This window comes from Vigna umbellata, chromosome 9, assembly GCF_029865625.1.
Source record: "Vigna umbellata cultivar VRB3 chromosome 9, Vumbellata_1.0, whole genome shotgun sequence".
Classification (NCBI taxonomy): domain Eukaryota; kingdom Viridiplantae; phylum Streptophyta; class Magnoliopsida; order Fabales; family Fabaceae; genus Vigna; species Vigna umbellata.
In genome coordinates this window covers 22,825,269-22,897,357 of record NC_142173.1, presented here as the reverse complement: position 1 = coordinate 22,897,357, position 72,089 = coordinate 22,825,269, and the positions used below count along the sequence as shown (strand labels likewise).

Genomic DNA, 72,089 nt, shown 5'->3' with positions numbered 1-72,089 from the left:
CTGACTGAGTACCTGTGTTGGACTTTCTGTACAAATTCCAATTTTCTCTCGGGTAATCGTTTACAGTGTCCTTGTAATCGATTACAGTGTCAAAGAAGGTGTAAACTTGATTTCCAAGGCATAATTTGAAAGGTCTTTGAGTCTAGATTCCAACAAAACAAGAATCAACTCATTTGGAGTTCGGTGGAGAAAGATATGAGCAAAAGAACAAGCAAAGGTGAGAGTTGGCAAAAATATATGAAACGCTAACTTGAAACAATAAACTGTACCAACTCAGATGTCCAAAAATTACAAATTAGTAGTCATTGGAAATATTTTTGAGTCTAGTTTCTAATAAAAAAAGAATCACATCATTTGGAGGTCGGTGGGAAAAGTTATCAGTATAATAGCAAGCAAAGGTCAAAGTTGACAGCATGTTATCTCACCCAAGTTGCTCATCTCATAAACATTGTTTCTTTCCTCCATCACGGGGTGCCAAAACATCACTTCTCACCCTATACTCACACTTAAACAACAAAATCAAGTTAAAACCATGGGATTTATGCCAATCATACTGGTTTTCACAATGGATCGCCCACGTTAACCTGACTAACTACCTCTGTTGGACTTTTTGTACAAAACCTTATTTTCTCTCGGGTAATCGTTTAGGAGGGAGTTGTAAACGATTACCACAGCCTTTCTTCAGCACTCTCAGTCATCCCTTGCACAAGTTGCTCCCCCCACTCATGAGGGGTCACTCCACACTCCTTGGGGCATAATCACATCACCAACCACCCTCTCCCACCACTGAAACACCAGGACCAGCCTAAGACAAGTGCAAAAGTGCCTAAAAGTCACTTTTTTGACAATGGTCACCCCTGTGAATCTGACTGACTACCTGTGTTGGACTTTCTGTACAAAACCTTATTTTCTCTCGGGTAATCGTTTACCAAGCACTTGTAAACGATTACCACATCCTTTTTTCAGCACTCTCAGTCATCCCTTGCACAAGTTGCTCCCCCCACTGATGAGGGGTCACTCCACACTCCTTGGGACACAATCACATCACCAACCACCCTCTCCCACCACTGAAACACCAGGACCAGCCTAAGACAAGTGCAAAAGTGCCTAAAAGTCACTTTTTTTGACAATGGTCACCCCTGTGAATCTGACTGACTACCTGTGTTGGACTTTCTGTACAAAACCTTATTTTCTCTCGGGTAATCGTTTACGAGGGAGTTGTAAACGATTACCACAGCCTTTCTTCAGCACTCTCAGTCATCCCTTGCACAAGTTGCTCCCCCCACTCATGAGGGGTCACTCAACACTCCTTGGCCTCACAGGACATCACCCCCCACTCAAATTATGATTCAAATGAACTGGTTTTCTCATAAGTCACCCATGTTACCCATAATGACCACTCAAACACCAACATCTTACAAACAAACCTGCAACTTAGCAAACACAAAACTTTACCACATTCTAAAATCCACAAACCCACAACTCATAATAACAATGGTATTCAAAAAATAAAATGAGACCAACTCAAACAAAAACTCAAATTTTATATCATTCAAATAAATCCGATACATTGCACTTTGTTTTCTTAATCTATTTACAATGATTACAATGATCATTTACTTTCCATTAATCAACTAAATACACATATCACTCATTTTTTATTCTAAGCACTACGGTTCCGGTGTATGGAGTCCTAAGTGCTCTTCCCTTGTAACGCATTCGGGATCCAACCCTAACATACGTCTTCAAAGGTTGTTCATTTCCGTTGTCGGACAATGGTCACCGGACCTTGCCATTCAGCACGATAACTTGTACGAAAAACGCCACCTTTACGAAAATGGAGGAAGACAACACCACGCACACAGAACAATCACATACAAAGCTAAGTCAAGAGGCACGAAACACGTTCAGGAGACGGGACCTTCACGAGACGGGAACTTCGTTTCCAATGAAACAGAGAAAGGGGTATTTTCGGATTTTCAGTTAAAAGAAGGGTTACGGACTTCCATTTCGAAGGTTTTTATAAAATATTTTTTTAAACCAAACCAATGAAAATAGGACACGTGGCGTTGTCAAAAAAGTGTTAAGAAATGGTTGTTGGAATATCGCGGTCCTTTAAAAAATAGGCCGAAGTACTACGTGTCCCATGTTTTTGGGAACTCTTTCCGGGAACTAGGGTTGTTTTAAAAACTGAGTAACCAAAATGGTATTTCAGAAAGTTAATAGAATTTAAATTACCAAAATCAATGTTTTAATGAGAACCACTGTCGAGGGCACAAAGTTCAGATGCCTTTAATAAATTATTATACTTAATAAATAACTCTTGCTTTCCTAATAGAAATTTTAATTGCCCTAGTTTTACATTGTTCTTTTTAGAAAAAGGGTTTGAGGGAACGGAGAAATGTGTAATATTAAAAGAGAATTATTTTGTAATTATGGGTAGATTCACCTGACGAGTAAATCTCATTAGGTGTTATCTATTTCATATATTTCATAAATTTAAATATTATTATTTGAATTATTATTCAATATTTTTATTTAATATTTAAAATATTTATTTTTATTTCATGTATTTTTTTTTCATTATCAGGATATAATAATTATTTTTATGTTTTTTTATCTAATTCATCAATCAAATTTACTATTGAGTTAAAGGAGACTGAAGAGACAAAATACAAGTTGATTAATAAATTAAAGATAAGAAAATTGGAAATAAGGATCACATTATCTTATTTTCAACAAAATTAAACAAGAGAATACTTGAATAAAAAAATATTTAAAATTTAATAGAATAATTTTTAATAAAAACTTAATTAAAAATATTAGAAATTACAATATATAATATTTGATTAATAAATACCTCTACTTTTAATCATATACCAAACGTGATATAAAGATAAATTATTTGTAATAAAAGATAATATAAGAGCATAAAGATAAATGAGGGTTGATCATCTATTAAGTTAAACTATTGTAAAATTTGTCACATAAGAAGATATTTGTTTCTCTTGTAATCTAATTTGTAAATATTGCATTAATAGTGTTATGATGTGTGTACTAAGCAATTGAGTTATTTATTTACTTAGTGTAGAACTTCTCAAAGGTGTTTCAAGAAGTGTTGAACTTTTCTTGTTTTGAAAAATATATTGTAAAATTGAGTTATTTATTTACTTATTGTAAAATTGATTTTTCTAGTGAAAAAAATCCAACTGAGGTTGTGTGGATCATTGAATGTAGATTCGAAAAAAAAAAGTATAAAAATTGTTGTGTATTCTTGTATTTTATTTTTGCTCATTATTTGAAATTTTTGTTGTTCTAGGTGTTACTTGACCAGTACACTAGTTTCTCCTATCATCAATGTAGTTTAAGAAAAACTTTCTTTTAAACTACTTAATGATAATTTTTCAACCAATTTATCCTATTAAATATAGTTTTTAACCATCTTTCCTTTAAACACTTCTGAAGTTACTTCTTCTTTTAAATGGATTTTTAAATATTATTTTTTACCGATAAAGTAAATAAAAAAATGTAAGTTTTATTTATTAAAACTATTCATATATATGTTGTTGAATATTTGGAAAGTTATATTATTTATTTATAAACTAAAATTAACTTATTTTATTTTAAATTAAAAAATTACAATAATTGGAATAAAAAAATTAAATTTTATAAAAAGATAATGATACATGAAAAATATATTGTTATAAAATCAAAATAAATTCATGTTAAGCATCTATATATATTAACATCACCTATATTTCAAAATACATCAATTATTTATTGTTATATAAAAATTTATTAAAATAAAAAATAAAATAGAAGATACCTGTTATAAAAAAAAATCCAAACTAATAATCATTAACATATACCAATGATACAACTATATATTTTCACACCTAAATTTATCAATTTATTCTCATAATTATTTTCATCATGAAAATAAGTGAAAGTTTAAACTAAATTATATTTATTTTCACACCTAAATTTATCAATTTATTCTCATAATAATTTTCATCACGAAAATATGTGAAAGTTTAAACTAAATTTTATTGTAAATATGTAAACATATGTGCCATGTACTATGGAGAGATTTCAATGAAACGAGTCCACATTTAGTTAGAAATTAATGTTTTTTTTTCTTATACAAAAATAATTATTTTAGTTTTGGTTATTTTATGTAATACCAAATCGATTTATCTTATTTAATTCATAACTAGCTTTTAGAGGATTTTAAAATTTGGAATGACATAGAACATTGTTTTAATTGCAATAATAGAAAATCTGGAAAGGGAATAAGTTAAAAAGATGACGTTAATCTTCAAATAAATATAAGTTTTAGTGAACATCAATTAAATGTCAGTAGTTTTATTTGTTTTCTTCTTTAAATTGAAGGTATTAAAATAAATACCAATACAGTAAATTAAGGCTTTATAGCATATGTTGATTATAATTGCGACATTACATTGGGAAGAAATTGAATATTTTATAATCAAATAGTGCTTTTTATTAATCAATCAAAATAAAATAAAATATAATTTTCAGTTGGCTGTATTTAAATCACTCTTCTGTCTAGAATGTTGTTCGCGGATTAGTAACGAATTAAAAATTTCCCGAGTTTAACGAAAATTTAAAAGATTTAATTTAGTTTTATTTATGCATTATAAGTTCATCTTTACTTAAAAAAAAGTTCATTTTGTGGAATGATGAAATTATTTTTATTTTTATTTAAGTACTATATTTTTTTTAATTTTACTCTTATAACGTGATTATTATTTCTGTCTTTTAATCTCTAGTGGGCCAATCTATTTCCGTCCAAATACAACATATTATCTTTTAGTGGGCCAATCTAGATACCTTTTCGGTTCTTTCTATCATTGTGTTTTCTGGACATTACATATTCCTACCTTTTGCTCATGATGAATTCATATTTTCTATTTAAAAACCTAATTAACCACTTTTATAATTTGTTGGGTATCAAAGATAAAGAAGTTCATTAACAAAAATATTAAATACTAGAAGCTCTAGCAAACACAAAAATAATGCGTAAGGAAAGGGGGAAAAAAACAAGAAAAAATGAATATGATTCTCTATTAATGTTCTTGATGATCTCAATAGCCAATCCAGCGGATATAAGTGAGATAAAACAAAACTCTACACTTAGCCAGGCAACAATGATATCCACTACTAATAGAAAAGAAAAAGATGTATCTTACCATGTGGATGATTGAATATATACGAAATGGGCAACAATTTGTGGGAAATTCTTACCAGAAGCTATCTAAAGGATTATATATGGGTCCTTTTCATATTTTGGATCACATTGGTCCTATGGCATATCTCCTTCAACTTCCAAAATATGCCCGCATTCATTATGTTTCCATTGTTTCTTTCCGAATCTATAAGAAAATGAGATTTTTCTAAAGTTGTACTTTGTGGAAAATTTGGAAAACTCAGTAGTGAAGTTTTGTAAAACTTTTTTTATTAAGATTTGGGGGAAAAGTAGGCTTATATCTCTCTTATAAATAGGAGAGAAATCTATTGTAGAAATACAACCCAGAACACTCGTATATTGCACAGTCTTTGTCTCTCCCTTTTTCCTTAGTGCAGAAAAAAATGTCTATTTTTGTTTCGTTTTTTATTTTCCAATTTTTATGTTTGTTATTGATTTTACAACATGGTATCAAGAGTTCATTGATTTTCAAGGGCTTATAAAAGAGTGAAAACCAGTAAGAATGTAAAAAAATAAAAATACCTCTACGAAATTTTTTTACCCCGACCTTCTAGTTTTTAAGGAGAAAATTATGATTTGTTGGCTACAAAAATGAGAACTTATTTGAGAGCTCAAATAGTGTGGAAAGTAGTGGAAAATGAAAATAATACATGACGTTTTTATCAAGATATTAAATCTTGAGAAAAAAAGATGTTTATTGAGAAAATAATTTGAAGCAATCAAAATGAAGGAGTCTAAAACAATTTTCTTACATACTTGTGGTTACTCAAATAAGATTTCTAGACAAAGTATCTATATCGCGAGGTGAAAATGCCGAGTGGTCATTGGATGATAAAGGTGTTTCACTAGGCAAGAAAGATGTTTTATTGGATGAATAGCTTGTTTCAGTTTTGAATTTTCAAAGTTATTTTTATTTTTGGATCCGATGTCTTTAGACTTTTCTTTGGAGTTTCTTAAGTGGCTTAAATATTTGTGCTTATATATAGGGGTACCAAATACATTTGTAAACCTTGGTTGGTCAATATATGAATTTTGAATTTAGTAAGAGAGAATTCTCTTGATTCTTGTTATTGAACTTTGATTCTTATCAAAGATAGAATTCTTTGTGGCTCATCAATCTACTAGATTATAACATCCCTCTATCCTGGCTCTTATCAAAGACAAAATCTTTGTGGTGAATCTTTATGGACTCATCAATCTGCTAGATTGTAACGTTCCCATCTTTGTCTTAATTCTATGTTCTTATTTATTTTTGTTTGTGTCTCTTAAGGATTCAATTCAGAAGCGGTCATACTATCTTTTTAGATAGAATCGTATCCCATCTTTGTCTTAATTCTATGTTCTTATTTATTTTTGTTTGTGTCTCTTAAGGATTCAAATTCAGAAGCGGTCATACTCTCTTTTTAGATAGAATCGTATCTTATGGTATCTGAATTGTATCATCTAGTGACTAGAACAAGGTTTCTCGGTTTGATATCATCTTCTATATTATTTTTCTATCATATAAAGAAAAAAAAATGAATGTTTGTGTTTTGTGCTTTGTTTTGAAATTTTGTTTGGTTAATTGTTCTTAGAATTTTGTAAGGAGTAAAACACCTAAGGTTTTATCTAACTTTATTGAGTTTTAATTTTTTGTTTTTTTTCGTTTAAATTGTGCATTCCTATATTTGATTCGTCAAAATTATCTATTTTTGTATATTTCTGTTAATTGTAGTATCAATTAACTGTTTACTTTGATTTTGCATAAATTTTAGTGTTTGGAGGACAATCTATTTAGTTTTCTTTGTTTGTGGTTGAATTGCAAAATTGAAAAAATAAAAATAAAGAATAGTGGATCTAAGTCAAAAGGAAACAAATGTATATTGAAAGAAAAAGTAAGGATCTAAGAGCAAAAATAAATTTCATTCAACACAAATTTTTACTGCAATTTTATTTGTGGTTTATTGATCTATTGAATAGTAAGAAGCCTTTTTTTGTAGTCTTAGCGTTGTGTCATTTAACTCTTTATGGTAGTTCTATTATTTTATAATTTTATCGTTTTTTTAATTCCTTGAAGTTTTATATAGAGTTTTGTATGAGTAAAGAAAGGCAAGGGAGTACTTAAAAAAATCCTACAATTTGATACACGAGTAGATTTTTAGTGAAACACTTAAAAGAGTAGTGAGGTTTTAAATATATTTTATTGTCATTTTGTTTTACTAACCTTTCTTGCATGATCTAGTAATATTTAGCAATGCAACATGTTTCAACAAAGACATTCTTCTAGGATTGGTTTTACATATGGTTTAATCTATCTTACACTTAGTGTTTGTGTGACCTTGGTGGCAAATGTTAATGAAGTCATGTCACACATAGTGCATCTAAAGCGAAAAATGTGAGATTAGAAGAAAGCACAAACATGGCAGCAAATCATTGTCAAAGGCCAAAACAAGTACTCTAAGATGTTCCAAATATGAAAGTTATTGTCATGAAACTCATCAATTCTAATCCATGACCAATGAAGACCTCAAGAATTACATGTTATACACTTGAAAAAGAAAGAAGAAAAGACATTGTAAAAATTAAATGTCTTGAAAGAAGAAAGAAATAAGAGAAAGAGAATATAATTATAGAACTAGAATGTATTATCTAATATCCAGATTATATCACTTCCGGTTGCTGCAAATCAAGCTATTTGGCTTAGAAAGATTTTGTTCGATGGGGAATTACAATTTCAAACAATATATCAGTCATTACAATTTCAAAAAATCCTACGACATGGTAGAACAAAGAACTTCAAGATAAAATATCATACCATTAAAGAAGGACATCAAGGTAAACATCGTACCATTAAAGAAGCATAGAAATAAAATCGACTTTAAAGTGGTTTTAAACCTAACTCAATCTTACAAAACCAACTTGTAAAGTGAGGTTTGCACTCCACTTATATATTATAATTTCGTCTTACCACTTGGTTTTGGTCCAATTTTCTGGTTTGGTCCTTGAAGACACTGGTTAAGAGTGTTGGAAACAACTTTGCTCCATTCATCACCTTGAGGACAAGCTGCTTCCCCACTGGAAGAAAATGACAGCAAACTAACCTATGAATCTCGACCCAAGAGGACTAGAAAGAGATCTATACAGTTGAAAGACTACCTCTAATGCACCTGATAGAAAGATCTTTCTTAGACACTTCTAGAATGCTATTGCTATAATTATCTTTCACTAATTTTATTCTCTTCCTATTTTCTTATTATGCTCATAACCAATCATGGGGTTTTTAACTTGCTTATCAACTACTTTTGATTGCTGAATAAAGCAATAGTTATTCGCAAAGCCAATCAGAAAATTTCTTATACAAATTTTCTAATTTTTTTTTAATTTATGCATAAGATAATTTCAATTTAAAAAAAGAAAATCATCTTTTGTTGTTCTTAGTTTATCTTTTAAAAGTATTTATGAAAAAACTCTTGCAACAAGAGGTAGCAGCACAGATCGCCTCTGCAGCTGATTTTTTCTGCGGCAAAAACAACTTAGCCTTTGATCATATTCTCTTCATTACACAAAAGCCAACTCGTGAGCATGTTTACCTTCAGCAGGGTGAAAATTCTCCCTACTTAAGGGCTTCTTCCCATGATCATTACTGATTTCGGTGCTGAGAGACAGAGAGCAAATGAAGATAAGTCAACTTTTGTGGGTCAACAAAAAAAGTTGATAGCAGTGTTGGACAGTGGACAGCAAATGTTCTTTGTCTTGGCGTGGCCACCTTTCAAAACATCATCTAGAAGCTGATGCCTCGGAAGAGAAAAGGGTTGAGGGAGGATTTGGATAAGAAATTTCATAAAATACCGAATCAATAACAGTTGAATGATAATTTCATCTTACCCTACCAAAAATAAAATGCTAGAAAGCATGCATGATAGTACACTATTATGGGATGGCTCGATGTGAATCTCGTTATCTTAATTCCATTTGACGACTATGAACTTTGAATCAATTATTTCTTAATTCTCACTAACTAAAATGGATATTTCTCTCTTCTCTGGATGTTGCTTGACATAATATGCCAAGGGTACAGTTTTCAACGCTAGCTGCGGATAACTGAAGATTTTCATCACAGGAACAAAAAACAAGAGACCTATATTGACTCTTTGGTAAAAAGGACAGGCTCTCAATATATCATAAAATAAATGTCACTTGCTAGTGGATGTTGAAAAAAGTAAGCAAAGGGACCCCGATGAAAAAAGATAACATTGACAAAAACTGATGAATTTGACCATACTTACCCTTCTTCTGCCTTTCTTCGATTAATTATTCGAGTTTGAAAATAATAAATAATATATCAATCATACTGCAAATCATTATTCTAGTGTTGCATTCTAATTTACAGCAGACAAATACTTTTGAAGATGCTTCAGCGCCTGGGCTTTTGGCCTAAAACGATCCTAACAGCAAAATTCCAAAGCATATCAGTTGCATGCAAAGCTCTTGAACCTTGACTGCAGAAATCCTAAACATATTTATACTGAGATTCATAGTATCATTACACCTTTGCTGTAGGGGCTATAGTGTCACAATGCATAAGGCATAATTAAATTAAATCCTACCGAAATATGAGTCAATTGTTCCACCAATAGACATCAAAAGCAGAAAGTGTTATCGACAAACTTTACCTACGGCGGTGTTTGAATTCAACTAGAGGGAGAAAGCCGTGGAAAAATTGGGTGACTGGCATAAGGTTCACTCTATTTTAGGAATAGAAAATATCAAACCATATGAGTTCTGTCAAATGGTGAACAGCAAGAGAAAGACCAGAAGGATAGTTATCCTTAACTGGTCCACCAGTTTCATGCTGTCTGTCTTCCTCTTCTGCTCATTGCTTTTCACTTCTAGTTTTAAGCATTGCTCAGCCACAGATGCTATAACCATTAACAAATTCTTGCAAGATGGGGGAGGGGATACTCTAATTTCAAAAGGAGAAAAGTTTGAGCTGGGATTTTTCACTCCTAATGGCAGCTCTAGTGGGAGAAGATATGTGGGCATATGGTACTACAAGTTTACTCCTTTAACAGTTGTGTGGGTTGCTAACCGAGACAAGCCGCTTCTAGATTCTTGGGGTGCTTTTGGCATTGGTGAAGATGGGAATCTAAAGGTTTTGGACAGAAGGGGGAAAGCCTGCTGGGGCACAAAACTTGAAGGATCAGCTTCACAACACAGAACATTGAAGATAATGGACAGTGGGAACCTTATTGTCAGTGATGAAGTTGGAGGCCAAGAGGATCATCAAGTGAAGATTCTGTGGCAGAGTTTTGCTAATCCAACAGATACATTCCTTCCTGGAATGAAAATGGATGGCAATTTAGCACTAACATCATGGAGAAGTTATGAAGACCCTGCAACAGGGAACTTCACTTTTGTGCATTGTCAAGGAGAGAATCAGTTCGTCATATGGAAGAGGTCCATCAAGTATTGGAAAAGCAGTGTTTCAAGTAGGTTTGCAGGAAGCGATGAGATGTCTCCAGCAATATCTTACTTGCTTTCAAATTTCACCCTGAGAGTATCCCCAAACGACACTGTTCCCTTTCTCACTTCAGCACTTTATCGTGACACAAGGTTGGTCATGACACACTGGGGTCAACTTAAGTACATGAAAATGGATTCAGAGAAAGTGTGGTTGTTGGTTTGGGTGGAGCCAAGAGATAGATGCAGTGTGTTCAATGCCTGTGGAAACTTTGGAAGCTGTAATAGCAAGTTTGACTCCATGTGCAAGTGTTTGCCTGGGTACAAGCCTAATTCAATTGAGAGTTGGAATGCTGGAGACTTTTCAGGTGGATGCAGCAGAAAAACAAATGTCTGCAGTGGGGATGCTACGAAAGCTACATTTTTGAGTTTGAAAATGATGAAAGTAGGGAACCCGGATGCTCAATTTAATGCCAATAATGAAGAGGAATGCAAATCAGAGTGTCTAAACAATTGCCAGTGCTATGCATATTCGTATCAAAGCGCCCAAAAGGATGCTGTTTGCTGGATTTGGTATGAGGACTTGAACAATCTTGAAGAAGAGTACGAGGATGGGTGTGACCTGCATGTTCGCGTGGCATTTTCTGATATAGGTATTCGTTTTCATGTCCCTCTTAAACCCATTCAATGTCTTCACTGAAGTTTATATATGTATATACATAAAATAAAATCACCACCTATATACCCATAAATTTTACATTTTCTCTTACATGTATCTAACCTTACAAATTCTGTTCCAATCACCCTTAATATCCAACTGTTTTTTAAATAACCAATAACACTCAAATGCATTGGTTATAAACCTGATTTTGAAGCACTAGCAGAAGGTAAAATCTGTGCAGTGGACTTTGTAATTATGTTCAGTTTGTTACATGTAGAACACAAGTAGTGCTTAGTAAGTAAATCAAAGATATATTATTAAACAGTTTGCAATTAGGCAACTAAATATGTGAATACACTCATCAAATATGTGAATCATGGATCCTGCAGTGGAAGATAGATATTGTGTTACAAATTATTTTTATGAAGTGACAGAGATTGTTCTTCTGCAGAATCCACTGGGAACAGCTGTGGAACTTGTGGTACAAATTTCATTCCATATCCCCTAAGCACAGGACCAAGTTGTGGTGACCCAATGTACTTCAGTTTTCAATGCAACAACTCCTCTGGTGAGCTTGATTTTAAAATTCCAGGGGGAACTTATCAAGTGATTAGCATAAACCCAGACACACGAAAATTCTTGATCCACATAAAAGATGTACTTAACTGTGATCAGATTTCAAGGGATAAGTCTCTGTCTCTCAATCAGTCATTTCCATTTCACCTTACTGGCCATTGTCATGCTGATCCAAGCATTTTTAGTTCTAATGCTCCCATGAAACAAGGAGTAGAGATAGAACTCAGTTGGGAGCCCCCAACTGAGCCTATGTGCTCTTCGTTGTTGGACTGCAAGGATTGGCCAAATTCAACTTGCAACACTACCAGAGATGGCAAGAAGGGATGTCTTTGCAACACAAACTTTATTTGGGATGGATTGAAATTAAACTGCACTCTAGGTAATCTGTTCCCTCTTCGTGTTGATAGATATGCTTCTTTTGTAGTGTGTAATATTTATCCCTCTACATATCATGCATATATATTATACAGAACAACTGATAACTTTGTTTTTCTTCCTAATACTGCCTATACTTTGTTTCAACCCAGCATTACTTGCAACTTTTTCAACTATAAGTACATTATTGATTAACACTTTCATGAAATGTTGTGTCAGCTTTCTTTATGCATAAATGTCAATTTTTTTATACCTTGCAGATGGCAATAATATCTATCAATCAGAAAGGCAACTGTCCTTACCAAAGATCATTGTAATAACTTTTACAACTGTGATTGGTTTAATTCTTCTGTCAACTACTGTTACATGTGTTTACTTGAGGAAGAGGAGACAGAGAAAACCACAAGGTAACTTAATTTTTTGCGCTTATGAAAAAAAAAGATCCCAATATTAAAGGTGATACTTCATCAGCAGTAGCCTGCAACTCAGACCCAGTTCATCTGTTTGACTTCAGATAGCAGGGGATATGTTCAGAAAAACTCAGGGATTAACTTGTATGACAGTGACAGATATGTCAGAGAATTAATTGAATCTGGTAGGTTCAAAGAAGAGGATGGGCAGGCCATAGATATTCCATTTTTCAATTTAGAAAGCATACTTGGAGCCACTAACAATTTTGCAAACGCTAACAAGCTTGGACAAGGAGGGTTTGGTCCTGTCTACAAGGTAATCAAGAACTTCTTGACACTTACGGTTTTCTTTTCTAATATCATGATGATAGTAGGAATGGTTAACACTTTTTGTATACTGTCAGGGAAAATTTCCAGGAGGAAAAGAAATAGCGGTGAAGAGACTCTCAAGTTGTTCTGGACAAGGTTTAGAAGAATTTAAAAACGAAGTTGTGTTGATTGCAAAGCTTCAACATAGAAACCTGGTGAGACTTCTGGGGTACTGTGTGGAAGGAGATGAAAAGATGCTGGTATATGAATATATGCCAAATAGAAGCTTGGATGCTTTCATTTTTGGTAAGACTCTTTTTTGCATTTGAAGTACTCTGTCAGCTAAAGCCTTTTTCTTGTAGCCTCAAAATTATATCTTGAAGAAGACTAATATCATATGTTCTGCCCCTAATGGACTACAAGACCAGAAGCTGTGTGTTCAATTAGACTGGGATATGCGCTTCAAGATTATTCTGGGGATTGCTCGAGGGCTCCTTTACTTGCATGAAGATTCTAGGTTGAGGATTATTCATAGGGACTTGAAAACAAGTAACATTCTACTAGATGAAGAGAAGAATCCTAAAATCTCAGACTTTGGCTTAGCCAGAATATTTGGAGGAACAGAGACAGTAGCTAACACAGATAGAGTGGTTGGAACATAGTAAGTAGCTAAACTCAGTAAGTTTCATGTCACAGCATGGTTCAATGCTTTTAAGCATTATAGCAATATTATTACTAAAGTTTGATATCTTTTACTCACATTTTAAAAACAGTAATCTATTTCTGGTCCTTGTATTGGATAGATATGATTCTTGGCTAGGTTAAATGAAAGCACAGACCAGAAACAAAAATACACCATATTTCATAAATACAAGAATCAGAACCATATTTTTCTTACACTTTACCAAATGATTCCCACCCACATTCTTATTTGGTCTACATTTCACAAATTTTGTAATGCAGTGGATATATGTCTCCAGAGTATGCTCTTGATGGACACTTTTCAGTCAAGTCTGACGTCTTTAGCTTTGGTGTGGTGGTACTTGAGATTATCAGTGGAAAAAGGAACACAGGATTTTATCAAGCAGAACATAAATTGAGTCTTCTGGGATATGTAAGTTATGTGAATGAGTGTTTCTGGTATATGCAACAAACACATATTATTACACTACATAGCTGTTAGCTACTGATACATTTCACTCTTTGATTCACTTTCAGGCATGGCTTTTGTGGAAAGAAGGAAGGGAATTGGAATTCATGGATCAAACACTAAGTCAAACATGCAATGCAGATGAATGCTTGAAATGTTTGAATGTGGGGCTTTTGTGCTTACAAGAAGATCCAGATGAACGTCCTACAATGTCAAATGTGGTTTTCATGCTTGGTAGTGAATCTAACACTCTTCCAAGTCCGAAGGAACCAGCCTTTGTTATCAGAAGATGCCCTTCAAGTAGAGCATCTACTTCGAGTAAACTTGAAACCTTTTCACGTAATGAATTGACAGTCACTATAGAACATGGCAGGTAGAAAATTATCCTTGGCCAAAATATCTTGAACATGTTATTTCTCAACTATTGCTTGTCACTTTCTCATGATCCATTAGTGGGGAAACTTGAAATGGTCAATTAGGAAACTTCTCATGAATTTCATATTTGGATGGAATGAGTCATAATGGCAAATGCTTGTGTGGAATTGAAAAAAGGGCCTAAACAAGTTTGTTTCTTTTGCATTCATTGCTTACTACCAGAAAGAAAGCTCCAAGACAAACAAGACTAGGCTCAACCACTTATTGGGAGGGAGCAACTATTCCACAAAGACATTATGATTTGTACTTCTCAACATTCTTTTTTCCACCAAAATACTGATCACTGTCATTTCATGCCACACTGAACTAATAATAAAACTAAACAACAATAAAAGATGAACAATTTTGTTGTCATTGTATTCTAGTTATGATAGTCTGTATTGTATATAAAAGTTGTGTTCTTTTCTTTTTATGTTATTTGGAGTTAGACTTGACATTTTGACGGAAAAAATTGTCACTTGCAATAGTTAAAAAGAAGGGTTGTGTCTATTCGTTAGTATTTACTCAAATAAATTTTACTATTTGAGAAAATACTTCTTAGAAAAAAATGGAAACAGTCACTTTGTATTACTGGATTAATCTCATCTTGATATTAAGATATTTTAAAATAATATTTAATATTTTAATTTTTAAAATATTCTATCTTAATTAATTTATTTCTTATTTATTTTTATTATTTCTTATATGATAGTGGAACTCTATTATAGTATATATATTCATCCATATTATTATAATAAACTGAAAAACAATTAATATTAATCTTATTTATATCCAATTAATAGAGGAATTTAAATGTGAACAGTTTCAATAATACCTACACTAATTTATTTATTATTTAAAATTCAAGAGACATAAACAAGTTAAATGGGATTGAAGAAAGAAAAAACGAATTGATAAGTAGATTAACAATAATTATGTTTGTTTATACGGTTCCACTATTTATGCCGACATTCACAAATAAAAAGTAAAGAAAAAATGAAAAATGAAACATTAAATAATTTTTTTTTTTTCACGAGGAAGTAAAACTATTTGGGAAGAAAATGTGAGATGAATCAATTACACAGAAAATTTAACTGTTTATGGCAGTAATATATGTTTAAATATTTTAAATGTGATAACTTTTTGCTATTTATATTATTTATAATCATATCAAAATAAGTATATAAAGTAAATTAATTTACTATTTTATTAGTATAAGTTTATATTATTTAAATAAATAATTAAAATAAAATAACATATTTAATATTTTATTAATCGTTATGTTTTATACTATAATAACATAAACATGTAAAATAAAAAGATTAAAAGAATAAATTAAATGAGATTAATTAATTTAAATTTTGATATTTAATAAATTAAAAATAAAAATATTTTAAAATAAATTTATAAAATAATAATAATAATATAAATATTAATAAGAATAAAACATAATATTTAAAGTTTAATTATTAAGATAATCTCTTTGGTGACTTTTCTCACGTTCTTCATGTTTTTTTTTTAGGTTTCTATTTTTGAAAAATTGAAGAAAGTAAGTTTCGCTGTTAGTTTCATATTAACATAAGAGGTGTTATATGAGCTCGTGATTTTTTTTTTTTAAATATTTTTTAATCATTTTTTTTTAAAATAAAAAAATGTGTCATATGTTAAGTTGATTTGTGTCACATAGCAATGACAGTGTGACAAATACGAATTGACATATGACATCTCTTTAACAATGTTAAAATCCTGATTGTTGCAATATTTCAAACAAGAATATAAACAAAAACAATTAAATAAACTATTTATAAAAAGTCATAGAAAAAATTATCTAAATGATTAAACTTAATATTTAATTAAAATTATATTATATGAGTAAAAGTAATTTGATCAATTTATTAAATATATAATTATATGGTTTTTTAAAATTTATTATAAAAACAAATTTTTATAGTTTCTTTATTTCTCTTCACTTTCTACTATATTTTTTTTAATTTAAAAAAATTCAAACTCTCCACTTTTACTCTTCATTTTTATTCCTTTTCTTACTCTTAAATTCACACTGTTATCTAAACACAGCCTAAAAGATAAAACAATAAAATAGGTAAAGAAAAAGAAAATTTAATTTTGAACACTCTGACATAGCAAAAATTCTAAATTGAAAAATATAATTAAAAGTAACCAAATTTATAAATAATTAGAAGTGGATTAAAGCTAAATGATATTATAGAAAGTTGACAAGTAAAACTGGAAGTGCACGAGTAAAGTTGAAGTGAGAAGTTTAGAGTTGGAAAGAAGGTTCCAATTTTGAAAGCATGAGAAAGGGTTGCATCAGTTAATTTGTTGGTTTGTTGAAAAAGCAGTGTTGGGAAACTTAATGGTGGTTTCCAAATTCCAGTTATAGAACCCACCGACCCTGTCGTCTCGAACCAACCAAACACCACAATTTCTCATTACTTGCATAAAGTTGTGACCATAGGCTCTGTATTTTGACCCATATTTCTTGGTTTAGCCCTCTCTCATGCGTTTTGTTTTGACCACAATCTCATAATCTCAACGTCAACTCTGCAACAAATGCTAAACTACAACTTCCTCAAATTCTTCACGTTAATTCCTGCGTTCTTTCCCTCTCCAGCTATTAAATTCCCCAACTAACCTATTCCTCAAAAAAACCTCATTTTTTTCTTCTTAATCTAAATAAATTATTCATTTAGGAATAATGCTATATTTTTCTATCAATCCTCCTTTCTACCTTACAAATATAAAAATATGTTCGACAGTTAATTCATCTGATAAATAAAAAATTAGAAAATTATTCCCCAGATCTCTTTTTTTTTTATAGAATTAACAAAAGTGGGATAAAATAAATTCAAATTCTTGTCGCACCAAAATAAACAATTATTTCTATATATTTTCAGTATAAAATGTTCTATATGATTAACTAAAAAAAATATATTGCCATCGGAATGAGTTTTATGGTCGCCTTTTATATTCAAGTTTTATTTTTATTTTCTTCATTTTTGAAAAGTTAAAAGAAAAGTTAAAATTGTCCTTTCTTTGAAAATGTAACATATTTCTTCAATATCACTATCATTATGATGTGACTCCTGTTTACACGAAATGAAAATTCACTTTAGAATAATTCTGAAGATTCTAAAATAACTCTGAAAATCTAAAATAATTTTGAGACCCAGTGTAATTCTTTTAGCATTTCAGCAGCATATTTGGTGGTGAAAATCTATCTCTTACAATCAGGTTCATAAAATAGTAATTCTTTAAAATTAAAATTCAATGCATACAGAGTAAAAATTATAAATAATATTAATTTTTTTAGAGAAAACAAAAATCTTCTTATAATACATCAAATAAATCTTTGGTGATAAAAATTTTAGAATTAAACATTATAAAGTAATATTTATTTTATTGAACTGAGAAAACAAAAATATTTCAAATATTCAATTTCACACGGTGCGTTTGACGGATCAAAAAAATGATGCTTTACTATATAAAGAAAAAATTATTAAAAAATGAAAAAAGTTGACAATTTATCATATAAAAAAATGCAGTAGATTCTCTACGTAAAAAGATGTTTATTGATGAAAAGAGATTAAGAAATTTATTAAAAATAAGAAAATTTAATATTTTTATTAGTTGGTGTAACCAAATCGTGAACCTCAAATAACATATTAAGAAAGCTGGATTACAAATTAAAAAATCCAGTGGCATTAAATGTGAAAGATTATATTATTAAGAAATGAGTTAGAAAATAAGATAAGGTAAGAAAAGTGAAATGACGGAAATAGCCAAAATTAAGGTTCTAGGAAACAGGGAAGGAAGCGAGGTTCCTTAAGCAGAATCAAAGCCGATGAAGGAATAAATCTCTGTTCCTAGGCTGTCATCCAAACAGGGATCATTGCTTAAATCTCTTTCTCTTCTTCCTTCAACCCATCTTTTCCATTTTTTATCTCATTCCCCTGTCTCAATACACATATATAAATAACCCACACACAATCAAATTCCCATCACATTCTTCCACTTCAACTCAATTCAACCCATTATTCTCATCTTCTTTACAATGGCTGGAATTGGCTTTGAGGACCTGCTTCCTGTCATGGCCAACAAGCTTGGTGGGGAGGGGCTTATGAAGGAGCTCTGCAACGGGTTTGAGCTGCTGGTGGACAAAGAAAAAGGGGTCATAACGTTGGAGAGTTTGAGGGAGAAAGCTGCACTCTTGGGGCTGCAGGACTTGAAAGAGGATGAACTTGTTAGCATGATGACTGAAGGGGATCTTGATGGAGATGGGGCACTCACCCAGATGGAGTTTTGCGTTTTGATGTTCAGGTTGAGCCCTGAATTGATGGAGGAATCCTGGTTTTGGCTTGAAGACGCTCTCCAACACGAACAACTCAACCAACACCACAACAACACCGATAGCAACTCTTCCATTTAGTGCTTAGTTTTTTGCTTAGGAAGAATAATTCATCACAGGGGCTTCCTCTGATCTTATTTCTGTGTAGTTGTTGTTGCTGTTAATTCTGACTTTTAGTTCTTTCGTATACGTTTTCCTCTTCTGGAGTATTGAAAATAATACACGATTTTTTAATATCTTGCTTTCTTTCTATCTTCTTTACCTTATAGAATGGTTGTGGTTTTTGCTGATTCGTGGTGGCATTAGTAAATTCTTCTTTTCTAAATATGAAGTGTCAAATCTTTTGCAATCGAACTGTTTGTGTAAATTCGTTAATGTGAATTAGCATATTGGGTGATTAAACTGGAAAACTGAGGCGAGTCAGAATCACCAACTAGTAATCAGAGAACTTTTTTATTGTTTAAAAAGTAAATCTAGACCAATAACCAGTGACATATTTAAATTTTATTAGTTAATAATGATGAAATTTTTAGTATTAAAAGGAAGAAAAAGCAGACAAATATTAAATGTGAACAGAGATATATCTTAATGGGAATTTGAATTTTGGATTCATCAGATTTTCAGATATTAACTTCTCTTCTGTTAGACCCAGTTGATTTGTTTCTCAACATATAATTTATTTATCTACTAAAGGTGTAGAGAATTCCTTTTTGAGTTAACCATGTTAACTTATCATTTAAAACAATATATTAATGTGTTAAACCAATGACTGCAGTTGAAAAAGATCAATTTGTTGGCATAGTTACATCAAGGTGGAAAGTTAGACAAGACCGTCTCTGCAAGAATCTTTTAAAGCAAATCGTGATTGAGTTATTATAATGCTGCAGTCACGGGGAAGATGTAAATTGTGGAATAATTCACGAGTCTGCGGTTTCAAGTTCATGGAACTTTCGTAGAATCCTGTCTCGAATTCATTACATACACAAGTTGCACACACATAGCCGTTGCAACATGTCAATTTGCATACAATTTCTGATTCTTTAACTTGACTTCAGAACCCCATCTTCATATCCAATTCCTAGCAATTTTTATTTTGTTCTGTGTTCTGTACCAACCAGATCTGCCACAAATATAAAACATTCAAAGTGGTCGGCGTTGTTGGGACAATTTCAAACATGAAAAATGTTTGTTCGTTCACGTCCTAATGTAATATCCAACTATGTTATGTATTTAACAAACGAACATGGCTAACAAATCTCACATTTGAGGTAGTTCTCTTAAGCAAGAAGAAACTTTCGTACAGTGTTGTCTATTTTTTTTTTTTTGGGGTGTTTCAGTGTTTGTTGATAAGTCTGATTTCCTTTCTCAAAATTGGGGTACAAATTCAGCTCATTTGCCCATTTTTTATTGCATCAGGAAACTCGTTTCTTTAACTATTAATACAAGGACAACTCACAAGATCGCTAAGGAAGATAGGAAGAAACTCCAAAATGAAAAATAAAAAATAAAAATATATAGTTAGATTCAAAATATTATATTATTATGCTGATTTATCTTTATGTGTTCGAGTCATGTTGAAGGTATTAAGGTTCCCTTGCCTAACAAAAGGATGCATTAACTTGCTAACTACGTAAGCTGCATTTTTTTGGTAAAAGAAGATTGATTCATTATGAAGAGTGTTTGTAAGATGCTTTTATGATATTAATAGGATTTTTTTTACTGTTAATTGCGTTTAAATGAATTATTTGAATCTCGATTCGGATGCTTAGATAATATTTTTAATGCTAAAATCACTTTTGAATCCTTAATTAAGCTAAATGAGTAAAATAAGATATTTAGTAATTTGATTTTTAAATTGAGAAAAACAAGAATTTTAAATAAGTTAGTGTCAATAAAAATGAAAAAAAAAGAAACTAATAATCTATTTAAACTGGTCTCTCACACTATTTTCGCATCAGTACAATATGTTCATATGGGTTTGCGAACAATGAAATGAAACGAAATGATTGTTCGTTTTGAGGGATTAGCGAAGACGGATTTACGAAGATTGCGAGTGTTGTAATAATGTTAGATTATTGCAAAAGAAAACGTTAGAATGCAACGGTCAAAACTTTAATTGCCAACAACGTTCAAATTCATTTTCTTAAATGTTTCAACGGTAAATATTTAATCGTTTTTATTGTCTTTTATTGATTTTATTATTTACTAACTCTATAAATAGAGAGCTCTTTCTCCATTCCAAAACACATCCTCAGTCTTTTCTTATTCTCCTTTCTTCTTTTCCTCTTCTAAAATTATTTTGGGTTTATTTTATCCTCTTTTTAGAGATCCTTGCTAGTTCTGAGATCCCGTTGTATTTGGGGGACTTGCGCAATACACCGCGGATAAGTCCTTAAGGACAGTGAATCTACACGCCTCAAGAAATATTGTTCGTGATTATGTCATCTTTTATACAATAATCTTAAGGACTAAGGGCTGACATCAACAACTCAATCCTGGAGGATCAAAACTTTGTTTTCAGAACTCAAACAATGTTTGCGAAACCCATAACTTTCGGAGGCTGCCAAGGTACGCGCAGCAACGATGGCTTCTGATCGCATTTGTAAGGACTGCGGATGAGGACGAAGAAGATGAGGTACTTGAGTAAATTTTCGTATACTTTACTTACAAAGGGAAAAGCACAACCAGATATTTTCTCGTTTACCAATCTTAAATATTTTTAAGCTATGGGGGTGTAGGTAATTTTATTTAATTACTTGAAGAAATAAATTTGGCTTTTCACATAATGATATTGATAATATTCTAAATTTGAAAGTAGAGAATATGTTATTTTGTATGTGAATGACATGTTAATTTCTGGTATGCAATAAGATTGTCACTAGAACTAAATTGTTTCTAGGATCACAATTCGAAATGAAAGACATGGGTGAAGCCAATGTGATTTTAGGTATTAAAATCATAAGGAAGGGAGATAATATATTACTATCTCAAGAACAATACATTGAGAAACTTCTTAAGAAGTTTGGGTTTTATGACTTAAAACCAGTGAGTACTCCTTATGATGCTAATTCTAAATTAATGAAAAATAGAGGAGAACCATTATCTCAGTCTTAGTATGCCTAGATAATTAGGAGCTTACTACACTTGATGAGCTTTTTTAGACCTAATATTGCTTATGCAGTAGGTAGACTGAGTAGGTACGCTCAATGTCCAAATTAGGAACATTGGAATGTACTTGCTAGGCTTATGAGATACTTAAGAGGTTCAATGGATTATGCCATTGAATATAGTGGATTTCCCGCTGTACTAGAAGGGTATAGTGATGCTAACTGGATATCTGATTCAGATGAGACAAAATCCACTAGTGGTTATGTATTCACACTTGAGGGTGGTGCGATTACATGGAGATAAGCCAGGCAAACAATTATTGCAAGATCAACAATTGAATATGAGTTTGTTGCTCTTGAGATGACTGGTAGTGAGGTTGAGTGGTTGAAAAACTTCTTAGCGAACATTCCACTAGGAATGAAACCAACCTCATCGGTATCAATACATTGTGATTGCCAATCGGCAATAGCTATAGCTAAAAACAAGAATTATAATGGAAAGAATAGAGACACAATTTGGTGAAGCAGCTGCTAAAGAACTATTTCCATTGACTATATGAAGTCAGAACGGAATCTAGTAGATCCTCTAACAAAAACCCCTGAGAAGACAAATAATATTAGAAACATCGAGGGGAATGAGACGTAAGCCACTTGCAAACAAACAAGTGATGGTAACCCAACCTTTGTGATTGGAGATCCCATGAATAAGGTTCATATGGGTAAAAACAAGTTACTTGTTAGTTCTGATAGCAATAAATTGATTTTAATCAATTATGTCCATTCTTATGGTGTGTGTGAAAGTGCTAGAGACTGCATTATTGAGAGGCTAAACTTTGTTATTAAAATTCTACGTGGTAAAAGAATTTTAACTTAAACACAGTTTTTAATGATTTTCATATCCCTTATGGGTGATGTATGATTTGCAGCATACACTTGATGAAATCACCTATATGAGTGTCGAGTGGGGCCACTTGCATGAGATCTTGGCATGATCTCTAGAGCACTCATGAATACCGGGCATGCGCATTGCCTATTAAGTGCAACACAATAATAACAACAAGGATTGTGGGGGTGTATTGTGATTGATAAACCTCTAACACACGTCAAGTGTCTTTGGTTCATATAGCTTGCTATACCAACTACATTGTGTGTTAAGTTTCTAAATCTAAGATTGGTTCATATAGCTTGCTATACCAGCTCTGATGCATTACATCCTTTGAGACCCAGAATAAAAGTTTCTTATCTTTTTTTTTTTGCAATAAGTGGGGGATTGTTGTAATAATGTTAGATTATTGCAAAAGAAAGTATTGGATTGCAACTGTTAAAACTTTAATTGCCAACAACGTTCAAATTCATTTTCTTCAATGTTCCAATGGTAAATATTTAATGGTTTTTATTGTCTTTTATTGATTTTATTATTTCCTAGCTCTATAAATAGAGAGCTCTTTCTCCATTCCAAAACACATCCCAAGTCAGTCTTTTCTGATTCTCCTTTCTTCTTTTCCTCTTCTAAAATTATTCTAGGTTTATTTTATACTTTTTTTTTAGAGATCCTTGCTAGTTCTGAGATCCTCAAAGATATTTTGGAAAGTTCCTATTGTATCCTGGAGAACTTGCGCAATACACCGCGGATAAGCCCTTAAAGACAGTGAATCTACACGCCTTAGAAAATATTGTTCGTGATTATGTCAGCTTTTATACAACAGCGAGATGTGTGCTTTTTCCTTATCGCACTCAATTGCTCGGATTTGAGCTGATTTGATGTAAAAACTCGACTTTACCCTCGTATTTTTGTGAGTTCTTTCTTCTCTTTGCAGGTTGGAGATGAAGAAGAATAGAGATTGAAAATAAAGATTAGAGGTTGAAAATGAAGAACATGAAGAAGAGAACAAGGTTCAATAGGTGAAGACGAAGAATTCACGCGTGGATCGGTTTCAACTTACGCAGTATTCGATTCCATTCATAGAACAAATATAATTGTTGGGTGTATTCAGTTCCGCTTTAGACGGATTCAGTTCCAAAGCTTAATAGAAATACAAGTTAATAGTGTATTTGGTTCCAATTGTTGTTGTATTTAGTTCTAGTGTATTGAAACATTCAAATTGATCTTGTATTCGGTTCCTCATGTCCTTGATTCAGTTCCACCATTGTAAAATGCTTTGGAGAGGGTTGGAACCGATTCCAACCACGCTGTAGAAGACCTTGCATCCTCACCCTTTTTCTTTCCTTTTTATTTTTCCTTCATTATTTCAATACTTTTGTTCCAGCTAGCAACCAAAATCATAATATAGCAAAATATCACAATAAAAACATAACAGATAACTTAGCTAAAAGTTAAAACCCCTTCTTTTGTAAATTAATTAAAACATAATTTATTTTTCCTTTAAACTCTTATATACCTTCACAGTTAAAACATTTGTTGATAAGTATCTTCAATATATGTATATGAATGTAGACTTCTCAAGAGACCCAACAAGGCAATTTTTTTTTGAATTAAAAGTAGTAAATCTCAAATATAATATTATAGAATTTATAACATTTATCCAAGTATTAATAATTAAGATTTTAATTTTAGATAATTAAATATTATTTTTTATTTTAGTCTTTTATTTTACTAAATTATAATTTTTTTTATATTTTTAAAATTAATTTTACTAATTAATTTTAATTTTTCTTTATAAACATTTTTACAATTAAATATAACATTAACAATTACCATTTTATATTACTATAATAACTAGGGGTATTTTAGTAATATTTAATTTTTACCCATTAAACAATTTTTTTTATTTTGTCACGTCAATCAAATCTTACTTACATTGATTCTCACAAATTTTACTTTCAAATACACTCTCAATTACCTTTAAATTCACTCAAATAAACAACAAAAAATTTACCCTCATATTTATTCAATCATTCTCTCTGAAATCATCTCCTCCAACTACCCTCAAGTGAAGAAAGCATTAATACACGAACTAAAAGTTTGAGTTTAACAAAATTTAAAACTGAGTTCTTATCTTGAACTCTGACAAAGTTTTCTTTTAATCACATGAGCATAGCCTCTCTTTTTTATCTCATTCCTGAAATCAAATTATTCTAAATTAACTTGACAACTTTTTTGAGCTATTATAATAGATTTAAGAAACATGTTTTTATATCTCTTTGCATTATAAATGAGAATAACTTTAGTTTTTATTATTTTCTTAAGTGAGTAGGTTTGAGAGGATTTGAAATTTTTTATTGTTTATTTGAGTAGATTTGAAAGTAAGGGAAAGTGGATTTAAAAGTAAAATTTGTGAGAATTAGTATAGAATTTAACTGATATGACAGATAAAAAAATCGTTTAATGAGTAGAAATTGAAGATTAGCAAAATGCCCCTAATAATTAAAGTAATATAAAATGATAATGTTAATGTTATATTTAATGGTAAAAATATTTAGAAAGATAAAAAAATTAATTATTAAAAGTAATTTAAAAATTTATAATTTAGTAAAATAAAATAATTGTTTTTTAAATATAATATTTTTGTAATATAATTTATATATATATATATATATATATATGATTAAATATATTTTTAGTTTTTCCCCTGTTAAGTGATTTTATTTTTCGTCCGTTTTTCTTTTAGTATATTGTTGTTAAGGAAACTATCATTTTTCTTACGCTTTAAAACGAGTATGAGCTGCTAAGGTCTGACATGTTTCATAGTATCATGCCACCACGTTAGAAATTGAAAATATGAAATTTGTGTAAAAATGTTTTGATCATCCTCGTTCTCTCCGTCTACAACTGTTTCATGCCTCCGCCTCCACCCCCGACACCACCACCTCTGCCCCGACTTTCGACTTCGACCCCGCCGCCTCTCCGGAAGTCTCTCATCGTCGTTCTCTTCATCTATGCATAACAGCTCATATTTACTCATGGCAAGAGATGAAGAGATATATACCCAGTTTTCTGATCTAGGATCGCCGGAAACTACATCTTGAAATAAGTGCAGGCACATATCCCAGAAGTATCATAGATAGAAACGAATGGAAATTGTTGACTGAAAACGTGAAATTTGAATGAAAATGAGAAGGGAATCATTATTGGGTATGCTTAAACAGTGATAAGAAGGGGAAAAGGGGAAAACAAGTATTAATAGTGATGTGGTACTTCCCTTGCTTGGTCAATAATCGCCATTTCGCATAACAGTAGATATGCATTATGAAATGTTGTTTTCATGGTTTGTCTATAAATATTTTCTTAAAACAGAAGTAAAGGGAAAGCAATAAAATTTATGTAGTTATTTGTTAAGTCGTAAAGAGAAAAATAGAGAATATTTTCACGAACCAAACAAGCTGTTACCTTTTCTTCGCTTTTTTTTCTATTCTTTCTCCTCTCTGCATGATGAGTCTGGATCAATTTAAATAATATTTTTCTTAATTTATAAAGAGGGGTTTCATCAAAGCTGAAGGTAGGTATTATGATATCTTTGGTTTCTCACCTTGCATTCGTTTCTCATAATTTTTTCCACTTTTGGATATAAATTATGTTTGAACCCTTTATATTGAAATTCAAGAGTGAGTTGCAGTATTCTATTACTCATAAATAGACAGATTAAACAACACAGTAAAAAATTCTCACAAACATCATGGTTAATTTCAAGTTAAAGATAATATAATGTTTTCTTATGTTTTGACTCAGATTCACTGATTAAGATTTTCCACTATTTTTTTTCTCTGGGATTGTCAAGTCATCTGGGAGCTTCATTGACCTATTAATGATGCCTACTTTGTGCTCTCAATGGATAATGGGGTCAAAGTACAGAACAAAGTTGAGAAAGAGGTATAATTCGGTGGAAGCACCATACACGGACATAGTCTCTCACATCTTTTGTCCATGTTGTTCCCTTTGTCAAGAGTTCAGAGAGCTAAAAATCAGAGGACTTGACCCTGGTCTTGGTAACTCAGCTCCTTCCTTCTATTCTTCCTTATTCAACTTTACGTTCTTAATTATTATCTGACGTAACTTATTGCAATTTTAATGCAGGATGGAATGGAATTCTTGCACAAAAGCTTGCAAAACAGCAAAGTGATCAAACACTGAACAATCCTCCTTCAAACCAATTCATGTCCAAGTGAACACATTCATGGCGGAGCTGTTAAAATTAAACTGAGTTGTTTTTCTTTTTATTCGTTCTGTGCTTGTTTACTTTTTCATGTCTGATGCTTGTGTTTGAATTATAAGAAAGAAAATAAAGCCGAAAGGTGGCAAGTTTAGTATGATAAGTATATCACTGTATAAATTGTAGCATCCATTCTTACATGGAGGAGAGTCTTACTGTATAAAATCTTTGGAAGAATATAAAGTAATATAAGATTTGTACCTTTTACTAATATTCAAGACGCAACTGCCAAATATCTTATTCATGAATGCAACTTGTACAAAACATGGTTTTTTCTATATAGTACTACAGCACACAAAAGCTGATCATTAAAAAAATGGTTAGAATATCCAAATTATGTATATGTCTCTCATAAGCCCAACTGCAAATCAAATAGCGAAGAATAATAACAGCACTCAGTATGGAAGTCAATAATACTTGTCATAGTGACCCTTGTTAATGTTATCTGAAACCCAACTCTGTTTTCCACCTTTGGAAGTAATGTCATCCACAATGCTGAGTATAAGAGAAGCCATCAAGTTTCCCACAACAGATCCTAGGCTAAATAGAGATGCAGCAATGCTTGACATCCCCTCTCGTATTGCTTTCCTCCTTATACTCTCAACAAAGAAATTGTCATCTCTAGTAATGCCAATCACAATGAAACCACCGATAGGAATTGACTTCTTCAAGCGGTCGTCAAGATCAACATCCGAAACCCAAAAAGAGACCAAGTTCATTGAAGCACGATCTTCAGACAAGGTTCTAGGAGATTTGCTTGCATCAAATGGCATTATGGGAAACTTAGCCCCATCCTGCCTCCAATCCCCATTCACAAAAGAAAACTCTCCTTTCATACCAGTAACACTATATTCATATCTCAATTCAGATGAAGCAGACAACACGGATGCTCACTGTTTCTAAACTTCACCCATGCGATCATACTTATAGGTCACCTGGGGGTTCCTATCAAAACTATACATTTACTTAGTGAAACGTGAATTTGCGAGAACATGGACCACCAACAGATCACGAATACCCCAAAGGATAACAATGGCTGAAAATAGAAACTTCATGATTCCTAGTGAAAGTTTATCACTTTTCCTGACAAATCTCGAAAACTAAATGATCCAAATGGTTATTTTGCCAAGATTAAAGCGCGGAGAGCGATATTCGACGGGGAAGATGGCGGCCAGGGACGAGACGAAGGTTTTCTGGTGGTTCTGGTCGACTAGATTGCGGCGAATGTCAAAAAAAAAAATATGACGTTGACAATTCGTTAGCCAAGTCTAATTCTAAGGGCATTACTCTTGGAGGAAAAAAATTATAATTTTTTTAAGTAGTTTTAAAAGAAAGATGAAAAATAAAACCTTGTGATTCTTCTATAATTCAAATATGACATTATGCTCTATTTTTACATAAAATAATAATAGTTTGATAATATTTTTTATAACATTTTAACATCACCAATATGTTATTTTGTGATTAGTTCAATAATTATAATTATTATTATTATTATTAATTATAAAATAATTTTAAATCAATCATAATATATAAATAATATTAAAATGTTATAAAAAAATGTTATCAAATTATTCCGTAGTCCCTACTACTCCTTTGAACTCAAAGTAAGCCTTAAGTTGCGGCAATACCATAGGTGTGTTCATCAAATCTCTGAAAAGCTTTGCGCTTTGGTCCATTCAAAAAGTGTACATATAACGTGGAACTGAATCAAGTAGTTGGAAGCAGAAATTTCAACAATAAAATGTCTTTTATATTTATTTTTTATTTCCTATTTTGATTTCTAGAAATTTAAATTCGAAGTTATTTTTAATATATATATATATATATATATATATATATATATTAATATTAATTGGTTAGATAACTTGTGGTTGATAAATCTTGAAGTCATAAATTTTGATTGGTAAACTATAAATATTTCATCATAGTAATTATTCTTAATTGAATAAAATTAAGTTTTAATTAATTTTTATATTTTATATTTGGGGAAACTGTTATTTTCTCAAATTTTTAAAAATTACTATTTTTATTTTATTTTCTTACACATAATTTAAAAAATATACATTTTTGTATAATTTTAAATTAAATTTTAATTAAAAATTGTTGTATACATCTCAAATGTTAAGGGATCAATCCTAATGTTATACTAAGTTATTTTAAACTTTTAACTTGCCCATAATTATTATATATTTTTCCTATAATTTATAATGAGTTTAAAAAATATTTAGAAATTAATAGCATGTAACTATATAACTAAAAAAATAATAATTACTGTTATTTTTATTTTAAAAGTTATAAAATATTTTTTTTGTCTTAAATAAATGGGTAAGAAAAAAAGTGATAGTATTTGTTATACTAATTTTATACCATGTACGAAATTTGTATATAACTAGTTTGTAATAACTGTATTTAATATTACTTTTATGTTTATATGTTTAGTTTAAAGAATAACATTGTTTTAAAGATTATAAATGCTAGTTTCATTTATATTATATTTCTTTAATTGTTAATATATTATATTTCTTTAATTTTTAATATTAAAAAATATAAAGAATAAAAGAAGTAAAATCAAGATGTGTTGCAACATGGAATAAAAAATGTTTAATCATTTCAGATGTTCCTATTCGTGCATATTCGTATTAATTAACTCATCGTATTTTAAAAGTGTTTAATTAGGTCCCTATTTATGTAAAATTGAAAATTGCTGAATTTCTTGTTTGCTGGCATGCTGAGGTAACATTAACCACGTGGCATAGTAACATCTCATTACGTGGATTTATTTTAAGGATGAATTTATTTTAAGTTTTAAATAAGGTTTAATACATCATTTAGTCCCTAGTTTTGGAGCTTTTATTCAAAGTCGTCCTACCTTTTAAAAAATTTCAGTTGGGCCCCATATTTCATTAAAAAATGTTCAAAATGGTCCTTTTGGCTTACGGCGTTAAAAACATAACGGTGCAGTTGCCTCCGTGGTCAAAACTAAATTATGTGTAAATTTTTTGCAATATGTGGCACATAGATATATTTTCATGTGTAAATTAAAAAAAATATATAATGACGTTAGCTAGGTTTAACGAAATGGGTTAAATCAAATTACCCTTATCTAAGAATCCTATCGCGAATTCTGGGTTTAACAATCTGGTGAACTGGTCTTGTAATCACTATGGTGTAGTGATTCCTTGAAGGTGAAATTTGAAGAGCATACATATGTGAGGTAAGTGTTGCTAACCCTAGCCTACTTACTTGATGTTCTTGTTGTTGGATTTGGGGGTTAGGGTTTGAGGTGGAAATAGAGGGTGGAGTGGAGGTATAAAATAATGGTGGAGAGGAAGTGGATGATGGAGTGGAGGTGGACAGAGATGATGGACTGGAGGTGGAAACTAATGGTGGAGAGGAGGTAGATGTGGAGTGGAGGTGGACAAAAATGGTGGACTGGAGGTGGAAACTAATGGTGGAAACTAAGCCAGATATCTTTCATGTGTTTTTCGTTGATATCCGTTTGGGGCCAAAGTACACAGTTTTAAATTGAAAAGGGGACCACATTGCACATTTTTTAACCAAAGGAGAAACTAAATTTAACATTACATATAAACACATGAACCTAAAGATTGAACTTCACCTTCACATTACATGAACACCTACACCTGAATGTAAACATTGAGCTTCAACCTAAACAGACTCATACTGTCACAATATTCACCATTATAACAACACACACAGCTCCAACTAACAATTTTATCCTTTCTCTGACAATTTCACCATATCTTTCGTCAATCTTTTCTTCATTACACCTGATGGCAACCCCTTTAGGGACTTTCCATCTAAAGAAGTATCAACTTTACTCTAAGACCAAGAAAGGGAAGCTGAATAAAGGACTTAATATTTTCTTTCTAAGTCTTAGAATGTTTTCTTTAACTAAATACATTTACCTTGTTTTGTAGGTCACTAATAAGAGTGGAAAACCATAGCCAATCAACCAAAGAAGCTTGGTGAACTAAGGGAAGCAAAGGAGGTAAAGAAAGGAAGAAAGGAAGTGCTTTTTGGATTGGAAAAGCAAAGCTCATATACAGCATACGGCCAACCAAGCAAACCAACATTTCCACTTTCTTTTAAAGCATGTTTTCAATGTTTACGGTATGGAACATGTGGCCAGCTGTATAGCTTCTCCTGCACACTTCTTATAGAGCTTCATGTACATTGCTAATATGTCCAGTAGCTTGCTAGGCACGTTTCTCTTCATCTATAAAAGAGAAGCCAAATCCTTTGTAATGGGAACTTGAATTGAAAGAGTGTTATGCTGCTGAAATTCAGCCACTACTTCTTCGAGTTCCTTGCTTGAGCTTCTTTAGCTTATCTTCCTCTAGCTCCCTTCCCCGCTGGAAGGCCATCTGAGCTTGAACCTCTTCACCACACACTTCCAAACACTGCCAGACATTCCATCAGACACTTTATATGCACTGTCATCTTCATCCTTCACTTCAATCCGCTGCCATCTCCAGATCTGAGGAGCTGTTTCTTCTTGAAGATAGAAGCTGCTTCTATCATTTGGCATCCAGAGCCAGTCGTCCACGCCTTCCGTCAAGAGCTAAGTTGCTCTTTCCTTTAATTTTCTCACTTCCGTGTTGTGCAGTTCGTATTCTCTGTTTGCACTTCTGTTTGATTCCAATTTTTTTTTTGTTTCTGTGGATGTTTGAGTGCATTCACGTGTTCCTTAGTATTCTTCCATCATTTTCATCGGTGCATTTCTTTATTTTCATTTCAATTCAGCTTAATCATCATTTTCCAGTTTTGTTCGGTCATGTGCTAGTGCTTGTCGTGTTTCACTGTTCAATTGGTTTTAATCTACTCCAACTTTTATTTTTTCTGTTTTTAAGTGTGTCCAGTGCAGTGATAGCTCTTCCTTGATCATATAAAGCAACAAGACATTGTCTAGCTTTGATCATATGAGCTAAAGCATTGACAAAACAGTTCATTCTGTTTTGAAATTCTGCATAAAACGTGATTTCTGGATGTATTTAGTGTAATCTGTTGTTGTCCAGATTTCTTGTTGTTTCAAGCATTATGCACATTTGTCTACTGTTTTTGAAAATGTCCAAAGTGATTGCAACTCATATTCATCACAGAATTGCAAAATGAATGGTTAAGTTCATCCAAATCTGCTTCAAATTCTGCATACAAAGTCACTTTTGGTTTGATCATGTGCACACTGTGTCTGTCCATATTCATTGGTCCTAATGCTTGAGACAAGTTTATTTGATGCATTTATACATGTTTCAAGTGTTAGCAATCAGACTTCACCACCGAATCTCAAAAAGAGTAGTTAAGTTGCTTAAAGTCCAGTAGCTTGTGCTATCAGTGTTTTCAAACTCAATTTCTGGTTTACCATGTAATAAACCGTGTCTGTCCAGATTTTCAATTTCTGCAGCTTTGCACAAGTTTGATTATGTGTTTGACCAGTTCTTAAATGATTTTAACTACTGTTCAGTGTTTAATTCAAAAATGAGTGTTTGAGTTGTGTGAAAGTTTGGTTTCTGTACTGTTTAATCCAGCTTTGCACCGTGCTGCTGTCATTGTGTGTATTAGGATATTTGCTATTTCCCTAGCTCAATTTCTGAAGCTAGATCTAAACTTAGGACCTTTCTTCATTACTTGTTTGATCTTTCCAGTTTGCTTCTAGTGTATTCTTTTGAAGTGTTGCAGTTTTGTCACTTTTTCTGCATAATTTGGCAACTCATACACTGTTTTTGAGATTCTGTGACTGCCTGTGCATTTTCAATGGTTCAGCAAGTGTATTTGGTCAATTAAAACTAGTGCCTACTATTCATTTGGTCAGTTTTCACCAAAACTGCAAAATCAGTTTTCAGACCATTGAAATTGCTTGAATTTGGTAAGTGGACCAGTGATTTTCTGTTGTGGTCCCTTTCTTTGTTGTTTGACTGTTTGCACACCTTCAATATAGTGATACAAAGTTGCTCTCAGCATCAAATTAGGTGTCTACACACTGCTGTGAAAAAATGCCTCTTAAATCATCCATTTTGAAGTGTTTTTTTGGTCAGATTTCACTTTCTGCATAAAGCTTGAATCTGTATTGGTGCAGTTACTCAATTGTATATGGATTGTAGCAAAAGCTTGGTACCACTACTGTTAAAGCATACATCAAACTATCATTAACCAAGTTTAGAAAAAGCATTTGGACCAGTACAATCCAGTTTTGAAAATTCAGCTGCACCAGAACCAGTTTTACCAAAAACACCACTGTTTTCTTTGAGGCCATTTATCAAACAGTTTTGCCAAATTTGTAAAATCAGTGATTTCGACATCATTGCAGCTTGTTTTCGTTTTATTGGTTTCTTAATCTACTCTAGAGCCTTTCCTACGTTCATTTTGCGTGCCATCTTTCCTTTCTCAGCCTTTAATTTCTTGATTTACATTGTTTGGAATTTTGTCCATAACCTATTTGATAAAATGCCAAAGTGCAGTCTGGTGTGGAAAGAAACTCTAGTGCAGTAACGTGTTTGGTGATAACTGTTTGCTGGTTTTGTTTGGCTGTTGTGAAGGTTCTAACAGTCCAGATTGCTTCTCCAAAGGGGTAGCATATTAGGGAGTGGAAGACTTGTTAAATTGGCTACAAGCTTGGACTCCAAAGTGCATTTTCTTCTTGCTGTCCAGCACCATTTCAGCAGTTGAAACACACCATTGTTGGCATTCAACCAATCTAATATTGCAGCCACACTTGGCCTTGTTCATTTGTCAACATTTTTCCTTGTAATTTTGGCTTTATATCACGGAACCTTTGTAATTTGTTTCCATTTTGTGTTCATTTTCAATTTAAAGTGACTTGAAAAAATGCTTTTCAAGCAATTCCAAGTGCACCATACAACATTGTAATAGTTTAGTTTCCACTTCTTAGTGTGAAAGTGTGTCAAGTGGCTCCAAGTGTCATTTGCACTTTCACTTAGGACCGTGTCTCATTCATTTCCATTTGTTTTACTTTACTTTGCTTGTTGACTTTTATGTTTTAAGTCTCCGTGATACATAGGAGCGCGTTTCATATAGATAAACCTTCTTTTGGTTTCTAGGTTCATAGCTTTCTTGCATTTAAAAAGTTTTGAAAGATTTCTACCTAGACACTAAGGTAAGAAACAACCAAAGACACTCTGGCTAGGAAGGACAAGGTTCTTAAGCTTGTCCATTTGTGACTCACCTCTCCTTCCTGGGAGCTATTTGGTTCATTTTACCTCTAGAATCTTTCTAGAAATCCTTCACAAAAATCAAAAAAAGTTTTTGATGTCTTGTTATACTTCTTATCCGTCTTCTTGTTCAAATAGGTCCTCTTGGTCTTCTAGTTTTGATCAATCCATTAGTTTCAAAGAAATTAAAAGAAAACTTGATGAAGCTAGAAGAAGGACTTGTTCCTTTCATGAATTTGATCGGATTGAGGGTGAATTGTATAAACAAGCTAGGGCAAATATTCCATACTTTGGTGCAGATATTGGTGCATTAACATACCTAGCTTGGGAAAAGGACATTAATGACATGCATCCATTTATTGCTAGAAAAAGTAAACCTGAGTCCTATTTTCATTCTAGCAATAGTGAATCTTATGTCCTTAGTCTCTACACATCTAGATTTGAAATGCAAGTAAGAGAGTGGTGGGATGAGAGACAATATCATGTTAGGATAGGTAGAAAATCTCCCATTCATAATTGGTCTGAATTAAAATCTTGCATGAGAAAAGAGTTTGTACCTTCAACTATTAAGAGAAACCTCCAATTCTTGAGAGATTACATTGAAAAAGGAAAAATATTTCTTGAAAGCTTAAATGATAATGGTTTCCTTATTAGAGAACTAGAATTTAAGATTAACCTTAAGGAGGTGCAAGCTAAGCAAATAGAATTAAAGCTAAACAGAGATGTTGAGAGACAAGAAAGAGAGAGAGAAGAAGAAGAGAGACAAGAAAGAGAGAAAGAAGAAGAAGAGAGTAAGGAAAGAGAGACAAGGAAAGAGGAAAAGAAAAGAGAAGAAGAAAAGAAGAAAGCAGAGGAAAGTAAAGAGAAGGAGCTCTTGCTAATGCTGGCAACTCCTACTCTTACCATCACCATGGAACCTAAAAGGGAAGGGTTCTCATTCTTTACTTCTTTTCCATTTATTGTGCACTCTTCCATTATTCATTTATCTTTTAAATCAATTGCCATCCCATATTCTGTGCCATCCTTTTCAAAATATGGCAATTCAAACCTTGAGTTAATGTTACCTTTGTGTAAACAAGTAACTCAAGATAAAAATCCAATAACTTGGGACTATGGAATTTTCCATTTTTCCAAGCCTAAATTTCTGAAAATCTTTTTCAAAAATACAAGACTTTTCTTTTGTCTTCTTATCTTTGTTTACATCTTCTTCATCATACTCATTTTTTCAATCTTTTGTAGATATATTTTTGATCCCGGAGGAACATAAAAACCAAAGTTGTGCTTCTTTCTTTCTTTCCGATTTGAGGACAAATCGTTTTTAAAGAGGGAGGGAATGATGGCAACCCCTTTAGGGACTTTCCATCTAAAGAAGTATCAACTTTACTCTAAGACCAAGAAAGGGAAGCTGAATAAAGGACTTAATATTTTCTTTCTAAGTCTTAGAATGTTTTCTTTAACTAAATACATTTACCTTGTTTTGTAGGTCACTAATAAGAGTGGAAAACCATAGCCAATCAACCAAAGAAGCTTGGTGAACTAAGGGAAGCAAAGGAGGTAAAGAAAGGAAGAAAGGAAGTGCTTTTTGGATTGGAAAAGCAAAGCTCATATACAGCATACGGCCAACCAAGCAAACCAACATTTCCACTTTCTTTTAAAGCATGTTTTCAATGTTTACGGTATGGAACATGTGGCCAGCTGTATAGCTTCTCCTGCACACTTCTTATAGAGCTTCATGTACATTGCTAATATGTCCAGTAGCTTGCTAGGCACGTTTCTCTTCATCTATAAAAGAGAAGCCAAATCCTTTGTAATGGGAACTTGAATTGAAAGAGTGTTATGCTGCTGAAATTCAGCCACTACTTCTTCGAGTTCCTTGCTTGAGCTTCTTTAGCTTATCTTCCTCTAGCTCCCTTCCCCGCTGGAAGGCCATCTGAGCTTGAACCTCTTCACCACACACTTCCAAACACTGCCAGACATTCCATCAGACACTTTATATGCACTGTCATCTTCATCCTTCACTTCAATCCGCTGCCATCTCCAGATCTGAGGAGCTGTTTCTTCTTGAAGATAGAAGCTGCTTCTATCAACACCACTTGAAAAAGTTATAGTACATCCCTCTTGAAGATTCACCCTGTTATTCACCAAATAAGCCACCAAAATTGGTTATAACACAACAATCTATGAACAAATAAATTCCAAATTAAGTGAGACGGGTAAGCCAGACGTGAAGTCGTTACCGTCAGAGCCAAACGTGATCATCGGCGTTGCTGCATCTTTTCCAAGGCACCTCGTTGGCCAGGAACTCTACCAACGTTACCACCAACCTTTTTTCTCAATTATTGTTCAACGTTCTTCCTTCTCTTTGAATGAGTTTTTTCTGGCTGTGGGTGTTTGAGGTGAAGAAGAAGGCAACGATGGGGTGATGGTTGCCGAAATGTTGGGAGAGAGACGGGGTTCCTGATTTTTTGTGAATTGCAAATTGACAATTAGGGTTTCTGATTTTGCACATGATTTTGTGAATTGTGAATTGAGATTCTGATTTTGAAAATTGCAATTGGGGCTTATGATTTTACACATGATTTTTCACAAACCTTAACCATTTTCTTTTACCTAATAACTTCATTTTTTTTAACATTTCCATGTACCTTGCCAACTCAATTCACCTCACATTGCCACACAATCAAAAATTGTACACATCATTTAGTTTTCACCACGAAGGCAATTGTACCGTTATGTTTTTAACGTCGTAAGCCAAAAAGACCATTTTTAACCATTTTTAACGCAATATGAAGCCTTATTGAACTTTTTTAAAAGGTAAGACGATTTTGAAAAAAAAGCCTAAAACTAGGGATAAAATGATGTATTAAACCTTTAAATAAAATCCATGTTACCACTTTCATCCTCTCTCCGGTGCCATGAGTCCTCAAAGTTTTTTTTTTCTCTCCTTCTGAAATAATTGTCGTCACCAATCCCCTTTCCCTCGCCGTCGCCGCCATGCCCCTCCTTCGCCACCTCCACCTCAGCAGCAACTGTAACACCCCTATTTCATTGTGTTACTGGATTTTATTTTTAATTTTTAGGGTTTCATTCTTCCTCAATCTACTCAGAGAGCAAAGGTTCTTCTCCTCACTCAGAGAGAGAAGCGGGGAAAACCAAACCGAGAAGAGGTTGGGGGCCAGATGACGGCTGCAGTAACGATGGACGACGACAGCCTTGGTGAACGACCTGGCCTCAGCGGCAAGGTGACCCGTCGCGAGTCATGGTGCTGCAGCGTATCATCTTGCGAGAATAACTGGAAGCAGGCGGAGTCTCCGACCGGTAGAGGAGTGAGCGACGACGAGATCTAAAACCTGATGTAGGCTGCTGATGCCATGAGATGGTGAGGCTGTGATGGGGTAAGGGTTTCATGGTGGCTGTAGAGGTTTGAATGGCTAGTTTAGAATTTGTAGACTAAGAGGAAATTGAGGGAAAGAGATTGAAACAAAGATGGAAAAAGTAGGATTTTGAGGGTATGGTGATTGATGAGTGAAATTTGATGAAGATGATGAGGTAACCTATTTTGTATTTCTTATAATTGGATTAAGCAATGGAATTAGGCATGACAAGAATTGAATCTAATTTTAACGTGAATATGATATTCATTGGTTTCTAATCTTCTCCAATTGTTATTTCTTACTGCAAGTTGAAGAATGGTATATCTTGATGTTGATGGTAGACGACTCGAGATCAATGGCGTTTCGGGGAAAGAACAAAAACGAGAGCATAATAGAGAGCCAAAGTCGAGCAACACCCTTCATCTTCGTGGTTACTGTAAAACTAGTTTAGGAATTATGAAGGTGATTTGGGTTATGTGAGTAGGTTCAGGTTACAAATGAAAAACAAGGGAATGTTTTAATTTTTGTAACTTGGTCTGGCGACCAGAAGAGCGAAGGAGGAGGAAGAGAGAAAAATTCACACAAGGCGTGAGAAGGAAGCACTGCGAACTTTGGGGATGGCACCAAAGAGAGTGAGAGAGGTAACATGAATTTTACTTAAAACTTACAATAAATCCACCCTTAAACTAAATCCACATAATGAGACGATACTCTGCCACATGGTTATTAAATGTTACCTCAACATGCTAAGCAGGCAAGAAATTTAACGTTGTCCACGTCAATTAATGACAATGACATTATTGACTCAATTTTACATAAATAGGGACTCAATTGAGCACTTTCAAAATACGAGGAGGTAACTGACACGAATCTGCACAAATAGAGACCTCTGAAATGATTAAACCAGGAAAGTGTTAAAAAAGAAGATAAACCAAATTTAGTCGCAAAAATTAGAGTTGTCAAAAATGACCACTCGTCCCGGCCCACCACGGGTTGGTAATGAGTCAACCCAACCCAACTCATTTATTAGCGAACCAGAAAAATTCGAACCTGGTCCGAACCACACGGGTTAGTGGATAAACGAGTTTGCTCACTGGCTCACTTAATTACATTTTTTTTAAATAAAAAAAATTTACAAACTTTCTATGATTCAAATCTAAACAAATTTTACTCCCAAATTTCACTTCTAACATGGTGTTTAATTAATTTTGAAAATAAGAAATTTAAATAATTTTTTCAAGCAAAAAAATAATAATAAATATTTTTTTTCTAAAATTAAAATTAAATTTTAATAAAATTAGGTAGATGAGTTAGTGGACTAACCCGGCTCACCACAGATTCAACCCGTATGAACCGGGTTTAAATCTGATCGACATAAAAAAATTATAATTTTTTTTAAATTTAACCCGACTTAAATTCGTGGTGGGCTAGATTGACTCGCATCTTGATCCTTCTTGACCACTTTAGAAAAAAATAAAATGAAAAGTTTTTTTTGCTACGCAAAAACAATGTAATGCTAATAAACATTAAAGGTTGCTGTCTTCTCTCTACTTGTCTACATTGAATGCAATGTCCCTGTAAAATTAATGGCTCTGCATTTGTCACAATACTTTTTTTATTTAATTGTATGAAGATTTATTTAAAAAAGAAACTAAATCTTTCGTCAAATATTTCTCAGAACAAAACTCGTCAAATATTTCTCAGAACAAAACTGTTTATTTATTTTCACCAGAATAATATTTTGCAAATAAATTATAAATAATAAACCTCCAATTGATATATATTAAGTGACATGATAAAAAATAATAAATAAATTCTACATCAAAGAAAAATAGGTTTAAAAGATTATTTTAATCAACTAATTTAATATAACTTGAGAAAATATGCAAAACAATACAATTCATTATTAATCAGAATTCAACCTATTATTAGTGTAAAAAATAATTCAATTTTCTTAAATTTATATTTATGATTACTATTTTAGATTTCTTAAATTTATATAAACATAAATTTAAATTAATAATAGATAAAAAAATTAAAGGTATATAAATTAAATTTTTATATTAACATGTAGTAGTTGGTTAGTTCTTAAATTATTTGAGCTTAAAACTTGTTTTATTCTGACACAAACTTAAATTATTAGTAATAGAAAATTAAAAATATTATTTAAATTAAGACTACGATATATTAATAATTTTTTAACAACTTTTTGACAATATATTATGTGTCACTATTTTGTTGGTCCGTACATTTAAAACGGATCAATTACGGTTGTAAAAAAATTGTTAAAATAAGTTGTTAAAAAACATTTTTCTTAAATTATTATTATTATTTTATTAATTCATTATTTTTAATATAGTGTTAAAAAAATTTATTATATAAAATAGTTAAATTGTTATTTTAAAAAAATCAATATATTAATTATAAATATATCATTAGAAAATTTATTTCTTGTTTTAAAGAAGGGGAAAAACTAGCCTAATTAGAATATGAACTCCACTTAACAACAACACAAACCAGCTCAGAATTTGACTTCTTGAAGATGAGGTTTTGAATTTAAGAAAAAAAGAGAGAGATTGGGTTAGATAAATAATATAAGAATGAGTTGAATCTTGTAAAACAAGTTAAAATGTCTATGAGAGAGAAAAATATTCTAATTATACATTATTATATGATAATAAACATTGACCTGAAATAACCATTTAGCTTTCAAATTTTTGGAGCAGAAGGAATATAAGTGAGTTTGGTTATAGTTTAGGATTAATTTACATTTGTGTTTTATAGTTGTTTGTGGTTGATATTCTTTAACATTGATGAGTGATAACAAATATATTTTTCTATCAAGGCATTTGCAAGGATTGAAAACCATTATTTTGTGAACAAGGGATTCTTTCCCATTGATTCATACCTGTTGGACAGAATTGATAAAATTAGGCATATCAACACCACAAATAACCTTAATACTGTAGCCTCTAAAATGTAGATTCTTGATGTGTTTCTTTCTTAACTTTGTAGGGAAGACACGATTCATTAATATCAAAGTCTTATTTCACTTTTATAGTGTGTTAATATAATAACAGTAGCTTCGGAATAATTACAAAATATTGATGAATTTATTGTTTGCAATTAATTTAACTAATTGTTTAACTAATTGTTTAAAGGGTTAAATCAGTTGAGAGGATTTTATAAAGAAAAGCAAGTGGCACCAAAAAGAATTAATGTTATTTACAAATCAAAACTTAAGCAAATAGTACAAATGAATCGTGTCTGAACTTACAATTACCACATTTTAATGCTGTAGTAACAAAAAAAAGTTCTCTCCACGTTAACTACGTCTACAAAAAAAAATTAATACAAATGAATCGTGTCTGAACTTACAATTACCACAAATTTTAATGCTGTGGTAACAAAAAAAAGTTCTCTCCACGTTAACTAAAAATTCAATGATGATATTGAACAACGCCACTCAGTCCCCAATAAATAATTTCTCAAGTGCGTTTCCTGTTGTTGCAATCCTTTGGCACATGTAGACGGTGAAACTTTGGTTCGATAGGAACAGTTAATGCCTTCCTACCCCAAGAACGTGGCTTTGCTGCCTTTGGCTTCACTGATGGCTTTTCGATAATAACACTAAGTTTTGTTGCAATGACAGCCTTTTCTTTCTTCCTTGGTAAAGCACTGCAATAGACATTTCCATTGGAATCAAAGTTGCTTACGACAAACACAACATGTTTCAGAATCTGACTATTACTTACCTCAGAGGCCTCAGAACTTTACGCTGCGTCATTTCCGATTTTCTTTTGAATTTATCATTCACATCATTGGGCTTTTGAAGTTTAGGACGAGGATCATTTTTATAAGGTGTTGTAGCAGATAATTTACGTTGCACCTTGCAGTGGGAGTTGTCTATTTGAATGCCACCCTGCGTAACATTTTGGGAAGTCTTCAGTCACTGTCTAAAATACTGTTTATGCTAAAATATTTATAGGTGAACATGTTCTTCTGTGCATGAACTTACAGATTGGTTTTCCTGTGTTTTTGAGCGTGATTTCTCATCACAACTGCTATAATAATCAGTGTCTGATTCACTTTTTGTGTAAATAGTTTCACTTTTCTGAAAGAAAATAAAGAGAAGGGTCAAATTTTTTATATTCAATAATGACGAAAGTTTCACAATGGAACTGAACTCACTCGGTTCTGATGTTTCCTCGTTGCCGTCCCACCACCTTTCACTGCGGTTTCTTTTAAAGGTGAGAGAAATTTTCTATCCAAGTTTGCTTCTTTAAGAATTCCCCTTTCCTGCAACATCAAAAAATAACACGTATCACAATTGATTAAAATAAATTGTTTTTTAACAAGTAAATAAACTTAAACACAATCTCCTTCCCTTACTTACATCAGTTCTCAGCTTAAAAGGCTTAGGATTTGTGGGCTTTAATTTTCTGTACTTCCCAACTGGAGAAGCAGTTGTGGTCGATGAAGATTTCTGTTTTAAGGTCAAAATCATAAACGTTATAATCATTCAATATAGTGGGACTGAAAGTAGTCATTAATCTATAACTAAGACCAGACCTTTTGTGTTTTTCTCGAATCATCCTCATGCTTGCTCCCAAGAATAGCCTTTTTTTGGGGCACGTCGTTATCGGTACTCATCTCTCTGCAGCAGCCAAGAATTCGTTGATTTCACCAAATTTAAGAAAACAATGGAGAGTCAAATGTTTTTAAGAGAAATCAAATCCTTACATATTTTCATGAACTATTGAAGCATTTTCCTTGTCATCATTCTCAATGAGCTGCCTCCCATTTTCTTTGTCATCAGAAGAAGCCAATGATTTTTCTTCAGCCTTTCTCATGTTGGATTCAGAAACTCTTCCCTTTGCAGAAACCGAGTTCCTTATCTCTTCATTTTCACTCCTTTCTTTAGTCATCTTCTCTTTATGGTTGGAATTTGACAGTGAGGTAGTGTCACATTCCGAAGCTTCTGACAAAACTTGAACTATAACTAAGCTATCCCCTCTTGTTGGTTCTTGGGAAATTACATCTCCAAGAGATAGTTCAGCACCACTCGCTGAAGTTCCTGATTCATGGCATCCTTCTAGAGAACCACATCTAGATTTCTCACTAGAGTCATTTTGATGAGGCTTAGCAACCTGTCGTTTCTGAGTGCCTTTCTTCACTTTCTTCTCCTTCAAACTTGACATTGAGTTAGTTTCTGGTTCCTTACGGTTATTAGAACTCGAGAAATCAAACACACGGCTCTTAACTACTCTTCCCCTCAATTGCTTTTTTGAGGCAGTCACTGGCAATGAGTTGCTTCCTCCTTCTTCATTCTTCTTGACTCCATTGAGTTCAAGCTTTTTCATTGCTGAACACAGTGCTCTCATTGGTGTTTTTAATTCCATAGAATTCTTGATCTTTATGACCTTCTTAGGCGAGGGAAAAACAAGAGCCTTAGACACCACTCTGCTCTTAGGCACACCAACAGTCAACACTTTCTTGCTCTGAACACTTCTAAACGGTTCTACACTGGAAACCTTCTTTTGATTATTCCTTGGAGTGGTCAAGGCCTTGGCCACCGGAGGTGATGGCCTCACCTTAGCATTGGGGGTTGCTGCAACCTTAGAAAGAGGTTTAACTTGGACGTTCTTGTCGGTCATCTTGTGTGATGATGACGAAATAAAGTTCATCCTTGACACCCTTGACTTTGCAGGAGCTGAATGGGGGCACTTCAAATTTGCGCTGCAAGAAACAACCAAACATCACTCATAATGATTAAAACGTTCTTGAAGATATTAAAGAAGGAAAATTATATGTTGACAACCACACCATTTAGCAATCAATGAAAGATAATAGATTTTTAATGGACAACAGATTTTTAATAGGGAAAAACTACCACAATAACTTTTTTTTTTAATTAAAAAATGCTTTCCAGTTACAAGTTCCACATTGATATAGGTGAGTGTATAAACTAGTTTATTGATTTAAGGATGCGCTACCTTGCTTCTCTTTTATTCAAAGCTTTTCTGAGGCGTACATTGGGACTTCTTGCAGCCATAACCTGAAAATCCAAGATCCATTCACCCAATTACCATCATATTTATGTTCATAAGTAGAGTGAACGAAACAAAGATGAAGAAGAAAAGACCAACTAACCCTCAGAATAAACTTCTTGTAAACAGTTTCAGAATCCAACTCTTGCTCGTGCTTTCGGTCACATCCTATTAGAAAAAGTCATGTCGTTGGTAATCAAGAAGATGAAAAAGATTTGGAATAAGATCAAAGAAATGAGAAGTTAAACTACCAACACGTGAGCAGAACCAGTGGCTGTCATCGCCGGGACGGCAAGAATCAGGTGCGGTGAAATCCACGAACTTGGGAGCTTCAAAGTTCTCGAAGAAGTCATCGTTTATTTCTAAATCGTCTTCGATTATTGGTATGCAGTACTGAGTTTCTGCCATAACCTTTCTTTTCTTCTCTTCGGAGCGTCTTGTTTTTGCTGTCGTTATTTCCTTTTGCGAATATTGTGTGGGAGGTAAGAAGTTGGTTTTCTAGTCGCCAACGTATTTAAAATAAAAATGGTTAACTAGCCGTTATGATTTCAACAGCCAGGTAAGAGAAACGGCGTGAAAGGGGTCCCTTCGTCATTACACATATTTCTTTCAGCTTTAATTGGAAGCCTTCAGGGTTCAGCCTCCACCTCCAATTTTTTTTAAAACTCAGTATGCCTTCAATTAAAATGTTAATAATTTTTTAAAAATTAAAAAAAATCAAGTCATAGATTTTTTTCTCAATATTAAAACAACTTTTTTGTTTTCTCAACATTTTTCTTGTTTTTCTTACATCTTGTTTCTCATTTAAGGAAGAGTAGTTGACACGTTTATATTTATTTAACATGATTTTTATAATAAAAAAAGTAAGAAATAATGTCAAAAATGTGTCTCAAATAATATTTTCTATTCCCTTTTCTTTTTCCTTTCACTATCTCTTTCTCCATGCAGATTTTCACATAAACTCACACAGTCAATTCTAATTAATTAAATAACTATATTTTGATTAAATTTTGTTTTTTTAATTAATTAATGTTTGATTTGTTTTATAGTTTTATAATTTTTTATAATTTAAAAGATATTTAGTTATTCTTTTTAATGAAATATTAGGATTTTATAATTATATAAATATTTTAATTAATAATTTTTTTAATGAAAATTTTTAGTTTGTATTTTAAATACCAAAATTTTCATATACATTTTAAATACTAATTTTTTTTTACAGAAATTAAAAAGTCATACAAAAACTATTCAAAATTGCATGTGAAAATTTTTGTTTAAAATATTGCATGTGAAAAATATATTTTTTTATGAAGTTATTATTTATGAAATTATTTTTTTATGATGTAGAAAAATTAACATTGCATGTGAAATTTTTTTATTATTATTATTATTATTATTATTATTATTATTATTATTATTATTATTATTATTATTATTATTATTATTATTATTATTATTATTATTATTATTATTATTATTATTATTATTATTATTATTATTATTATTATTATTATTATTATTATTATTATTATTATTATTATTATTATTATTATTATTATTATTATTATTATTATTATTATTATTATTATTATTATTATTATTATTATTATTATTATTATTATTATTATTATTATTATTATTATTATTATTATTATTATTATTATTATTATTATTATTATTATTATTATTATTATTATTATTATTATTATTATTATTATTATTATTATTATTATTATTATTATTATTATTATTATTATTATTATTATTATTATTATTATTATTATTATTATTATTATTATTATTATTATTATTATTATTATTATTATTATTATTATTATTATTATTATTATTATTATTATTATTATTATTATTATTATTATTATTATTATTATTATTATTATTATTATTATTATTATTATTATTATTATTATTATTATTATTATTATTATTATTATTATTATTATTATTATTATTATTATTATTATTATTATTATTATTATTATTATTATTATTATTATTATTATTATTATTATTATTATTATTATTATTATTATTATTATTATTATTATTATTATTATTATTATTATTATTATTATTATTATTATTATTATTATTATTATTATTATTATTATTATTATTATTATTATTATTATTATTATTATTATTATTATTATTATTATTATTATTATTATTATTATTATTATTATTATTATTATTATTATTATTATTATTATTATTATTATTATTATTATTATTATTATTATTATTATTATTATTATTATTATTATTATTATTATTATTATTATTATTATTATTATTATTATTATTATTATTATTATTATTATTATTATTATTATTATTATTATTATTATTATTATTATTATTATTATTATTATTATTATTATTATTATTATTATTATTATTATTATTATTATTATTATTATTATTATTATTATTATTATTATTATTATTATTATTATTATTATTATTATTATTATTATTATTATTATTATTATTATTATTATTATTATTATTATTATTATTATTATTATTATTATTATTATTATTATTATTATTATTATTATTATTATTATTATTATTATTATTATTATTATTATTATTATTATTATTATTATTATTATTATTATTATTATTATTATTATTATTATTATTATTATTATTATTATTATTATTATTATTATTATTATTATTATTATTATTATTATTATTATTATTATTATTATTATTATTATTATTATTATTATTATTATTATTATTATTATTATTATTATTATTATTATTATTATTATTATTATTATTATTATTATTATTATTATTATTATTATTATTATTATTATTATTATTATTATTATTATTATTATTATTATTATTATTATTATTATTATTATTATTATTATTATTATTATTATTATTATTATTATTATTATTATTATTATTATTATTATTATTATTATTATTATTATTATTATTATTATTATTATTATTATTATTATTATTATTATTATTATTATTATTATTATTATTATTATTATTATTATTATTATTATTATTATTATTATTATTATTATTATTATTATTATTATTATTATTATTATTATTATTATTATTATTATTATTATTATTATTATTATTATTATTATTATTATTATTATTATTATTATTATTATTATTATTATTATTATTATTATTATTATTATTATTATTATTATTATTATTATTATTATTATTATTATTATTATTATTATTATTATTATTATTATTATTATTATTATTATTATTATTATTATTATTATTATTATTATTATTATTATTATTATTATTATTATTATTATTATTATTATTATTATTATTATTATTATTATTATTATTATTATTATTATTATTATTATTATTATTATTATTATTATTATTATTATTATTATTATTATTATTATTATTATTATTATTATTATTATTATTATTATTATTATTATTATTATTATTATTATTATTATTATTATTATTATTATTATTATTATTATTATTATTATTATTATTATTATTATTATTATTATTATTATTATTATTATTATTATTATTATTATTATTATTATTATTATTATTATTATTATTATTATTATTATTATTATTATTATTATTATTATTATTATTATTATTATTATTATTATTATTATTATTATTATTATCAAACACATATCGAAATTTGATATTCTTTTTATCGTATTTTGATATCTGATAAAGGAAGAATCAGATATCAAGATTCGATATTCTCTATTCTCTTTTGGATTTTCATATCCAATGTATAGATCTTTATATCAATTTTAATTTTCAATTTCTTTTATTAAATTTAATAAATTCGTATAAAAATTAAATAAAAATCATAAACTAATATAATAATTACAAAACTAATATAATGAAACATTTTAAAAAACATTTAAAATATAAATAGGATATAGACATTCGAAAATCACAACATTGGATGTCGACATCCAATGACTTGATTTTTGAATTTCTATATCCAATTCATATTTTTGAAACATTACTCATCCTTGTATATGTACATCTGATGTAGTAGATATAAATCTAAAAGTATAAAATCATGTAGTTGGATGAAAACTAGTTGGATGAAAACTTTCAAGAGGAGAATACTAAAGGAAATGAGGTGCAAACACTCAACAAAGGTGAAATGGGGTGGAGGTCTTCAAAATCATATATTCTAACATTTTAAAGGTTTCATGCACACAAAAATTTGTCACCAAATATTTTTAATGTATAACTGTATAGTAGGATATCTGAGGTAGTTGACTGGTAACCCAGACGACCACTGAGGATAAATAAAGCGCACAGTAGCGAGCCGTCTTACGATCATTCCTGAACGATCATCCATCCACTGGGTAGAACTATCGCTTAGGAACACCACATGCTTGCCATGACCCCTCTTGGCATCAGTCGTTAAGCGATCAACTTTTAGCGATCGTATTATACGTCGATTACACTAAACGGTTGGCGATTGGCCCGCGAAGTCACCCTCTTGACATCAATCATTAAATGATCATCTTTTAACGATCGTATTATATGTCGATTGCACTAAACGGTTGGCGATTAGCCCACGAAGTCACGTCAATCCAGTCAAATGTCAGAGGAAAGACGTTCGGTCAATTTTAGTCAAGATGGAAATATTAATCTTGATAAATTAAAGAACAAGCGGTTAGAAATATCTGAGTGTCACAAATCATGGGATCAACTGACCCAGTATCAAGCACGACCTAACGGTTGTGTTTTCCAAATGGTCAAGTTCTCCAACCAACCGGATTTTTAGGTAAATGGTTTATTTTATCATTAGGTTAAATATGAAAAGCAAGGAGGAAAAAAGGTACGTTTTTTTGAATTAGAGGAAGAGAAAATTATCATTTTCTTCTATTATTGAACTAAAAGAGTTCTACAATTCCCCTTTTCTGACTTGAGCGTCGGAGTGCCTTCGCAGGTACCCACTCCATTCTCCGCGGTGTATTCTGAATAGACGTGAAGATAACAACATTCTAGGAGGAAAGGACGTGACTCATCAGGTACATATCTCGGCCTCAACTTTTATACCGAAACAATAACCATATTTATTAATTAGAGAGTATTTATGAAAATTTAAAATGCAGGATGAGAGGATGAGAGGGTTAGAGGGTTAGAGGTACAGGATGAAACACACCCTAATTGGATCGTAACTCTGCATGTACCAAGCCCACTTGATTATTTAATTTTATTTTAAATTTATTATATAATTATATATAAATTAATTTGATTTAATAAAATAATAATAATTAATTTAATTTATATATTATTGTTTAATTAATTATTATAATATAAATATTATAAATGAAACCGATATGCCACATTCGTAGTTATTTTAGTTTATTAATTTATATATTTTAAATTAATATATAAATATTATTTAATTAAATTAATAATAATTATTTAATTAAATAAAATAAAATTAATTTTTGTAATATATTATAAAAAAATAAAAAATTAAAGTAATTTATAAATTAATTAAATATAATATTTAAAAAATTAAAAAGAAATACTTAAGTGAATGTGGACACAAATATGACACCTCCGTTAAATATAATTAATTAAAAAATTTCATATAAAGTACGAATGTTGACATCCGTTTTATATAAAGGGTAAAGTAGATATGAGATGCTACATGCTAACAGTTAATAATGGTGAAGGGAGCAATTTTCTTCTTCGATCAACTTATCCTTGGTCCAATAAGTTGAAATGATGGCTCGGTTATGTTTGCACAATTACTTCATGCACCCTATTATTTTCTTCCTACATCCTATCACTCTGGAATTTCTTTTCCGAACATAATAAACAATTCTGAATTTTTCTTTAGAAATCAGTTCCCCCTTCTTTTATAGAAAACATTTTAGGAAGTTTTTTATGGTGTGAGTAGTGAAATTTGACAAGTGCAGGAAGTTTTTTTAAAACAATTTTTATAGGAATAAGATAGTGTTAACAAAAGTTACCTTCTGTATTTTTAAAGAAAAAAAGAAAATAAAGAATAATAAGAGATAGTATCATATGATAAAAAAAATAGTTAAATTATGTAATTTGTCTTTATTGTGGTAAGAAAATTTTAAATCGGTTTCGTTTTTTAATATGTATTAATTTGATTTTTATTTAAAAAAATTTGATGCAATCAATTCTTTTTCGTTGGTGTGTATTAACAATGTTAAAATGGTCCACATGTGAATTCATAGTTTCTTTTTAATATTTTATTTATTTCTTATGTTTTTGAATCTTTTTAAAACGTAAAATATAAATATAAATAAAATTTAATTTTATTAAAAGTATTTAATACTAATATTAATTTTAATAAAAATATTTGAATAAAGTTAAATTTGATTTTAATTTAAAAAAAACAAAATTTTATTTTAAAAAAATTGAATCTGAATTAAAATAAAACAAAAATACAGAAAACAAATTAAAACTAAAAAAATAACACCTAGTATAATAGTGACATTATCACTGTCATATTATATTGTCACAGTGAGCATAATGTTAGCTTAATACGTGATAAATTTTTATTTTTTTAAAAAATAAAAATTAAAAAAATTACAAACTCACATAATGACATATTTGAACGTTTAATAAAAAATATTACATCAAATTTCTTAAAATAAAGATTAAATTAAAACATGTAAAAAAAGAAAAATGGATTTAAGATTTCCATAGTAATCATTAAAGATCATAGTAATCATACTTCACACTGTTTTTTGTTAAACTACTTCATTGTGTAACCTTCCATTTCCAAGATTTGCATCTCACTTCTTTGTCTTTTTTTCCTCAGCAAAACTATGTGAAGAAAGTGATAAGCATTAAAGATCTGCAACTCCACCAGAAATATTTAGTACTGTTTGTAGTGGAAAACTGTCATTCTTTGTTCACCTTATACATCAAAGTATCGCCATAAAAGTTCATTTCATAGCTTGGAAAATTTTCAATACGAAACTTGCTTTAGGTTTATTCTCTTAATTGCTAAAGCTCAAAGTCATACTTTCCTTTTTCTTCATCCTTCCACCTTTTCCTTCATCCTTCCACCTTTTCCTTCTTCAATATTTTATTAAGATTAAGAAGCAACAACACATTCATGCCGACAGTCATCATCACTGGTAATTCAAAGATTTATATACTTTCAATCTCTCATGTGCAAATGAGATTATATATATTGCTCAATATTTTTCTGGATCAAAATCCCTTTTTATTTCTATTTTGTTTCAATCATTCAATATATTTTTTAATTAAATTTTATTTTAAATTAAATCTATTCTATTTAATTCTTTTAATTATATTTGTATAAATAATGTTAACATATTATTTTTTATTTTTTTTTATTTTTTTGATATTTTTAAATATTTTTTAAAGTCTTTTTCACCTGCTAGATTTGTATTGTGTTATGTGTTAACCTTAGTGACATTTATCAACATCAACACTTTTCATATATTAAAAAATTTATTTTTCATTTTTAAAATTATTTCATATATTAAAATTTGAAAATTATAATGAACACTTTATATTTAATTTTTAATATTTTATAAAATTTAAAAGATTAAAATATGAACATTTTAAATTTAAACTACAAAATGAAATTTATTTTAATATTTAAGTAAATTCTAGAAATTATTTTAAACAAATAAATATATCAGTTATAATTAAATTTAATTATTAATTTATTCTCATTTTGAATCGAAACAACATTATAAATACATTGAATTGAATAGAAAACATTAATAGAATAAAAAACATTAACAAATGACACTGAAATTAATACATAACATTAACATCAATGAATAATATTAACATTATCACCTAATGCGTCACAAATCTTATACATGAAAAATAATTAAAATATATATATATATATATATATATATATATATATATATATATATATTATATGTATGATCAAAGACAGCATTACGTTATTTATATATATATTTAATGTAAAAAAATTAAATTGAATTGATTTAACATAAAATGTAATTAAATAGAAAAGTTAAAAAGATTTAATTAAATAATTGAAACAAAATATAAGATTTTAACCTTTTTGTTTTTTCCGTCCTTTTAGCGCCTAGCCATAATAAGCGGAAGTAATTTTGATTAGAGTTAACGAGCTGTAGTTGAGGCATTTCAGTTTCTATGGAATCAGTGACAGATACTGATATACGTATTGCACCTATGCATAGCTTTATATGTACTGTTAACCAATGTTGTGGTATAATAATCAATTCAACATATTCATCTCACTGGTCGTTTCTTAACCATATATTCCAATCACGGGAGAACGTTGTACTTTGTCGTAGCCATATAGCTTCAAAGGACAATTTTAGAATAAATATTCATTATTATCACAACGATTTTTATGCTAATGCTAAGAAGAGGTGAGAAATGAATGTCAGACAATGATGTGATAGATGTGTAATGGAAAGAGAAAATTGTGGTTAGTAAATATTCAGATAATCATAAACCCTTTTTCTGTCGTATACTTTTTTAGCTTAATTTCATTGCAAATTAATAAATTTTATGTTTTCTGTCGTATACCTAATAATTTTATCAGTTTTAATAAATTTTAACAACACTCTTCTCTTCTGATTATTATTTCTCTTTTGATACATTTACGAGAGAGTATAAGTCTATATTCGATGTTCTTGAATCTCTGAAACTGAGATTACACAGACGCACCTGAAGTGAATGGTGATCTTCATTTTTCATGCATAGAAAGGAGTGCATTTGTGGATTATTTGATCATGCAGAGAAATAGTGTTTCTTTAGCTATACCTATATATAGCTAGGTAACCAGGGAAACTTTATTACCACAAAGTACAAAAAAAAAGAGAGAAATTATACAGCAGAACATTAGCGATTACTGAACTATGATATGTATCCAAATTTAATGAATCACTTTTGCCTCTTATGTTCTACACCATCATAATGATTCTGTTGATTAGGCAAATGTCATACTTCAACAACAATTATTATAACTATTACTAAGTATTATAAATTTAAAAACTACGTACATATTAGTACTAAATTATTTAATACTTTAATAATTCTTACATGAAAAGATGACATTGCTAAATCCCTCCATACATTATTAATTCTTATAATATCTTGGTTAGCCCTTCATTAGGTACAGCTGATTCTACCTGTAACATTGTCGAACATTGTCTCTTAGATATCATCTCATGTGACTGTGACACTTTTGAAAACCCCTTCGGCACTAATACGATTTCACCGACTGAAGCAGCTGAACCTTAACACGTTTAAAATCTGTGGTATTATATGTTTATTATTTTCCCTTTAACATTTAGGTCATTTCATGTGATACCATCCACACTATTCAGTGAGATTTAAAACGTTGTGTATCCAAAAATGGGAAATTTTCTTTTTTTTATTAGACTAGCCTTGTCAAGCGGCAAGTGCCCCTTATGGAAAATGATGTCTGTGTGTTACTGTTTAACCAATATACAGTGAAAAGTATTATAATGATCATTGAAATTTACACTTATTCAGAAAGAAAATGCTGCTATTCTTCTGACATATTGCAGCAAAAGAACCAAGGAAGAAACACACTTCTTAATTTTTTAATACCACACTCTTTATTCAGAAAGGTGTTTAAATTTTAAACTAGCCTTGGAAAAATTTGACTTAATTAACTATAATTATGCATATTTTAAATGAGAACATTGAACAAAAGTAGCCCCTTGCCCACTCAATTTGCACACAGCATGTGCTCCTTGCCCATTCCCATGACTATTTTTGCTTCTGAACATAATTCAGGGGATGAATATAAATTTATGCATTAAACTTTGAAAATATTATTCATCATATACAAGATTTTCCTTCAGTGAGTTTCTAAAATGTATTTTTTATCACATGCACATTCATTAACATTAAATTTATGTTTTGCAACTGAATTATTTTTATACGAATACTTACAATTTCATTAAAATATAACTTTTTAGTAATTTTCTATAAGCAAGAAGAAATATATAAATTTCATTCGTGTGTCCAAATGTTATATGAAAGTTCGTTAACATGTGAATTAGATGAGTAAATATTTATTGGAAATGTTTACATCAGTCCCTTTCAATTAATTATAAGCTATTTTTATTCCAAGTTATTGATGTATGATTCAGTCCTCTTCAATTTTTCAGTTTTTTTTTATCTCTTCTCTAAAAAATAATTCTTACGGTTATCCAATTCACATATTTTTGAACTTTTATTTTTCTTCATGTATATAGATATTTTTGTTTTCTTCAAGATAAGCTTCTACACTTTCACCTTCTAATTCTTTATTTGACACCTATAAATTTGCTTGAGCTTTTATTTTACATTTTCTATATTTTCAATTACTGTGCTAACTCGAAGATATAAAGAAAGAAGTTTATAAAACAAAATTCTTGTTACGCATAAGAGTAAAACTAAGTTTTTGTTTCAATTTTCCTTCCCCCATAAATTATTTCTTTCTCCTTCTTTCATTGGTATTATTTTTTGTAGTAACTTAATCTTTTTATATATGTGTGCATATCAAACGAAGATACTTTTTTTACAGGAGGAAAAGAAATTAAAATTATTGATTGAAATTTGTCATGAATAATAAAAGCAAATCACGTAACCTGCTTTTGATTTCGCTCTCAAATTGCCTTAATTGGGCGGACAAATCGACAAAAAGTGTGTTAAGAAATACAACTCATCTTATTCAGAGGTGGATTGCCAGCTTGATTTGTCAAAAATTGCCAGGAAAATTAAGAAAAAACAACAACAAAAACAACTTAGTTTCAAAAGAACATCACTTGTTTGACAATGTTGTGAAATTGTGAAGTTTGAGGTGGGTTAGGTGGGTGAAGTTGTTGTTTTCCACCTTGAATTCAAGGTAGTAGAAGTTGATAAGTTAAGTGGAGTGAGATGACAAGTTATTATTATTTGAACTCTGTTTATCCTTATAAATGAGATCTTGGGGAATAAGCACTGTTGAAGTGATGAAAAAATAAAAGTGGAAAGTGTTGGTGCTTAAGCAAGTACTAATGTGAAAGATGAGTGTTGGAAAAGTGGGAAAAGGGTTTAACAGGTAAGAAACACGTGGAGTTTGAAAGTGACCATAACACGCGCGAAGGAGACAGCAAGAGCTATGTCCGCGTGGGACCACTCAAGTCAACACCTCCTTGTTACGGTGTTCCCCCCCTTCCCGGCGGCTAAGCTTGGTGCTAACTCCTCTATTCTATTCCCAACACTCTTCTACTTTTTCACAAAATTCACCAAACTTTTCTGCATAATCTTATTTTCAGGAACTCTTTTTGTTTTCAAATAATATTTATTCATGAATCTTTCCAGGTAAGAAAAGTTGGAATGAGAGATAGCTGGACCACATAGATATAGCTGTCTCCTTCTCCTCCTTCCTTCATGGGTAATTATTATCAGTGACTTGTAAATACTTGGTGAAGAAGAACTAGGTCGACCGATGTTTCTTCCTCCACAGTCCACTACTGGAGTCAACACCTTCTTCATCTCATAAGTTTTAAAAGCGTGCAAGCAATACAAAATCTCCACTCTCTCGATAATTACATGCAACTATTACGTACTTACTTCAACTATATATCTCAATAATTTGTTTTTCTGCAGGTTTAGTGTAATAACTCAAAAAATTTCAGTAAAAAATAAGCATCATCATAGTTATGTATAATTTGAATTATATGAAAAGCAAAAGCTGGGGACAGAGACTTTGAAGTAAACCCTAGTTGAGTGGAGGACACGTGGATAATGAATCCGTGATGGCTGCTGGAATATAATTGAGCAATTAGGGTACAACTTTGAAGTGGCAAAATGGGGGCCAACCCTTTTATCTGTCTTGGATAATGATCATCTTGATTGGAAAATAAAACTAAAAGTTTCAATCTTTTCATTTTTGGGCATGCAGGTGTCGGATGAATTGGATGGTTAGGGAGTTAGAGTGAAACTAACGCAACAGAGAAAACCATTTAATGGCGCAACTGATAAGTCTTTGAGGAAAAAGCAGAAGCATGCATGGCACTTCTGTGCTGTATTTCACTGAAAGTTCTATGTAGCAATTGCACAAGTCTTTTTCCCCGTATATTTTGTCAAAGATAACACGTCTCCGATACTTCCTACTCATCATCATCGCTTTCCATCGTATGGTTTTGGTACAAAAAGTAATCTTATAAAATACAAGTTATAGGATTAGGAAGTTTATACAGTGCAGGAGTGAACCATGAAAGCCGCAAAATAAAAGAATATAATAAGGGAAGTTGGAGATTGAGTGATACTTTAACGTGAAATTTACATTAAAATATACACAGTGGGGGCGTAGGCGTAGAAGTAGAAGGAAGTTACGGAAGACGGTGGCGGTTTAGCGAACAAGCGGCGGAATACATGCAGGCGTGTATCCAGTACGCCTGTATGAATTAGAAGAGGAATAATAATAATAATAATAATAATATATATATCTAAAGAGAAAATGAAATTAATAAATCTATAAGACATAATATAATAAAATAAAATAAAAATAAGTATATATAAAATTAAAATATATATATATATATATATATATACATTTTAATTTTATATATACTTATTTTTATTTTATTTTATTATATTATGTCTTATAGATTTATTAATTTCATTTTCTCTTTATATATATATATATATATATATATATATTAAGTATTTGGTCAATTTTTTTAGTATATGAATCATTTTTTCTAATCTAATCAGTGTATTCAAAGTATTGATGCTTTTGAAATTTCAGATTCCACTTCTTCGTAGTTTTATTAAAAAAAAATTTAGTGAAGGGAAAAAAAGCATTGGGTAAGAATAAAAATGAATCTAGTAAACCTTTTGGTTAATAGTTTTTTTTTATCTTATGTTTCTTGAATTATTGTTATTACTGAGAATTTAATGATTCACGTCGTCTGTAAAAAACATTATACGAGTAAATGATTGATGACTAAAACACTTTTAATGCTAGAGAAAAAAATTATAATATACATTTAGATAAAAGATTGTGATAAATTTAAGTATGAAATTAAATGTTTTACATTAAGAAAAAGAAAAAGAAAATATTATATAAAAAATTCACCAACTTATTATCTCAAAATTTTAAGTTGAAGACGATGATTTCGCAATTATTAAATTAAATATAAGCTGGTCTTAGTGTATCGCTTAAATAATCATATGGGAATTTCAAATATAGTGAAAAAGCCCCTGCCAAAACTGAAAGATTAAATTTTGTGAGATTATTTATAATTTTAAAGACTCAATTCACATTATAACTTATATTTTTAATTCCCTTTCTTTTTACTTATCTATTTATTTCTTTTTATCTCTCTTTATCTTGTTACATTATTTCTTACCATTATTTCTTGTTCCACCTCTTTCTCCTTCTTTCCTATACCCTAACTCAAAACATAGAGTTAGCCTTTCCCCCTACCTATCTACCTAGCTAAGAAATTCATTGGTATCCCTCAAGTGTTAGGAATACAGTGGCAATTGATGTGACGTGCTGATATATAAAGGCCTAGGGAAGAGTAATAGTTAGTCTAGCCCCACATGAAGGTCGATTAGTTATATATATATCACGTCCACAAATAATGTACTCGACAACATAGTTTAACTTTTGATAAATCATACGTAAATATGGTTACTTTACTTTCATTACTACTTAACAAAACATTAATCTTAACCCAACACTTGCACACGAACCTTCCTAGGTATGTCATTTTCAACTCCACTGTTTCAACAAAAAAATAAATTCATCGGTCTCTCAACTACACTCAAGTGGTTTTCAAGTTCTAACCACATTCCTCTGCTTTCTATAAATATGTCATTTCACTATGTCTTGTTTTCCAACCCACTCATCCCAGTTAAGTCCAAATTCCAAAGTCAGATCTCCACTACGTTGTTGCTTCAATTCCAGTTCCATTTCTCATTCCCATCAACACCTTTTTTTGTTGTTCCACCCTCACAATCTTACCACATATATCTTATTTTCTATAGCCATGCCTGAGGCTCCTAGCCACTACCTGTGCAACAAGCCAAATGGCAAAGTTGATGTTGCTAGCGATAGTAGCATCACCAAGAGCAGTAACAATAAAGCACTGAAATACATTGAGGATGTTACTAGCAACGCTGATGAAATTCAGAAGAGGGTCCTTGCTGAGATCCTTTCCTCCAGCGCACATGCTGAGTACCTTCAACGCCATGGCTTAGATGGGCGCACTGACAGAGACAGTTTCAAGAACATCATGCCTGTTGTCACATACGAGGATTTAAAGCCAGATATTGATCGTATAGCTGATGGTGATACCTCCTCAATTTTATGTTCCAAACCTATTTCTGAGTTCCTCACTAGGTCAGTTTTCTGACTATGTTTTGCTTTTATCCATATCCTCAATTTCCTGCACTCTTTTATTGTTGTTCTTCATATATAATGTGTCTTTTTTTTTTTTGTACTGAAACATACTCGCTGGTACAAGTTATTAGTACTATACACTTAATTTTTCTTTCCTTTTTCTTCCTACTTTTTTTTCATTATTTGCCTCTAGATTTTTATCACATACATCAGTTTTTCTCATCTGTAATAGGGTGGTATGCGTTCTCTACTTTAATGATATCACTTTTCGTTTTAAGAAAAATGTCTTTTTCACACTATAAGAATAGATTTTGGGAGTGAGATTGGCAGGAGAAAAGAGGGGATAATAGATATTAATAATGATGTAAAATGATTATATGGGAGAGAAATATCAAATAAGTGACATTAAATTAAAGATAAAAAATAAAGTGTTGTAGTTACGATGCAGCACACTCCTTTTTTTTAGAATAGACGTTCTTTATTTTTACATCATTTCCTTTTTCTTCAGTTATAGAGAATCTCATGTGCTAAAACGTAGTAGCTTGAAAGTGTGAGACAATAAAAGAACAAAAGAATCTGGAGTGTAAAAGGAACGTGCAAAAAGTTGATGTGAAATAAGTTGTCTTTGGAACATGTATATTGAGAAATTAAGAATAACCCAGGCATGATATAAGGGTAGGGCCATATTTATTTCACTTTCTAAATTTTTTTCTTTTTTACATAAACTTTATTTCTTTTTTATTTTTAGATATAAATATCTTTTTCATTTCTAATTTATTATTACAAAAAATAAAGTTGTTTTTAAATTGAATTATAAAATATGTGGTTTTTCTATCATAAGGAACAAATAACATATATAAAGATTGTATTATAGTTTAATGTAAAATTTAGTTTGTATTCTACATATAATATTTCGTATATAATTTATTTTACCTTATTTTCATAAATAAATAAAAATATAATTAAATTTAAAAATGAAAAATTATTATTTTCTTATTTCTTTCACCTTTCACCTCAATTAAGAATCATGTATGCACACACACAGTAAGATCTTACAAATTAATTTTACGTTGTCTTTTTTACTTGTGACGTAATTCATTATTTATTACATCCATAGGTTACAATTGTTTTTTCTCAGTATTTATTCTAAAAATAATAATTTTTATACATAATCAATTTATAAATTTTTAGAGTAATATAATAATAGTAATATGTTGAGAAATTTTAACAATATCTTGGTAAATTCTCCCTACTATTTTAACCCTATGCCATGAGCAACACATTCAGAAGAAGAAAAAGTGATATAAGATTAATGAAAGTGAAATAAGATTATTATTGTGTTGATTAAATTCAGCTCTGGAACATCGGGTGGGGAGAGAAAGCTGATGCCAACGATAGAAGATGAACTTGAGAGAAGATCATTACTGTACAGCCTCTTGATGCCAGTGATGGATCAGTTTGTTCCAGGTTTAGAGAAAGGCAAGGGTATGTACTTTCTGTTCGTAAAATCAGAAGCCAAAACCCCAGGGGGGCTCCTAGCTCGTCCAGTTTTAACCAGTTACTACAAGAGTTCACATTTCAATAACTCTAAACAAAGATATGATCCCTACACAAACTACACCAGCCCCATTGAGTCCATTCTCTGCCTCGACTCTTACCAAAGCATGTATTCTCAGATGCTTTGTGGACTTTCACAAAACGAACAAGTTCTTCGTGTTGGGGCAGTTTTCGCCTCAGGCTTCATCCGTGCCATCAAGTTCCTAGAAAAGCATTGGGTGAGTTTGTGCCGTGACATAAGAAATGGCACCCTAGACCCTGAAATCAGTGACTCATCTTTGAGAGACGCCATCATGAGGATACTCAAACCAAACCCCAAGCTTGCGGATTTCATAGAAGCTGAGTGCATGAAGGAGTCGTGGAAGGGGATCATCACTAGGGTGTGGCCAAACACTAAGTATGTTGATGTTATTGTTACAGGAACCATGTCTCAGTATATTCCAATATTGGATTACTACAGCAATGGTCTCCCTCTTGTCTGCACCATGTATGCTTCGTCTGAGTGTTACTTCGGCCTCAATTTGAACCCTTTGTGTGAACCCAGTGAGGTGTCTTACACCCTCATTCCCACCATGGCCTACTTTGAGTTCTTGCCACTTGAAAAAACCAAGGGACATGCCAATATTTCTATTTCTCACCCAGACCAGGAACTTTTGGTTGATCTTGTGGATGTTGAGTTGGGTCAAGAATATGAGCTTGTGGTCACCACTTATGCGGGTAAAGTTCCATTCATCTTTTAATTTTTCAGAAAACATTGTTATTAAGAAAAGAATAAACTTTGTCTTTATCTTCTAATAATCATGCAATGATGCACGATCACAGGGCTTTACAGGTACAGGGTTGGTGACATACTCCGTGTAGCGGGATTCAAGAACAAGGCACCTCAATTCAACTTCGTGTGCCGAAAGAATGTGGTTTTGAGCATTGATTCTGACAAGACCGATGAAGTTGAGCTGCAAAATGCTGTGAAGAATGGAGCAAACCGTCTTGCAGAGTTCGGTGCATCACTGACAGAATACACAAGCTGTGTTGACACGTCCACGATCCCAGGTCACTATGTTCTGTACTGGGAGATTAGCACTAATGACGAGACCCCAATTCCAGGTTCTGTTTTTGAGGAGTGTTGCTTTGAAGTTGAAGGGTGTCTGAACAGTGTTTATAGACAAGGAAGGGTATCAGAATCCATTGGAGCATTGGAAATCAAGATTGTGGAGAATGGAACCTTTGACAAGCTTATGGACTTTGCTCTGAGCCAGGGTGCGTCCATAAATCAGTATAAGACACCTCGTTGTGTGAAATATGCTCCCATCGTTGAACTTCTGGATTCTAAGACAGTTTCCAGTTACTTCAGTACAAAATATCCACACTGGGTCCCTGGTCACAAGAAATGGCGCATGTTCCCTTGACTTCAAATAAAGTAATTTATATAGGCCAAGGACAATTTGCTTTTATCTTTCATTTCTTGTATTAACTCGTAGAAATTCCATGTTCTTCCATTAATGTTGTATCTCTTTCAAGTTTCTTTCTATCTAATCTAGTTTATGATCTTTCATTCAAGGACTCTCCTTCCGTTTCGTATCAACTTGACAAAAATTACTTTGTGTATATATTAATCAAGTCTATAAAGTCACCTGTCATGTCAAATAATAAATATTATCACTGCTAATAAAGTCCATATAATTATTATTTTAAATAATAAACACGTATTTAATTATTTTAATCATTAATAAAATTAAATAATAAGATTATATATAACTTTTTTAAAATAAAAAAATATAACATTACTGAAGTAATATTTATTGTACTAAATGTCATAAAAGGGATTTGATTACCAATTTATAAATGAAACTTTATATTAATTAAGAGATATAAACTTTATTTGATCATCTTTATATTTAAAAATTACTATCATATCTTTCAGTTGAGCTTACTCCAAAGTATTAGTATCATTATGCTGAAATAGCAATATGAAAGCAAGTCTCACATTAATGAGGAATATATGATTATTTTAAATGGTGCTTTATTCTAGAAAATTTCAAATGTTCATAACAATATAACAACTCTACTAGTCCGTCCATGCCATCGTTCTTCTTACGAGCAATGTACAAGAAGTTCTGATTTAAATTATGTTTGGACAATTTTTTTATAAATTCTTTTAGAAAAATATAAGTTAATTATTTTATAAATTAATTTGATATAACCTTATAACAAAGTTTATTTATAAAAAAATATTTTATGAGTTGATTTATATAAAATAATTTAATATTTTAATTTTATTTTTAATTTGGTTATAAATTAATTTGAATAACCTTATAACAATGTTAAATCATTTGTTTCTAGAAATTTAACTAAGAAGCTTGTCCAATAAGAATGAAGACGATTAAGAAGAAAAGTAAAATTTGTGGTCTGACTAATAGATTTCAAGTTATGCAAATCACAATCATCCAATAAATAAATCAATCCATATGAATTTGATCCGCCAAAAAATAATTTATATTATATGTAACTATATCTTTATCAATTTCACAAGACAATTGATATCATTTAACAATTTACGTTCATATAGGAATAATGGATAACAAGTAAGGTGAATTTTTCTTCATTGTAATGGAACTTTGGTGAATTCAATTACATTTTCCAAATTTATTTACATAAAGAAATAGTTTTTTCATATAAAGAAATAATTTCTTCACTTAATTAATTTTTATCTGTAATTAATTTATTTTATTCAATCTAGTCCTTTTATTAATAAAATGACTATCAACTCTATCAATTTGTAGAATGTAAAACTATAACATTTGTAAGGTTAAATTAATTTTTTCAATCTTTAAAAGTATAATATAATGTGATATAATTTTATTATATACGAATAGACTGATTTTAAATTTAACTTAATTTTACAAAACTAATTTATAAAATAAGATTTACCCTGAATATTTTTATTAATATTGAAATTAAGTCGAATAAAATAAAAAATAATGAAAGTTATTAAAAAGAGATATTAGAATTATAGTGAAAGAAATGTTAGTTTCTGTGTTGGAGTTCTCCATCCATGAACAGATGTTTAAAAGAGTTTAAAACTATTACTGATCCCTTCACATGATCATTCTCGGTGTCAAAGCTATTATATGTGGCTCTGGTCTTTTCATATTTTGTGTGCTTGTCTTTAAACAAAATGATGAGATGAAACTAGAAAGGCAGAAAAGAAGTGGAATTATAGTTGAATATTCACTTCCAAATATCAGGGAATTGATTAATGCAATGGCACAGTAACAGTAGATGTAGATGGATGAAGTAGGACAACAATTTGGTTTTGCCATGTAGGGTCAATTCTTTCTTCCATTGTCTGCACCTTTTTTCCCAATATCTGCCATCATGCATGCACCAAATAATTTTATTTCCATGCGTCTGCATCCAAACCATTATTTTCTAAAAGCAGTTCCTCATTATCTATCCTTTCAAAATTACTATGCATTTGCCTTATTGATAGATAAAAAGGCATCTCATATATATTTCACAATTGCAAAGACAAAAATAAAAAGGATTTGTTAGGGGTTTCTAGTATTCTTTTAGGAGAAAATAAGTATGTGTTATAATAATAAGATCTGATTACAATTAAGAGATTAATTGAAATGTGTTGAAGTAAATGAATGTCACAAGTATTTTCTATTATAGTAGAAATTCGTAGAAAAATCTCATTCACACTTGTGAGAGAGATGGTTAAGAATTCAATTACAAATTGAAAGTTTTATATTAAAAAAAACATAATATATAAAAAAGTTTAAAAAATATTAAATTTTAAAATTTTAAAGTTTCATATTAAAAATATTGTGAAAATTTCTTAAATGTAACTCGTATAAAAAAGAGTCAGATCTCCACGTTCTATTCCACTAAAAAATTCCAACATCAATATACCATCAATCTTACTTTTGAGACAAACTGGGCCCTAAATTTCAACATTAAGATTTAATTTCAACATTGAGATTTAACTTTAAATAATTTTAGGGATTAACCCATTTTCTATGCGTATAATTATATATATATATATATATATATATATATATATATATATATATATATATTTTTTTTTTTTTTTTGTTACGGGTGTAGGTTCAAGGATCTTTACAAACTCCTTCATACTTTACTCTAAGGTCGTTTAGATATTTTTGAATATTTTTGGTAAATATCTTGTTTGTACACTCGAACTCTCAAATGTCCAGGTGTACCTGTCAAAGACACTCTAATCTTCAAGTTAGCGATTAATTCATTTGAGATCAAAGTAAAATCTTAATTTTGCAATAAATTCAATCACTTACATTTTTACTTTGACATTTACTTATATGTTTCGATATAAGTTTGAGATTAGTGAAATCTTAATCACGACCCAATCTTGATCCATTACCTACTAAGTAACGTTTACAAATAATTTTGATTAGGAATTATGCTTAGGGATGACTATCGTCGGAGACCGTCCGTTCGATCTGTCATCTCTCATGACTGTGTGGTTAGTACGCAACTTATCTGGATGCCAGACATCGACCTAGTCACTTCTTGGTGGCCTCATCCAGTCGATCCCTATATATATATATATATATATATATATATATTCTAAATTCTGATTTATTATTGGAAAGGCAAAGTATACTTTGACAAACCTGCCACTATTGCTTGTACTTAGTGCTTGTAACGTACTATCACGGTCGAATGGCAAAGTTCAGTGCATATAAGAATATAGGTTTACTTAGGGTTTGTTTGCAATGGAGCTGTATCAGGAACTGGGATGAGTCTAGCTTTTGTATAATCATGGTGCTAAGATTAGATTTAACAATTTTTTTAAGATTAATATAACATCCTATAATCGATCATAAATGGCTTGTATATATTATTAGGAGTGTTGTTTTTTCCTCCTTTCATTATAATAATAATAATTACAATTATTATTAATAGTGATTAATTAGTGGAAATTAAAAAAGTTATTTTCACTCATTTAATCAACGAACCTCTTTCACTTATTTCTCAAGTCTTTTTCTTTCTCTATTTTCTTTTCTTTCTCTTTAAGGGGAAAAGGGAATAATTTGGTTTGACATCAATTATATATGGTTGCCAGCTAAGTTCTTCCGGCTTGACAGTGCATTTTAATTGGAAAAGCAAAGGGTTTAAGGAAAATTTCTTATATTGGAACACTGAAAATCTTAATAAATATATGGAAACAAGTTCTCAAATCAATTTGCAATCTAACTTACGATATAAAAAAAGTATAAACATTTTTATGTGAATAGTTAATATACTATTGTTAGAAAAAATAATCAAATATAAATAACATTAGTGTAGTCAGGAAAAACGACATCGGTTATTTTCACCCACAAGTAGTGGTTTTTGAACCGAGGCATATATAGGCGAGGAAAAAAGTTCACAACTTTATGCCTCGGTTGTGAACCGAGGGAAAACGGTGGAGGATTTTGTCTCGGTTCAAAAGAAACTGATGCAATAGAATTTTCATTTTTTATTTTTTTTTGCGGGATTTTATGCCTCATTCCCTCTGAATCGGGAACCGAGGCAGTATGTCTCTTTTTTAGTTTCATTGACGACATGATTTAAGGATTATTAGAATCAATCTCCAAAGTTGAAAAATCAATCCACTGATCGATGCGGGCCTACAACGTGAAACGGAAGAGCGTATAAAATAGGAAAAGGAAAAGGAGTGTGGAAAAAGAGGAGAAATCAAATAGATTGGAAGAAGGTGGGTAACAAGGGAGTTGAGGCTTAGACTCAAACACAAATCTTCCTTTTGAACCATCATCTCTATCTTTATAAATTTTAGCCGCTGAAGAAGTTGGGTAACGAGGGAGTGAGATTGAGGTGCAGTTGAGAGAAAGAGAGTAAGAAGGGGATGATGATGATGATGAAAAGCAGGGGAGTTGTGGAGGAGTGGAAAGTGGTCCGTGTGGGTTGAGATTATATAGGAAAGAGAGAGAATGGGTGGGAGTAGTGTGTAAGTTCAATGATGACTTTATGTCAGCAAGGCCAGTTATCTCAATCATGACATTTGCCCCCAAAATAATACCACCCACCTCTTTATCAATGGGACTAGACAGGTACAATGTGTTGTCACCATTGAGCCGAGCAACTACAGGAAAGAAAAGAGGCCGATTTGAATTGAATACATAGTCAGGGGAAACAAGTGAACCAAAATAGCTAAGAACTCACTATAACAGAAATAAGATAGAAGCCAACTCTTTCCAAAAGACGCAACAAAATCATAAGCTCTTAAAGACTATGGAATAATTTTCACTTGAAGCACTTAGCATCGAGAAGAGGCTCTCCCTCAAATGGTTCATAATCCTTAATCATCTAATTCACCTGCTCTTTCTGAGTTTCGTTAGAGATGTCAACCTTGGTCCACTCGTACAGCTCCATATCATAACACTCGTCAATCACAAATTGTGGAATCTCTTGCCCGCGGAAAAGCCACAACCCCTTCACCTTAAATGGTGCTTGCGATCCAATTACAAGCATATTTCCAAAAGCATACTTGCGAGCTAGATCCATCCGCTGAAGAAAACCACCTACCTTGTTTAATGTCACAAAGGAAACAATGTTCTCGTCGTTGTATTTGTAATCACAGAACCAGAGAGAATAACCCTCTGGATCATACATGTCCCAAAATCCTACGAGTTCACAAGGAGGATTTAACTTGATAAGATATCTACCATCTCATATCAGCTGACTTAGACACTATTCGCTAAATAATAGTAACAAATCATGATGAAGAAAGCAAAGAGCTTTCAAAAACACGTGACATACAACCTCCTAGCAACAACCAAATTAAAAAACAAAAATCCATCATAATACTTTTGATTGCAACCTCGCGGAAGTTGGTCTTGATGTTTGAGTAGAGTCTTTTCCACTCATCCAATATCATCTTGCTTGGAGGAAGAAGATCAAGGGGATTTTTGGGTTTGGGCTTGGGTGCCTCCTCTTCTGCCTCTTCTTTGGGCTTCCTTGGCTCTGGCTTAGCCACTTTCTTCAGCTCATCCTTAGGTTTGGGTTTCGATTCCTTAGGCTGGGCAGGCTTCTTCGCAGATTGAACAGGTGGAACAACGTCGATTTGCTTAACATAAGCAAGGGAGGGGAGCAGTGGTGGAGAACGCGACACAACGAAGGTAAGACTGCGACGGAGGTACAAACTACTATGAACGAACAAGGGAGGAACAAAGGAGGCGGTCACAAACGCGACAGAGACAGGACGAGCGCTGCCATGGAGGCGCGACGAGTAGCGAAGGGGGAGGTGCGACAAGCAGTGATAGCAATCGTGGAGATGCAGAGGAAGAAGAAAGCTAGACGCAGCGAAGCTTTTGGATGCAGCGACGATAACCGAAGAACGAAGAAACATAGTGCGCGTAGGGTTAATTGTGAAAATATAAAAGCAATATTGCTTTGGTTATATCTTAACCGAGGTAATCAAACCATACTGCCCCTGTTATTCACCTGACCCGATGCTTAAACAAGAACTATACGCCCTGGGTGCACACAAAACCGAAGCATAAAAGCTTCGTTCAAACTTGCAAAGGCCCTACTGCCTTAAGTCCAAGGACAACCGATGTCGTAGATGTTTTTCACATGATTTAGTGGGAAAATTCGATACCTTATACATCGGCTCTTATATTAATTGAGGTAATATACACTTTATGCCTCAGATCCTCTTGAATCGAGGCATATAAGGTCACTTAAATTGTAAAAATGCCACCACATTTTCATCTGCTTCAGTTTTCGTAAAACCGATGCCTATAGGGCACGTTAGAAAGCAATTTTTTTACTAGTGTAATATAAATAATAATAATAATTATTATAATAATAATAATAAATAATCATAATAATAAAATAAAAATAGTAATATAGAAATAAATATTAATAAAGAAACAATTTTTATAACAAAAATAAGAATTTAAGATAAAATGGTAAATGAAAAGAGTTTGGGTTGAGGAACAAAGAGTATTTTCCTTAGAGAGAAAGCATCCCATTGCATAATGCAAAATAAAATATTATGTGCTTCTATCCCAAGATACAACAATCAGCCATATCGTTCAAATGTAGTGAAAAAATATCTGAACTTTATTAACACTAATGTAGTACTATATATGACTGAGTACCTCTCGACCACACCAATATTAGACTCATCCTTGGACGAGTACAAGTTGGAGTACTAAATCGACATGTACTCTACCCATCCTTATTCGGCTAATAAAATATCACACAAGATATTTAATCACCATGGTTCATCATTAACTACAATGATTCAGAAGCCAATGAATATTTGGGCCAATAGGTTCAGACTTATCCAAGTGAAAGCCCATAATTAGTAAGTATAATGAACATATTACGCATTTATTATTTGTTGACTTGAGAGGCTACTTGAGCGTTGGAATGTTTTCTACAGACACAACCCCCTTTGTCTTAAGAAGAACGAGCACTCTGGAGAAGGACGAGTACTTTGAAGGTTGAAGGTTGAAAGTGTTTGGAGATTCTTTGGAAGTTTTTATAGGGTACATTTTTGTCTTTGTAAGAACAATTGGCATCCACCGTGAGGCTGACTGCTATTTTGCGAAGAAAGTGTTTATGGTGTCCACGAGAAGTAGGATGGCTAAAGAAATAGAAGCAGTCCTTCTCAGTTGACATATGATAAATAATCTTCAAGTGGTACGGGTTTGAGTACAAATTCTTTTCCAGAAGAAGGGTATGATAGAGGACTATCTCTTGAAACACATATGAGAAGAACTTGAGGAAGAACATTTGTAATTGAAAGGATCTATTTGCTAAAACTTGATTGTATTTTCTAATAAAGATTAATTGATACCTTATGGATACAACTTCAACCAATACACTTGTTGGTGTCGTTGCTCTATTTAGAGGGTATCGTAATTGTATACTTATTTCTTCTCCCGCACCATCGACATTGGCAAGAAAATCACAAACGAAATATAGATTAACATATATTACTACTTAAGCTTAAACTTTATAAGATCATGATATTGATATACAATCTTATACTCAACTTGACTTATTGTGTTATCAATAATTCTATTATGAGATTTTGTCTTAATTACTTTCAACCAATTTTGGTGTCCCTTCGGATATTTGGTGTAATAAACTTGCTTTACTTATATACAAATATAAATGAATCATATGTTTTATTATATATATTATTACTTTACTTGAATAATTTTATACTTATTTTCTACCTTAATTCCAAGAGTGTTATCAAACCATTCATACTGAAAGAGAACTAAATGATATTATAATTGGCAAGCCAATTGAATAATATTATATCTTACTTTAATCATTAATTTTTCAGACATAAATATCATAATTAAAGGAATTCATATAGATCATGATTAATGAAAGAGATAAAAAAAAAGAAAAACAAAAATCTAGTCATATAGAGTTTAATATAGCTATTCACAATAACTATTTTAATGCTCTGAAGTTTTTATCCTTTTGAAGAGAAATAGCTTAATGTAAAAATATATGGTTTGGGGATTCTTTGGCTGGGATTGGCAGTTTGGGGGTTCTACGCCTAGGTTCGCTGAGGTCGGTTTGGTGGTTCTGCGGTTGGGTTGGTTGACGCCGCTTTGGGGGTTTTGCGGCTGGGTTCGTTGACGTAGGTTTCGGGGTTCGTGGGAGATGTCCGGAACGCGGCGGCAACGTGAGTCTCACTGTCTAGTGAAGGTTGGTAGATCTGGAGCAAGTAGCATTGTGATGGTGGTGGAGGTAGCAAGACGCGCTACGGCTGTTTTCGTGGTGGCTCTGCCGGTTTGCGAAGGGGATAAGATCGCGATTAGGTGACTCTCGCGATTATCATGTTTCTCGGCTCTACCGCCGATGAGGCTTTAGATATGGACCAGCGCGTCCCTTTGTAATCACTCTTCTTCTCGAAGTCGTTCATGGAGGAGATCGGTGCTTTGCTATCATAGAAGGCCTTCCCTATATGTGAGGAGATCTCTTTATCTTGCCCTGGATGTCAAAGACCCTCACGTTGAAGTAAATTTAGGTTTTCAATTTTGCTTTTTATTCTTGCATCTTTTAGGTTAGTTTCTGCTTCTACTGGGATTATTGTTTTGTTAATCTTAGGTTCAATTGACATTGTCCTGGTAGAGGAAATTGACAGGTAGTGTAACTCTTTGAATTTAACCTATTATCTTATTTGCCTACAACTTATTCGATGAAATGTCTGAACTACTGTCACTATTTAAATAGTTTATTATCATGTTCATATATATGAATTTCGGTGAAAAAGGCTTTTCCAAAGGATTGGTTATCTTTCCTTTACTACTTCATTTGATACTTACAAATTATCTTAATAAATGTCTGAGAAGGTTGGTGATGGGTCATGGTCATGGTTTATGCGACTGCTTCTCAAACTGCGGTTCCTGTATCAACTCATTTTCCCTCTTCCATTATCTTTAACCATATCATATACTCTTAGTTTATTTGCTTCATAATTATCAAATTCATGTTGATCGAGCTATTAAAAAATTAACATGAAATTTAGTTAGCATTTGATATATGGCTTAGTTATGGAATTATACATTTCAACTAATATCAACATCACACGGTCTTTTTATGCTTTTAAATTAAATTGGAGTAAAGCTTTTTCATAGGTCAAGGTGCTAAGTTTGGATACATTGCCTTCAATTCTTACAACTTCTCCTTTACGTTAATGATTCTAACTTGCTTATGTTTTATGATGCAGGTGTTGTTGGGAATAATAATTATAAGTCCTCTTGATTAAGTTTATTTAATTTTTCTACTGTGACTGATTTGATTTTGAATGGTTCTGTGCCTGTGAGATTTATGTTACATGAAACAAGTTTTTGCTTTATGTGTGGTGGTCACCTAGCTTCTAGGGGAGAGGGGGATGAGAGCACACAAACTAATGTTTTTTTAAATATTTTCAAGGACATTAAATGTGTTGTAATTCATCCTTTTTATTCATAATACTTTTCATAATTCTGTTTTTCCTAACTGTTGTTTATGTTATATTCTTATTTAATTGGTTAATCTATGATTTGATAGGCATTAGGGGAGCTCAAATAGTCCATGCATCTGAACCAATCCATGGTTATTCAAGGTACGACATGGTAGAATACTGCACACAGAAGAATAAATTAGGATACATTGCTCTAGAAGATTCGTTGTCTACTTATTATGAAGCCCTCTGCACTGGTCTGGAAACGGTTGGCGGTTTCATTGGCCAAGAAGAAAACACAATCCCACATTGGTCATTATCCCTTTTGGTTGTCACTTTTTCTCTTCCATGAATCATGTCATTCCACAAATATGATTATTGAGTCGTTACTTTTGTACAGAGCCTGAGTTGGAGGTTGAGAGTAAAAGGGCCTCTTCAACTGTTAAACCCAACCGCCAATTTCAGGTTATATATATTTTTTTGTTTGTCTAAAAGTGTTGCACTTGCATGACTCTAATGAAGGTTTGGGGCACAGATAAAGAGAATAAAAAAGATGACATTGAATGATCTGAGAGGTGTGTTCCATTTAACGATTAAGGATGTTGCTGCAGAAATAGGCGTATCAATATCTGTGATAAAGGGAATTTTCCGCAGGGAAAGAATATCTTACTGGCCATAAAGGAAGGTACAATGCATGGAATGCAATTTTTGTTTGAGGAGAAATATGTCCAGGGACTGAGGAGGAAGTTGAATTGTGGGCTTGCTCTGTACATGCGATGGAGAATTATGATAATTTTTGTTTTAAAGAAATCGATGGAAATGTTTTGTAAATAAAAAAACTCGATCAATATGTTAAACATGCATGATTATTTAATTTAATAATGATGGCTACAACAATTAAGTGCTTGTGATTCAGGAGAGGTGTTGTGGCGCAGTTTTAGTGAGCCCCAAAATCATGTAAACTTTTTTGTTATTTTATATTGTTTGGCAATGATCTTAAGTACTATATATATAAATGTTCTTATATTTTATTTTTTTTACTAAGTTTCATCATTTATTTTATTTATTTTAATTAATTGTGATATATATATATATATATATATATATATATATTACATCTATAATTTTAATTGACATTTAATGTATATAATCATTAGGTAGATTAAGTAGAAAACGACAAAATTTCTTATGAAATTCTTGTATTGGATAATGAAGATAAACGTGCACTGGGGCCATTTGCTGCAATTTCTTTCGGTGGGATACGTGAATAGTATATGTTGGTGTTACCGAAGGCCTTT

The 72,089-nt window shown here is 30.8% G+C and overlaps 3 protein-coding genes, 1 long non-coding RNA gene and 2 pseudogenes across 5 annotated transcripts; 4 read left to right on the top strand and 2 right to left on the bottom strand.

Annotated features, from left to right (window-relative positions):
* The first annotated feature begins 9,628 nt into the window (after positions 1–9,628).
* LOC148192950 (G-type lectin S-receptor-like serine/threonine-protein kinase At4g03230) lies at positions 9,629–15,002 on the top strand. Of its 2 annotated transcripts, XM_088099633.1 has the most exons (9): positions 9,632–11,322; positions 11,782–12,285; positions 12,542–12,688; positions 12,796–13,007; positions 13,096–13,306; positions 13,424–13,661; positions 13,964–14,114; positions 14,219–14,523; positions 14,748–15,002. In XM_088099633.1, the coding sequence occupies exons 1-9, from the start codon at positions 9,999–10,001 to the stop codon at positions 14,863–14,865; spliced, it is 3,210 nt and encodes a 1,069-aa protein (XP_087955759.1). In that variant the 5' UTR covers positions 9,632–9,998; the 3' UTR covers positions 14,866–15,002. The 2 variants fall into 2 exon arrangements, with proteins under 2 accessions (XP_087955760.1, XP_087955759.1); XM_088099634.1 differs by lacking the exons at positions 14,219–14,523; positions 14,748–15,002 and having other exon boundaries at positions 9,629–11,322; positions 13,981–14,120.
* Positions 15,003–18,388: 3,386 nt separating this feature from the next.
* On the top strand, positions 18,389–19,166 carry LOC148192949 (calcium-binding protein PBP1 pseudogene; annotated as a pseudogene).
* A 17,802-nt stretch (positions 19,167–36,968) lies between these two features.
* On the top strand, positions 36,969–38,016 carry LOC148192948 (uncharacterized). Its single transcript, XR_015782400.1, has 2 exons — positions 36,969–37,429; positions 37,506–38,016. It is a non-coding gene; the product is annotated as an uncharacterized LOC148192948 (long non-coding RNA).
* A 2,956-nt stretch (positions 38,017–40,972) lies between these two features.
* Positions 40,973–44,283, bottom strand: LOC148192947 (uncharacterized). The gene is made up of 10 exons (XM_088099332.1): positions 44,074–44,283; positions 43,926–43,990; positions 43,769–43,830; positions 42,516–43,511; positions 42,345–42,429; positions 42,169–42,258; positions 41,964–42,071; positions 41,791–41,886; positions 41,528–41,694; positions 40,973–41,450 (listed from the first exon to the last, which is right to left on the bottom strand). Exons 1-10 carry the CDS (start codon positions 44,228–44,230, stop codon positions 41,261–41,263), a joined length of 2,016 nt encoding a protein of 671 aa, XP_087955458.1. The 5' UTR covers positions 44,231–44,283; the 3' UTR covers positions 40,973–41,260.
* Positions 44,284–57,706: 13,423 nt separating this feature from the next.
* On the top strand, positions 57,707–61,377 carry LOC124830038 (indole-3-acetic acid-amido synthetase GH3.6-like). Its single transcript, XM_047303644.2, has 3 exons — positions 57,707–58,268; positions 59,623–60,542; positions 60,648–61,377. Exons 1-3 carry the CDS (start codon positions 57,751–57,753, stop codon positions 61,229–61,231), a joined length of 2,022 nt encoding a protein of 673 aa, XP_047159600.2. The 5' UTR covers positions 57,707–57,750; the 3' UTR covers positions 61,232–61,377.
* Positions 61,378–66,084: 4,707 nt separating this feature from the next.
* LOC148192946 (elongation factor 1-gamma-like) lies at positions 66,085–67,218 on the bottom strand (annotated as a pseudogene).
* Positions 67,219–72,089: the final 4,871 nt, after the last annotated feature.

Excerpts from the sequence above, each read along its gene's own strand:
- LOC124830038 (XM_047303644.2), top strand. The coding sequence starts at position 57,751 with ATGTCTTGTTTTCCAACCCACTCATCCCAGTTAAGTCCAAATTCCAAA. Across the intron at positions 58,269-59,622 it reads ATTTCTGAGTTCCTCACTAG|CTCTGGAACATCGGGTGGGG; the intron begins GTCAGTTTTCTG and ends GATTAAATTCAG. Across the intron at positions 60,543-60,647 it reads TGTGGTCACCACTTATGCGG|GGCTTTACAGGTACAGGGTT; the intron begins GTAAAGTTCCAT and ends GCACGATCACAG.
- LOC148192950 (XM_088099633.1), top strand. The coding sequence starts at position 9,999 with ATGGTGAACAGCAAGAGAAAGACCAGAAGGATAGTTATCCTTAACTGG. Across the intron at positions 11,323-11,781 it reads CGTGGCATTTTCTGATATAG|AATCCACTGGGAACAGCTGT; the intron begins GTATTCGTTTTC and ends GTTCTTCTGCAG. Across the intron at positions 12,286-12,541 it reads GAAATTAAACTGCACTCTAG|ATGGCAATAATATCTATCAA; the intron begins GTAATCTGTTCC and ends TATACCTTGCAG.
- LOC148192947 (XM_088099332.1), bottom strand. The coding sequence starts at position 44,230 with ATGGCAGAAACTCAGTACTGCATACCAATAATCGAAGACGATTTAGAA. Across the intron at positions 42,072-42,168 it reads CTTTTAAGCTGAGAACTGAT|GAAAGGGGAATTCTTAAAGA; the intron begins GTAAGTAAGGGA and ends TTGATGTTGCAG. Across the intron at positions 41,451-41,527 it reads AAAGTTCTGAGGCCTCTGAG|TGCTTTACCAAGGAAGAAAG; the intron begins GTAAGTAATAGT and ends TGTCTATTGCAG.